The 70,840-nt window shown below is 39.6% G+C and overlaps 2 protein-coding genes across 3 annotated transcripts; one reads left to right on the top strand and one right to left on the bottom strand.

Moving 5' to 3' along the window:
* The first annotated feature begins 30,582 nt into the window (after nucleotides 1-30,582).
* On the top strand, nucleotides 30,583-36,530 carry LOC109209901 (peptidyl-prolyl cis-trans isomerase CYP63). 2 transcript variants are annotated; one of them, XM_019373260.1, is made up of 14 exons: nucleotides 30,583-30,754; nucleotides 31,843-31,935; nucleotides 32,067-32,121; nucleotides 32,793-32,881; nucleotides 33,544-33,568; nucleotides 33,680-33,718; nucleotides 33,801-33,918; nucleotides 34,066-34,229; nucleotides 34,355-34,688; nucleotides 34,792-34,883; nucleotides 34,968-35,148; nucleotides 35,265-35,624; nucleotides 35,707-35,787; nucleotides 35,989-36,530. In XM_019373260.1, exons 2-14 carry the CDS (start codon nucleotides 31,858-31,860, stop codon nucleotides 36,350-36,352), a joined length of 1,980 nt encoding a protein of 659 aa, XP_019228805.1. In that variant the 5' UTR covers nucleotides 30,583-30,754; nucleotides 31,843-31,857; the 3' UTR covers nucleotides 36,353-36,530. The 2 variants fall into 2 exon arrangements, with proteins under 2 accessions (XP_019228805.1, XP_019228804.1); XM_019373259.1 differs by having other exon boundaries at nucleotides 35,986-36,530.
* Nucleotides 36,531-37,934: 1,404 nt separating this feature from the next.
* Nucleotides 37,935-40,877, bottom strand: LOC109209900 (2-methyl-6-phytyl-1,4-hydroquinone methyltransferase, chloroplastic-like). The gene is made up of 3 exons (XM_019373258.1): nucleotides 40,105-40,877; nucleotides 38,937-39,243; nucleotides 37,935-38,316 (listed from the first exon to the last, which is right to left on the bottom strand). Exons 1-3 carry the CDS (start codon nucleotides 40,659-40,661, stop codon nucleotides 38,161-38,163), a joined length of 1,020 nt encoding a protein of 339 aa, XP_019228803.1. The 5' UTR covers nucleotides 40,662-40,877; the 3' UTR covers nucleotides 37,935-38,160.
* Between the last annotated feature and the right edge of the window lie 29,963 nt (nucleotides 40,878-70,840).

Raw genomic sequence — 70,840 nt, 5'->3', positions numbered from 1 at the left:
GGGGGGGGGGGGGGACTTCATGAATACACCATATGCCGAAGCGTGTGAAATACTTGATGAGATGGCGGATACTTCTTCGGCGTGGCAAAGTAGAGTTAATGTGCCACAAGGTGATACTAATGTTATTCACTTACACAAGGAGCTCCATGACCACAGCCAAGCTATAGGCGAGTTGACTACTACCATGAACCAATTGGCCAAAGCTCAATTGCAACAAGTTCAAGGGCCAAAATAATGAATTCCATGGAAGGGGTGAATATGATGGTCAACAAGAGAAGGCAACGAGGTCAACAAGTTCAAAGCATTCCGGATCAATTTGAGCAAAGTGGTAGTGGTTACAATCAAGATGATGTACATGATGATCAAAGTGAAGAGGTTCAATATGTGAACAATTACCAAGGTCAATGGGGAAATGCTCCGAATCGACCACAATGGAGATCACAAGAAAATTGGGGAAATCAAAGTCAACAAGGAAATTAAAATAGTGGCAACAACAACAACCAAAGCAATTGGGCGAACAACAACAATCAAAATTGGGTAACCAAGGAAACCAAGAAAATTGGGGTGGAAACAATAATAGTAATTGGGGAGGCAATAACAATCAAGGGGGTTGGAGCAACAATAATCAAGGGAATCAGGGGTCGGGCTTTCAAAGGCCCCCGATGTATCAACAACCAAACGACCCGCCTCCATTTTCGTCACAAGGTCCTAGCTCTTCCAACAATGAGATTGGACGGATTGAATCCATGTTTGAGCAAATGATGAAGAAAAATGCCAACTCCGATGCCCAATTGGCCTCCCACAATACTTCTATCCAAAACTTGGTAGCCCAACTTGGCCAAATTTCTCAAGCTTAGAATACTCTCCCTAAGGGGGCACTACCAAGTGACACGGTGGCGAACCCGCAGGGTGGGAACAATATGGGCCATGCTATGGCGGTGATTACAAGAAGTGGTAGAGGTGGAGTTGCTAGTACCTCAAATCCAAGAAAGGTTGTGTGTGATGATGTGTTGGTGCAAGATGATAATGAGCCAAGCAATGACGTGCAAGTGAGTGATGAGAATGTGAATGATGGAGTGAGGATAGACATTGATGAAAACATGGAGAAGACACAAAATGATGTGAACCCGTCTAGGGAACATGTGATAGACATACCGGAAACGGTAGTGCCCAAAGCCAAGGCCCCTTTGCAAGGCTCCTCCACCATATTCTCAAAGGCTTGCAAAACAAAACAATGAGAACCATTTCAAGAAATTCATTGATATGATGAAAAGTTTGTCCATAAATGTGCCTTTGGTTGAAGCTCTAGAACAAATGCCGGGATATGCCAAGCTCGGGAAGGACTTGTCGCGCCTCCTTTTTCCTCGCGGAGTCCGGGTTTCGACATTCTTTGGGACAACTCATTTCCTTTTGGGAATTAGGAATGGAATTTGAAGAGTCTCCACCTAACGGATTTAAGGTGCGTTAGGGCACCTATTTGCAGATAACTCATAAACCTGTTTACATTTCCAGAGATTGCGTAAAGGCTCGAAATAACCTTGAGGAAAACCCGGCCAAACTCAATTTATGTGAATTAGTCATGTAAGCAAACAAAGCAATTTAAACAAAATAGAGATTATTCAAACGAGAATAAAGGGGGTCCTAGGTTTATTAGCCTATAGGATCACTTCTGTGCAATACTTGGTAATCGTCCCCAAGTTGGGGTGCTACACATAGCATTAGCGCACAGGTCATCATATCCTTTACTACCCGATTACCCTCCCCTTAATTATTGTTACCTAGGCGTCCTAATAGTATCCAGTACGTTCCTTATGCGTGCACTACCTGTCCCTTGCCTGTGGTCCTGGAGGTGTTTAGGACCTCTATTTAAGGAAGTTCTACACTCACTTATGTTGTTTAAGAGGAGAAAACTAAGCGACAAACAAAAGTCAAATAGGACTATCACATAAAGATGCAACTAGGGGCTCATATTTACCTCCACAAATAGACAAACAATAGCACACCTCAAACAAACAGTTTTAAACGATTTAAAGTCCTATAGCAGGATATCTAGATGAGCACAAAATATGAAACAGTTTCATTAAGGCGGGGCAGTGAATACCTAATCAGTTTGCCTACTGATTTTATTACTTCCTGAATTTGAGCAAGTTTCAAACAAACCATCACAATTTTAGACCCAGAATTTGATCGACCTATAGGCTTGCGTAAGTGATGATCGGGCAGAACCCTATGGACATCTAAGCTGTAAACCAGATGCTACTCTTAACAGGCATATTTTATCTTTAACTCGTATATGCATGGTTTCTAAGATCTGAAACAGGTTGAAATCCTGTAGGCATGAGTTCTAAGTGCAGAAACTGATTTAAAAAAAAACCTTATAGGCATGGTATCTAAATGCATGATCTGATATAAAACTTTATAGGCATGGTATCTAAATGCAGGAACTGATTTTAAAACTTTATAGGCATGGTATCTAAATGCAGGAACTAATTTTAACACTTATTTGCATGAATTACTAAGTGTCAAGACTGATTTCTATATGTGTTTCCTATAGGCATGATTTCTAGGCGAGTAAAGCATCAATCAATTGCCAAGCGGACTCAACAAGGAAATTCCTAGAAACATGATTTCTAATGCACACACGAAGGTTTTGAAGACATGATTATCGATGAAAAATTGAGAAACGACTTAGAAGCAGGTTTTCTAATGATGCGAAGGATGAAAATTCAGGATCTAAACAATTAGATGAGTCCTATAGGCATGGTTTCTAATGCACATAAGTAAATAAACATCGCAGCAACCTACAAGCATGATTTCTACCCGTTCCCAACAAAGCCATATATAAGAATCCTTCCTAGTTTTACTAATAACCCCAATATCTGTTTTACAAGGAATTATTATTACAAACCAAATATAAATGAATTACAGAATGAAATTGCTATACTATAGGGAGCCTGGATAGGCCCAAAAGTAAACCAGGAAGCCAGGCCTTCAACCAAGTCTGAAACATGCCAATATTCTCATAGTACACCCAATGGTCTTCTGGTGAGTCAAAGTTCCCAAGGGCCTCAGGGACCCCGGGCAATGCTCACAACAGAAAACCTTTTAAAGAAACATTTTGTGAGCAAGTTTTGGAAAAGCCAGCCCCAGTGTGTCAGAGTTCAAAGGAGTCTCATGGACTCCTAGGTAGTGCTCACACTAGAGAGGTGATAAGTTGGTATTTACCAACTTATGTTGCCTTTAAACCTATACTTTTGTTATGTTTGAGTGATAAAATCATGTATTTAATGTCATTTACTTCTATTTTACAGGGTGATTGTGATTTAGANATGGCAGGTCAACTGAAAAGGTCAATCTTCGCAAATGCGAAGCTATCATCGCTAAGTACGAAGNNGCAGAGTTGGGAATTGCGAACTTTTGTTCGCAATTGCGAAGATCGAGCTTCAGGCCTGGGCAATTCTGGAACTTCACATTTTTAATCCCCAAACCATTTTTTATACACGACCAAGCAGATCTTTGGACATCTTTGGCTTATTTTCAGTTCTTAGGGCTAGAGAGAACAAGTTTTGGAAGCTAGGGCTTTGCACACACACTTTGGTCTTGAAGATTGAAGCTTTTGGTTGAGAATTTCTTACCCATTTATGTTTATTTATTCATTTCCTTGCTTTGTATTGAATATTTAAGTGTGTAGTATTTATTTCCAACACTTGAATCTTGTTTATGGAAATATTCATGTTTAAAGTGTGGATTAAATACCTTGTTGTGCTTATGTATTGAATGATTTTTATTTATTTATGAAGTGAGTTGTTGTTACTTTAATTATTCTTGTTCTTTAATGTTTCCAAAGGGATTAGCTAACTCTAAGACTCGCTCATTAACTCCGAATTAATTTTGGAAAAGATAATTTGGGGTTGGGAAAGATTAATTAACAAGAACTTGAGGCGTTAACCCTCATTTTATAAATTCTACCTAGGGATAGGATTGAACTACTTGTAGCCATATCCGGGAGTTCTTAATCTCTTAATTGTTTTAGGGATAATTCAATTAGGAAGTCTTTTTAGTCTTCAGAAGAAGCTAATTAAGAATTATTACCCGTGGCTAATTAACATAAACTCACTCATATTTGTAAAATCATGAAATACATTGGATCGTTACTTGAGTGTAATTCCCGATGCAACCATACTTGTAGCCATTGATCATTTTACTTGCTTTCTAGGTTAGTTTACATTTTCGCATTTAGATATAAAACATTTTCAAAACCAAGTTCTTATTGTTTGGTATTGCGCGATAAGCGATAATTTTCTTACATTCCTAATCACCTACACATTGTTCCCTGTGGGATTCGACCCCGACTCATAGTTGGATAAATTATATTGCATGCGACCGTGTCTATTACTTTTTAGTAGTGGATTTGGACGTCATCAAAATTGGCGCCGTTGCCGGGGAACAATTTAGCGTAATTTAGGTTGTTTGAGAAATAAGCGAAAGTGCTTTGGTCCAAACTTGTGAATATTTGTGTAATTAAATTTTCTTACCTTGGTCTATTTTTCTTGTTGTTTCTTGTTTATTTTCATTTTTTTGAAAAATGGCATCATATAATGAAAATTGGTCGGATGGTAGTTGTTCATACTTTGATGACCCTTGTCCTTATTATGGAGGACCACACTCGTGGCAAAATTGTTTAAATTCTCCCGGGGGTGGATTGTGCGCACAATCTCAACCCTATGAGTGGAGTATTTGTGATAAGTGTGGTTTTCAAAATGGTCATTGGGATGATTGTGCTTATTGGTCCTTCCCTTCCCCAAGCCCCCGCTATGATGATTCTACTTGTTTTGATGAAAATGATAGGGCTATGGAGATGGAAGAAGTTGAGCATGGCCGAAATGGAGAGTTCAAGCTTATGTTGGAGTGTTTACTTGAAGAAGGAAACAAGGAGCAAAATGCCTTGGAGGAACTTTTGGAGACTAGTCTTCAAAATGACTTGGCACTTGAAAGGTTGCACTCAAAAATGGATGAAATGATCGAAGCCTTAAGGGTTCAAAAAGCCTCGGAAGTGAATGAAAGCCAAGGACCTTCCTTGGAGATTGAAAGTGAAAATCCTTCCTTGGCACTATATCAAAACCAAGAAGAACTCTCAAATGCTCAAAATGAGAAAATAATGCTCATGTTGGAGACCATTCTTGAAAATGAGGAGAAGGACAACTTTGCACTCAAGGACTTGAAAAAAGGCTTGAATTACAATGATGAACACATCCGCACTTTGGAAGATCAAATGCAAATATTGGTTGAGGCTCACTATGCCCAACAACTTGAGTGTGCGAAAGAAAGCCAAGAAGAGTCCAATTCCGAGGAAGAAAGTGAGCTTTACCTCGAGGATTCAAGAATTGAGCATCCGCCAACCGACTCCATGAGTATTAATGATGCCGAGAAAAATATGGAATTAGAGTCAACCGATATAAATGCAAATGTGGTTGAGATTGACTCTAGTCCGGGAGAAAAAGAGGATGTCAAAATCCGAGAAAAATTGCAAAGTGAAGGCTTGAAGTCACATTCCAAGCATTTTTCAACATTGGAATTGTGTGGTGACATGGAAATTGAACTACACGAGTCAATGAGGGATTGCAAGGAGGAAAGACAACAACCATTCATTTTACAGTTTGAGGAAACAAGAAAACAAAATGACATTCCTCAATTGAGAGCCAAGAAGTGCAAAATGAAGAATTTAAGCATTGGCTTGATCATCAACTTACCACCTCCCGTCGCTCGTGGTCACAAGCTTGATTCCAAGCTAGGTGCTCAATTCATATCATCCAAGTGGCGAGAAAAGTAGTAATATTGTTTTGCGTTGTGCCACGACGTTAAATGCGGCGCTTGGTGGGAGGCAACCCATCGTTTTTCAAAAATTTTGGTCATTTTTGAAATTTTCTTTTTTAGAATGGCTTAGAATATTATTTGTAACTAATCTTCCAAGTTTGAGAATTTTTGGAGTTGATTTAAGCAGGTCGGGATGACCCGGAAAGCCAAAGCCAGTAGCTGTTGGAAAATGCAGGGGCAGTCATCGCAATTGCGAAAAATATTTCGCATTTGCGAACTTTTCCCATTGCAATTCCCAAGATATGTCCGCAATTGCGAACCAAGCAACAATTAATGGACTTCGCAATTGCGAAGATTCTGTCGCAATTGCGACTTCTGCGAGGTAAAACCAGGCTTTTGCTCATTTTGAACGAAAATTGAACACAAACGACTAAACTCTCAAACTCTTGGTTCCCTCCCTCCTCATCACTGTAAAATCCCTCAAATCTCACTCCTCATTGCAAGGAATCAGGTATGAAAGCTTAATCATTACTCCTCCTTCTTCTTCATCTTCACTTTCTCGTTCATTCTGCTTGGTATTCTGCAACCCTTGGGCTCAAATGGCAGTCACCCTTTCCCCAAAATTGTCAAAATTGTTTTTCAAAACACATGTTGATTTCTAGGTGAGGTTTGGTTGAGAGTGTGTGAATAGGTGGTTGCTAAGAAATTTGGGGAAGTCTGAGTACCCAACTACTTATCAAATAGAAGCAAAATTTTTGTGCTCTTTATGTGTTCGATGTAAGGCCCGAATGAAATTCTTGGCCAAACCATCGACATTTCTTGATTCATGGTTGTTTATGAAGTTTGATGCATGATTCATGCTTGATTAATGATTGGGTTCGTTAAAAATAGCTTGGATTGAAAAATTTTAGGCTTAATCACTGTTCTCTGAAGAAAATCTCAACTGGGGACGAAGGCTCGCAATTGCGATGTCCTCTTTGCATTTGCGACTTCGCATTTGCGAAGATTTCATCGCAATTGCGAGGAATAGCCATTTCTGAAACCTTCGCATTTCCCAGGATTTCTTCGCAATTCCCAAAGCTGGGATTTCTGAAATCTTCGCAAATGCGAAGGAATTCTTCGCAATTCACAGCCCTGTCATGTTCGCAATTGCGAAGAAATCATGGAAAATGCGACATCAGAGGGCTTACACTTCAAAATCTGAAAATCCTGAAATTTTTTCTAAGTCTGAGTTTCGACTGTCCGATCATTATTTTGGCATATTTGCTTCAGTTTGCACTATTCTTCATAGCCATACCATATTTTCACTCTTATCACTTGTTGACAGGTACTATAATTGGAAAATGGACGCGAACTCTGAAGGATCGTCAAGTCACAATTCCGGGGAAGCTGAACAAAACTTTGACCAACATTGTTTCTTGTCATTGGAGTGTCAAGAACGGTACTTTGAAAACCTGATCTCAAAGAAGGTGCTCCCGGAAAGCGGTATAGTGATGGATGATGTCCAGGAACGTCTCCCAGAGTTCTATCAAAGACTAATGGACATGGGATGGAACTGTTTTGCCCCTCAACCTTGCCGAGCAAATGAGCAATGGGTGACGGAATTTTATGCAAACCTCCCAGCAATCCGGCTAAAAAAGCCCCAGATGAGGATTTGGGGGAAAATGGTGCACTTTGGGGCTGAAACTGTGAATAACTTCTATCATTTGCCACACCACGACATGGCCCCATTCAAGGCAAAAGACTGTGCTTCAGGGGAGTGGTTGGTGTCAAAATTATGCCCAGGTGTAGAGGTTCCATGGGCAGCTGAGAAAAGGGGGATCACATCAAAAGAATTCACTGCTGAAGCGAAGATATGGCTCGCCATCATATGCAGCCGTATCTCCCCTGTTTCAAACATATGGAACGTCCCAATCACACGAGCTCAGATGATAGCCTGCATTCTTGACGGTATTCAGCTGAATGTTGGTGAGCTCTTCATCAATGAACTGAGGGAGTATCAAATGCAGAACAGTCCTTCATTGATTTTCCCATCGCTTATCACTGAGCTGTGTCAGCTTGCTGGGGTGGAAGAGGCTCCAGGGGACAACTGGATAGATCCGGGAAAGCCACTGCATCCGTTGAAGAAGAGAGGAGAGGGCGGCGCAGTGAAGAGCAAAAAGAGAAAGTTGGGTTCTTCTGCTCAGGTTGATCCGAGTAGTCAGCCGTCATCCTCTACAGCAGGACCATTTGCTGTGCTTGGCGAGGAGATGCGAGTGATTCGCGAGCTAGTGGCTGGTCTTCCCCAGGGACCTGGGGAGACATCTGAGGGACCTGCTTACATCTCAAAGAAAGAATTCCAGAAATACATTGAAGATCAAAGGAAGCAGGGGGATCACCTCAAAGCACTGGAGAAAGCATACACTGAGCTGGCCAAGAAGCATGGTGAATTGAGCACTTCACATGACAACCTGGAAAAGTCCCACACCCAGATGTAAAAAGGGAGAAGAAAAGAAGATAAATACTTACTCGCATGTGAAGGGTGTGAAGGGGCGTGTGGAAGGTCCGTAAAGACCTCAAGACCGGATACCAATCGACCCAGGGCTGTGGAGGATGATGAGGTTCCTATTGAGTGGGCCTCGAGGAGGAAGGAGAGGAGGATGATTCTGACTCAGATAGCGAGGAGAGCAGTTGATGCAGTATTCAGGGAGCACTTTCCTTCATTTTTACTCTATCATGTTTTGTTGCATTGGGGACAATGCAATATCTTTGGTTGGGGGTGGCTTCTTATATAACTGTTATTTTAGCATAATTGTGGATATTTGGCGGATTAGTACAGTGATTGTTTTTTATTTTGTTATTAGTATATTTCTATATCATGTGTTATATTAGTATGTTGATATTAGTATGTTTAGTTACTTGATATTTATTAGCTTCTTAATTTTTTTTTTATTTTTAGTATGCTTTGTGTTAGTGGCGATATCCTTGGTTTTCTTTATACCACGGTTCTTTTTCCAAGGATGCCAATTTTCTTCTTGAACCGGGTATTGTAAAAAAAAATTGTCGACTTTCCCGATGATGGATTAGATTGAAATTTCTTAAGGGAATTAGTCTTGTAGTTAGGATTAGCTTTTGTTAAATTAGGAAAATAAAGGGTTTGAGTTGGGATTTGTGCCCATTGACCATGTTGTGGCTTGCTTGGTACCAATATGATTTAAACCTTGGCATATGAATTTTTGATTGTTGAAAAAGAAAATGATTGAAGTAAAAAATGTCATGACCTTTTAGACTCAATTTTTGGCTCTTTAATTCACTAAATAGCTTTCTTTAGGCTATAGGTAACCTCTTTGCGTCATTTGTTCTAATTGGATTTTGGATTTGTATTCCACTTGAGTTTTCATGTGCCATGTGTGGTGAGGTTTATTTGTGAGTTCTTTTGTAGTACTTGTGGTCTAGAACTTGCCCGGAATGTGCTTTAAGGCGAAATTATAGACTAACTTGGTTTGAAAAATGATATTAGGCCTTCCTTGGACCGCTAGTATACCTTAAATTTCCTACCCTTAAATATTTTCCCTAGTCAACCCATTTTGAGCCTTTAACCTTATTCTTTGGCAACCATATTACAAGCTTAAATCCTTTGTTCTTAATTGATCTAGCTTTGACACCCTACCTCCCTAAGTACTTTGAAAGTGTAAATATAGGCTAAAAGCCTAAGTTTGGGGGTTGAAGGTTAGAAAAGTTGTGATATGGAAGTTGTTTGAAAAGGTGGAAGGTAGAGAAAAAAAAATATGAAATCTTCCTTGACTTTGAAAAAAAAATGTGTATAGAATGAAGTGATAAAAAGTCGCGAATAGAGGGAAGACTAGGTGTGGAATGAAAAGTGAGGAAAGGATGGAAAATGTTTTTGAAGGAAGGGGACTTTAATTGTAAATATTGTAGTGCTTTGGGAGGTTTTGAGTCACTTTAATCAAAATTTTGCCTTACCTTAACCAAAAGCCTAAACTACAACCCTTTAAGTCCTAATTGATTTTGAACCAAGTTGTTTACATTAGTGGAGGAATACATGAAGGGCAAGCCTATGGTACTACTTGTATGCATTTGAACATCTTTTTGAGAGAGAGTTAATTCTTTCCATTTGATATCCCATTTTTGTTTTGAAATTAAGATTTATGAGTGTGGGATCCTCTCTTAAATGTGAGGGCACATGAGAGTTGAGTTGTGAATTTAATTCCATTTTCAATTGGAAAGAATGACCAAAGAAAGTTGATTGTGATAGAGAGGCAAATTTTGAAGCTTTAGTGTCATGACTTGATTGCTACTTTGATTTGCATTAGTGTTTGAGCACCTGAAGTATAATGAAGTTTATGTGAAGTTTATGTGAAGTGCTTGATAATTCATATGCTTTGGAGTAATTGTTGGTACCAATCAAAGTCATGCATTTTTGCTTAAAGTAGACTTTCTTTTTGGCTTGGTGTGATAGGATATGAGGTTGATTTAGCCACTTGGGAAGAGATTTTGTCGTTTCCGTTGCTTGAGGACAAGCAATAGTTCAATTTTGGGGGTGTGATAAGTTAGTATTTTACCAACTTATCTTGCCTTTAAACCTATACTTTTGTTATGTTTGAGTAATAAAATCATGTATTCAATGTCATTTACTTCTATTTTACAGGGTGATTGTGATTTAGAAGTAACGGTGAAGAAACCAAGTGAAAACAAGTTAAAAGAAGCTAAAAAGAGAGAAAAATCTGGGCAGTGCCCTCAGGGGTCGCAAATGCGACCAGAGCTTGGGAAAAGCGAAGTCAACCATAAAGGTCAGTCTTCGCAAATGCGAAGAGGAGTTCGCAAATGCGAACTCAACAAGAATAGGCAGTGTTCGCAAATGCGAAGACCACTTCGCAAATGCGAAGTCAACCTGGATAGTCAACCTTCGCAAATGCGAAGGTCTCATCGCAAATGCGAACATGGGCAGTCTGGGCAAGTTTGGGAATTGCGAACTTTTGTTCGCAATTGCGAAGATCGTGCTTCAGGCATGGGCAATTTTGGAATTTCACACTTTTGATCCTCAAACCATTTAATACCCGATTAGGCTCATTTGTAAAAGATCTTTGGCATATCTTTGGCTTATTTTTCAGTTCTTAGGGCTAGAGAGAACAAGTTTTGGAAGCTAGGGCTTTGCACACACACTTTGGTCTTGAAGATTGAAGCTTTTGGTTGAGAATTTCTTACCCATTTATGTTGCTTTCTTCATTTCCTTGCTTTGTATTGTATATCTAAGTGTGTAGTATTTTATTTAACACTTAAATCTTGTTTATGGAAATATTCATGTTTAAAGTGTGGATTAAATACCTTGTTGTGCTTACGTATTGAATGATTTTTATTTATTTATGAAGTGAGTTATTGTTAGTTTAATTATTCTTGTTCTTTAATGTTTCCAAAGGGATTAGCTAACCCTAGGACTCTCCCATTAACTCCGAATTAATTTTGGAAAAGATAATTTGTGGTTGGGAAAGATTAATTAACAAGAGCTTGAGGCGTTAACCCTCATTTTATAGATTCTACCTAGGGATAGAATTGAACTACTTGTAGCCATTCCGGGTGTGCTTAATCTTCTAATTGTTTTAGGGATAATTCAATTAGGAAGTCTTGTTAGTCTTCGGAAGAAGCTAATTAAGAATTATTATCCGTGGCTAATTAACATAAACTTGTTCATATTTGTAAAATCATGAAATACATTGGATCGTTACTTGAGTGTAATTCCTGATGCAACCATACTTGTAGCCATTGATCATTTTACTTGCTTTCTAGGTTAGTTTACATTTCCGCATTTAGATATAAACATTTTCAAAACCAAATTCTTAGTGTTTGGCACTACGCGATAAGCGATAATTTTCTTACATTCCTAATCGCCTACACATTGTTCTCTGTGGGATTCGACCCCGACTCATAGTTGGGTAAATTATATTGCATGCGACCGTGTCAATTACTTTTTAGTAGTGGATTTGGACGTCATCAATCACTCGAACTACCGAGAGGTATAGAGTGAGTAGAATCGTGCAATGGTTATATCGTAATCCCCAAATATGACAACCTAGCCTTAGACACGAAAACCCGTTAATTACGCACCTAGATGAAAGTCACTCTCCTAGTGCCTTTTCACTAATTAGAACATCTTCAATAGACTTCTCTTAGCTTAACGTAGCTCAATTTAGCATATTGGTAGTATAAATTTAGAAGTTAAATCAAAAACCAAAAATGTGTAGAAGTGTAATTAGGAACAATTACCCAATTCTAACTTAGATAGAAACTCAATTCCAATTTCTAGATCCCTGTGGAAATCGATCCCGACCTTATCGGGTAAAAGCTGCTTCGACCTCTCTTGCTACTTTATAGTAGTACAGGGTTGGCTCTGATCAGCACCCCGCCTTGCACCGCGCTAGCCAAACGTGTAAGTCTGACAAAAATAAGCCTCTCTGAAAAATCCCATTACCGCGCCGCGTGGTCCGCCGCACCCCGCGACACGACAGTACATTTTGGGCCAATAATTTAAAAAAAAAAAGAAAGAAAAAAAGGCGCCTAATTTTTTTTGCTACCACCCAACCCTTCCCCTTTTTTCCTCATTGCCTTCTCTCATTCCTCTCTAATCCCTCTCTAACTCACCCCCAAAATCCTACTTCGCCCCTAAATTCTTCCACCTTCAAGTCTTCTCATCTTACTCCATAGCCAAGGTAAGTAATATTCTCCCATATTTTCTCTCTTTCTCTCTCTCTCTCTCTCTCTTAGTTTTTTCTTGTAGTTTTAGTTAATTTTCTCTAACCCTAGGTAGTTTTTTATTTTTTTAGTTATTCTTCACATTTTGGCCGAAATTGTGGTTGATTTTGTTGGGGTTTTCATTGTTCTTATAATTGTGGATGATTTTTGGTGTGTCTTGGTGGTGTTGGAGTTAGATTGTGATGAAGTTTGGTGGGGTTGTCTTTTTGGCCGAAAATTAGAGGCCTTGTGGGATATATTTTGTGCTTTTATGAAATTGTTGCGTTGTGGTGATGTTATAGTTGTGTTGGATGGTATGGTTGGTATACAATTGTGGGTGATGCATGCTCAATTTAAAGTTGAAGGAAGTAATGAATCTAGTACCTATTACGTGTTTGAAAAAATGCTCCAATGACACCAATGGTGAAGTATGAGCACGAAGTTGACTTTTTGACTTAGTAATGAACTTGTTGACGGATTATAAGTGTGTGGTGGGCGGTCATATTCTTCTTTTGTGAAATTGTGATGTGTTAGCCTTGAGTGCTAATCGATTGACCACCCCATGCTATTGTGTTACTAGTTGCTAATTGTGGTGTCTGGTTCATGCTAAGTACTTGTGTAGTTTTGTAGTGTAACTTCTTAATTTTGTTAATAGTAAATTAGTATAACTTCTTAGTTTTGTTTTCTTAGTTACTAATTTAGCTTCTTGGTTTTGTGCTTTACAATAGTAGGGTAACCGTTGGTTGTGTTGTTGTATCGTTATGTTGGTGGTCGAATGGGTTGTTGATGACTTGTGATGTGCTTATAATAGGGTAGTCAGTCCCCGGTATAGATTGTACTTGTGAACATGCCAATGGAATAGGTATTGTTACACCCCATGTTTTTGTACGTGGAAGTACGCCATAAGTAAATTGATATAAGCTCGGAAATGAGATGTTACATCCTGCATCTCCATACGTTAAAGTTTTATCGTAAGTTAATCGACGTAAGCTCGGGAATGAGATTATTTGAGATTACAAGTATTATTCTATTTCAAACAAGTGATAAGTAAATTTGTGAAGGTGAGAGGGTAAACGAATCGAAAAAAATGAGTTCCGCCGAAGTTTGAAAATTTGGGGATAAAATTCGGTCCAAGCTATAATACCCGGTATTTATGGACTAGTGCCATACGGGGTACCACATGACCATGATAGTAAGGTGTATAAGGTATGTTAAAAGTGAGTAGTATTTTAAGTAATTTGCAATAAATTTTAATTATGTAGATAATTGGGTAATTAATGATTTTTAGTGAGAGATTAACTAATTAATTCAATATTTGGATAAGGTGTAATGAACCTTAACGTGGCAGCAAGATTTGATCAAGTAACTGACTCTTAAATTCACATAAAAGGTGGCAAAATTTGGAAAGGTCATTGGACAACTAATCCACTAAGTGGGGGCCCACAAACATCAAAGATAAGGGATTGTGATACATCATGGAGTTCTCAAAGGAAATACATGGGATTATGATACATCATGAAATACATGGGCTGCTAGGAATGAATGGAATTCTCAAAGGAATTCTTAATAAAAGATAAGGGATTGTGATACATCATTTAAGAGGGAAATACATGGGTTGCTAGTAACGAATGGGATTCCCAAAGGAATTCTTAAGAATCCCTACAAGGTGCAACGTGAATTGCAAATTCTATGGAGCACAGTACAATCTTTCTCGAGAATATCATACGAATTTTTTCCTACTTCGATCCGCTATTATATGTTTTGTTGCGTTTGACGTGTGTTGGAAGAATTGTCAAGAGAATCGGCTCAGGTATGTTAAGGCTATCCCTTCTTTCCTTTTGGCATGATCCATACGATACAAACGAAACGAGCAAATGCACAACTTCCATAAATGACTCTATTCATAGAAATGTTATAGATGATTATGTTCTTGATTCAACATGTGTCCTATTATTCTATCATCTGTTCATGGGTCTCAGAAAATACGTAAGTTGATAATTTACCTCATGATATTAATCAAAGGCATAATGGTCTTATGACATTCCGAAAGATTTTATTGACGTACTTCTCATGCATTGCATTCATTTATACATGTACATTGACCCATGACCAGATGGCATTATATACGCGTATATATGTATATATATGTATGGGATATGGGGAAAATTTATGGCGTTATATACGCACCACCACCTGATCAGCTGGTTACGTTGATGATTTGCCCACAGTGGCCGAGATGATAAGATGTGATGCTCTCAGAGGCTTGATGATGTTATGTACACTTATACCTATGCATGGCATGACATTTATACGCATATGCATGACATTTTAAATATTAAATGATTCATAGAGCTATTCAGACTTACATGTCGAGTCTTTTACGCCATGTTTCTCTCATGTCTTTTATTTACTGATTTTTATTCCTTACATACTCGGTACATTATTTGTACAGACATCCCTTTTATCTGGGGATGATGCGTTTCATGCTCGCATGTCTCGATAGACCGGTTGAGAGTTCTCTAAGTAGGCTATCAGCTCAGCGGAAGCTATTGGTGCGCTCCATTTGCTCTGGATTTGCTTATTTGGTCAGTATCATTAGCACATATATTGATTGGTATGGCGGGGGCGCTGTCCCAACCTTTATGATATTATGTACTCTTAGAGGCTTGTAGATATATGTCATGTATACGAATACTTGTATGGCTTTGTCAGCCTATATTTTGAGTATATTGAGGATTATGCCAGCCTTACAGGTCCGCACGTCATATGTATAAGTCGGTATATCAAGTTGGTTCGATCCTATATTGAGTATTCCCTCATGTTTCATTCTAGTTATCTCACAGCGGCCCTTCTGTCTCATTTACCTATGATAGTATGATACGAAAGATATGTTATATTGGTACTCGGTTAAGTAAGGTAGCGGCTGCCCGTCGCGGCCCATCGGTTTGGGTCGTGACAGGTGTGGGGTGGTACCCCGTTTGGCTTGCTTGTTGTTCTATATGTTGTGGCTAATTGTGTTCATCTTGTGCAGGTACAATGTCTCGCCGTCCTAGTGAATGTGCTAATACTGGTTCTTCTAAGGTTGCCACTAGTAGTAGGAGAGGGGGTAGACGGGAACAACCTCTCCATCCCCGCCCCTCCCTAGTGGAGGAAAAGATGGAGCACATTGATTTGGATGATGACATGGTCTTGAGGTGTAAGTATGGCATTCGGGTTGTCCCAGCTCATGCTAGAAACTGGTACAGGACCTTTGTTCCTACGGTGAACCTTGTAACGACCCGACCGGTTGTTTTGAGCTCTGGCGCATCGTTTGACAGTTGTAGGCCTCAAGTAGCTTCACTTCATGCTTTATGACTTGTACGTGTGGTCGGAATTGAATTTTGGGAAGTTCGTAGTTGTTTCAGAAGGAAAATTCTCAATCCGAAAGCATTAAGTTGGGAGAATTGACCAAGGTTTGACTTTTGAGAAACCACTCGGAATGGAACTTGTATAATTTCAATAGCTTCGTATGGCAATTTCGGACTTAAGCCTATATCTGGATTTGGATTTGGAAGTCCGTAGGACAATTCGGCGCATTTTGGCAAAAAGTTGGAAAGTTGATGTTTTGAAATATTCATAAATTTGACCGAAAGTTAACTTGGTCAATATCGAGCTCAGATTTGGATTCCGAAAATTGGAAGAGGTCCATGTCGTCTATGACTTATGTGCAAAATTTGAAGTCATTTCGGATTGATTTGATACGCTTCGGCGCAAATTATAGAATTTAGAAATTTCATAACTTATAATTCAATTCGAGGCGCGATTCATAGCTCTGGCGTTGTTTTGTGATTTGAGGCCTCGAGTAAATTCGTATCATGTTTTGGGACTTATTGGTATGATTTGACGGGGTCCCGAGGGGCTAGGGTATATTTTGGATCATTGGTTGAGAGACAAGTAAAGTTAAGAAATTTGAAGTTTGACCATGGTCAATATCTGGTCAAGACGATCTCTTTTCAGTATTTTGAGTGTGTGAGCAGGTCCATAGCGTGTTTTATGATTGATATTCATATATGTTTTGTGTCTGGGAGGTTCTGGATGAGTTTCGGGGTGGTTTCGGATCATTTCGGAGAAGTTTGGTTTTGCTGGATTCTAGTGAGGCACTGTTCATTCGCAATTGCGAACACTGTTCATTCGCAATTGCAATGTTTTTGTCTGCAAATGCGAACCTGGGCAGAAGACTTAAGGATCAAAACTTGGTCATTTTTCCATTTTTGTTTTGGATTTTGGAGCTCGGTTTTTGGGCAATTTTGAGGAGTTCTTCATGACTTTGACTTGGGTAAGTGTTCTATATCCTGAGTGATTATATTTCATGATTCCATGATTATATTCATCAATTATTAGTGAATCAATTGGAAGAAAATTAGATTTTTGCAAAAGCTTTCAAAAACAAAAAATGAAAATTTGGAGGTCAATTTGTTATCGGAATTTGATAAAATTAGTATGGTTGAACTCGTATCGGTATGGGTATTCGGATTTCATAAATTTACATCGGGTTCCGAGATGCGAGCCTTGAGTTGACTTTTGGGTTGACTTTTAAAGTAAAATTCAAAGTCGACGTTTTATTATCCGAAATTATTTCTGATAAATTTTAATGATGTTATGTAATTGATTTGGCTAGATTTGAGCCGTCCAGAGGTCATTCACGCGAGAAGGCTAGTTTGGAAAATTGGCCTAACTTCGTTAAGGTAAGTCTCCTGTCTAATCCTGTGAGGGGAAACTACCACTAGGTGATGTATTTGATATGTGCTACTTGTTGCGGGGGCTACGCACGCACGAGGTGGCGTGAGTCCGTACATAGCTAAATTCATGTTATGTCCGGGTAGACTTAGGTTCACGCCATGCTATAATTATACTATTGGAGTTATCTTTGCTCGTTTAATACCTCTGTTTTGCGTTACGACTTGAGACTAGACTTGTGTAGAGTGATAGACTTGCTATTGTATAGATTTGACGAGCTTCATGATTAACTGCGGAATAATTGTGCTCCTTTTATGAATTTTTCCCGCGCTATGCATCTTCATAAAAAGGTTTTCATTAAAAATTCAAAACTTTCACGTTTATTCGTGAGCGGGGTCAAGGACCTGTTAAAGCTTATTAGTCTAATGGGTTCGGGCAATTTGCCTCGGCAGGATTATGTACCACTCTCTTCTGGGAGCGGTCCATTTTCCTAGGCAGTATAACAGATGCATCTATGGTATGTGTCGTTCGACCCTCACAATGCACACATTATGAGGGGATCGGACCGTTCGCTGCGGTATTTCTATAAAATACTCTTACGGGATCGGGCCATTTGCCTCGTCAGCATCATGCGTAATATTTGACAAGAAACCAGTATATCCATATGTTTTCCTGATTTGATTTGTGACGACCTATCTGGTGAGGTCCAGTTTTTATATATACTCTGGTTGAGGAGGTAACTGCTAATTGAGAGCTTGAGTTTACCAATCAGAGGAGGATTGTACCTCGTATTTATATTTTTTTATACTGTTTATTTACTCTGCCGTATATTTGTTTACTTCTTACTGCATATGATTTATTGGACCACTAGTAAGTGTCGATGTCGACCCCTCGTCACTACTTCTCCGGGGTTAGGATAGATACTTATTGGGTACGCGTTGATTTACGTACTCATGCTGCACTTCTGCACTAAATGTGCAGGATCTGACATGTTCATTTGGTGATCATCCTGGCGTGTAGGCGCAGCTGTTGAGAAGACTTTATGTGAGCTGCATTCCAGGCGACGCATCGCAGTCCACTGAGTCCCTATCATACTATTCACCTTGTCCTATCTTATTTACATTTCAGACAGATGTTTTATTATTATTGTACTCCTTAGTGAATGAGGATGTTAAGATGGGTGTGTGGTTGTACCAGGAGAGATAGGATTAAGAATGAAGCTATCCGGGACAGAGTGGGAGTAGCCTCCGTGGAGGACAAGCTGCAGGAGTCGCGGCTGAGATGGTTCGGACATGTTAGGAGAAGAAGCATTGATGCCCCTGTCAGGAGGTGTGACAGGTTGGCCATGGAGAGTTTGGGAAGGGGCCGAGGTAGGCCTAAGAAGTACTGGGGAGAAGTGATAAGGCAGGACAAGGCGTTGCTTCAGCTCACTGAGGACATGACCCTTGATAGGAGGGTGTGGATGTCGAGCATTAAGGTAGAAGGTTAGTAGGTAGTTTATAGTGTTTACCGATAGGCTTAGTAGCGCGCATGTCCCTTCATATTCTTAGATTTTTATTATGATATGTGATTTTGTTCGCCTCAGGTATTGTATTCCCTGTTGCTATTATTTGATACTACTTATCCATATCTCTCCCTTTTTCTCTTCCATCTTTCTTTCTTCCTTCCTTGCTTCCCTCTTCCTCTTCTTGCCCTTCCTGAGCCGAGAGTCTATTGGAAACAGCCTCTCTACCTGCATTAGGTCGGGGTAAGGTCTGCGTATAGACTACCCTCCCCAGACTCCACATGTTGGGATCAAACTGGGTTTGTTGTTGTTGTTGTTGTTGTTGTTGTTTACTCCTTAGTAAATGCTCATACACTTGTGACATCGGGTTTTGGGATATACTAGTTGATGCTTACGATTTTGTATATTATCATCGCCTTTCATTCTTTTATAAACTACTATTTTTGTTCGTTCCCGTGGAATTAACAGTGTACATTTCCTTCTTTATTAAAATTTATGATTTCAAAAGTGATAAAAGGAACAACTAATATGATAGTTCACTGTTGGCTTGCCTAACATCGACGTTGGGCGCCATCACAACCTATGACGGATTTTGGGTCGTGACAGCTTGGTATTAGAGCACTAGGTGCACATAGGTCTCACGAGTCATGAGCGAGTCTAGTAGAGTCTTGCGGATCGATATGGAAACATCTGTACTTATCTTCGAGAGGCTACAGGCTATTAAGAGCACTTCCCTTCTTGATTCCTCGTCATGCGATTTGATTCCATTGAAGCTTGTGCCTTCATTTCCTTCCTACTCAATCTTATGCAACGTTGAGAGCTCGCTATAAATTGGGCATTGAGGAGTTGCAATGATACTACAGATGTGGCGCAGGATGTTTCTCCCTGCATATTCGATTGGGGCTATTATCGTCGCCTCGTGGAGGGGTATTCTGTCATTTTTGCGCAATGTTACTGTTGCATATGGTTTCGCGACTATGCACAGTGTATTGCAAAGTTTATGAGTGGTTATCATGCAATGTTGGTGTAAATGGGAGGGTGCTTATTTATGTATCGTGGCAATGAACGACTAGAAGGGAGGATTACTAGGGTCATGGTGTAAAGGTTAGGCATTTATTCCGGTGTAGGAAGGGCAACTAGACTATGGGTGTTCAGACTTTGGTTGACAGAGTAGCGAGACTTGATATTTTCGAGTGTGGAGGATTTTCATTTGTGGTGTAGTGATGTCGTCCTTGTTGGAACGCATTAATGCCTATGGGTGTTAGGGTCTCTTTGATTCGCCTTCGGGGAAGGGTGTTGTAGAACGGTGCCTAAGCGGTGGTTATCGGATATGGCGGTGTATGTTGACTTCAGAGTCGAATCAGTGCCTCTAATGTTGATGGCTCGAGAGAGATGATCTTCGAGGAGGCTTAGAGTTGGTAACAAATTATTAGTTCGGGTGCTACAAATATGGATTTTTATTTAAGGTAGTAATTTGGCAGCAAAGGATAATGGAGGACATGGTGGTAGGTGTCCAGCGGTGGTTGAATTACTAGCAGGTCAAGTATGAAGAGCAGAGGTCGAGAAGTTGCTTAAAGGAGATGGTTTAACCGAAATGGGAGTGGCAGAGTAGAATATAGATTCTGTGGTAGGATAGCCACATATCTTGAGGATTTTTAGAGCGTTTGGGAATCATGGTAGAAAGTGACTAGATCTATGGATTTTATTTATGATGGAGGCTACTGTACGGAGGAAGCTTGATTATAGTGGATGGGAGTTTACTGGAAATAAAAAGGTGTGAAACATGACTTCGAGTTTGGAATGTATTATCGGACTTTCAGTTGATGTCTACAGGGAATGAACCGACTTTCACGGTTGGTGGACGAGTACGAGCTCTGGAGGGTTTACTGATTTCGTGGTAGTTATACCAAGTGCAGCGTCGTTGGAAGATGTCGGTATGGAAATTCCACTAGTGGGCTATCTCCTGTGAGCAGGTCAGCAGATGCGTGAGTTTGATTAAGTTTCGACGAAGAATTCTACTTGCTACCCGGTAAGAGGTCAAATATGTGACTGTGGCTGATAAATCAGAATGTTTTATGAAAATCTTAACAACACATTTCGAGAAATTTGGTGGGTTAAAGGTGAGAGATCATGGTAATTGAGAGGGAGGAATCTTTGTGGGTTCTAGATTTATGTGATTGTAGCTTAAAGCTTAGTGGGGGAGCCCACCATCTACGGTTGGATCGCGTGGTTAGGTGACTGTGCATTTTCTGGTTAACGATGCCTCAGTGGACTATTTGTGACTAAGGAAAAGAAAGCATCAAGGGTAACTTGAGCAAAGAACTTGATGAATGTGTGCTATAATTTTGCCTTATCGATTCATGTGCAAGTTTTTGGGAGGACTCAGAGTTTATGCTCATTGTGGATATGATGTACAAGGAAAAGAATGCATCCGGTTGCTTCTTTGGGAGTGTTTATGTGCTAACAGAGCATTGGAGTTTGATTATATTTGGGACCCAGTCAGAGTGGGTGAATCTCAACAATGGTTCTAGTGGGTTCAAGATTAAAGTGCAGTGCCTAAGGATTTCGGGTCCGTTGTGTGGTTAAGGATCGAGATTTTTGCGGTGGATTATGAAAGAGACTTGGGGAATTTTCTTTGTTATCATTAGGTCTGTGGGGCAGTATTAGAGAAATGGGAGAAACGGTTTTAGATTTACAGAAGGTCTTTCAGAATGGGTGTATCAGTTGGAGATGCTATTGTGCGCGTGAGGAGGGTATGAGGTGGTTCATGGGTATTGAGACGATGTGGTCTCGTGAATTGGGGCACTCGGGATGAGTGTTGTTGAGTTTAGTTATGTTTTTGAATGAGCTATTATTATTTCTAAGGCATGTTATTAGCTAATTGGAAGAAGTGGGTCGGTTAGTAATGGTTTAAATCAGCATGATTGTGGCAACGGTCAGTTCCTTCGACGAGTTAAGTTATACAGGTGGTTGTGGTTGTATGTGCGGCTTGACCGCCACCATAATTTGACTGATTTGGGTGGTTTGATTCTAATGGGCTTGTTGTGTGTAAATGGATCCCGGAAGAGTTATGGTGGTTTAGACCACGAGTTGAAATTTGTATTTTCTACGGTTATGGGAATTCAGTTGCATGTTGCAATGGTTCTTCTAAAATGAGTTAAGTGAAAGGTTTCTAGCCAATAAAGTTTTTGATTTACTAGTAGCTCAGGGGTTATGATGAAGCTTTGGGATTATCGTGTAGTAGCACGTTAGGTGAAGTGAGCGGCATGGAAATTGGAAGATGAGGATCAGGGTTGCGGTTTGGTGTTGATGAGAATGTCACGAGCTCGGAGGAGCCGGGGAGGATTTCAGATGTTTAGAGTAAGCTGGCACTATTTTCGGGCAGCCTGAGGATGTTGTCTTTTGTGGTAGCAGTGTTGGGTATTGAAATGCAGATGCTTGGGCGGTATTTTAGAAAAAGCATGGTCGATGGACATTAATGTTCATATTTTACTACCTGGTGCGGAAGGCTGTGGGATATATCCTATGGGAAGATCGTATAAGTGTGACGTGTTAGTCATTCGATTGTTAGAGATTAAAAACAAGTATTGAGATTTTGGTACTGTCCCAATGGGAGAGATTATGACTGAGAGGTGCTCTATTCCTCTAGTTATGGACTGTGGAGTTTGTTCCGGATTTGACGGATGTTCTTATGTGTCATGAATAGGGTCATTGTGGATCCTTGGAAGGTTAGTGGCCCAGTATGGGATGATTGGAATCGGCTTGAGGTCCGCTAGAAGACTTAATATAGATGTGTGCTCTACATCAGATCAGGTCAGATGTGTTCATTCCGCATATCATTGTTCATGGAAGAGTCTTCGGGTGTTGGGTGATATTCCTATCGTCAGCTATTCTCTGTAATACTCTATTATGCCATGTGGGTTGTGAGAAGGCCTGATTATTCGCATGTGTGTTGTGGTCCTATGTAGCTTATCGTTATTGCACCTTAGTCGAGCTCGAGTTTTGTAGCGCATGGCGTTATCCGTCTCCCCAAGGTTGTATTTTTACACTTGACGTGCTTGTGGTCGATATTCGGGTATTTTGTAGGTATAAGCATTATGGCTTGATGGTTATTTCCTTATTTATTATTATGTGTGGATCAGGTGGCACGCCACCACGGGTATGTTGCTTGGATTGGGTTGCACGCTTCAACAGTGTCATGTTTTGATCGGGTTGCACACCGCAACGGTATCATGTGTGGATCGGGTTGCACGTCGCAACAGTGAGATGTTGAGTACGGTTCCCTATACTTATTTTTGTGTATTTTGTTCCTCATTTTTTTAGGAGGGTTCGTAGCATCTGTTCGACCATTTTATTCGTTACGCGGGCCGAGTAGTTATTTTCCAGAGTTCGTTTTTCCTTAGGTATCACATTCGAGTTTGTAGCTTGTTGGCGCATTGATGGCATCATATGAGATTTTTGGCGGTGTTTGAGTTGGCTTATTGCCCGAGCAACTTGTACTGGGTGAGACGAGATTATTTTACCTGAAATCAGTGCAATCAGATTTATATAAGGTATGTTAGAGGGAAAATGTCATTATTCGGTTCAGAATAAGGCAAGAGTTCTTGTTGAGCGGAGGACTCCGTGAGTTATTGATCTGACGGGTGATTATGAGTTCCTACGTATCCCTTTCATCGTTGAAGTATTGTGAGGATTGAGGCCTCGAGTAGCTTCACTTCATGTTTTGTGACTTGTACATGTGGTCAGAATTGAATTTCGAGAAGTTCAGAATTGTTTCAGAAGGAAAATCTTAATTCGGAAGCTTTAAGTTGGGAGAGTTGACCAAGGTTTGACTTTTGCGCAAACGACTTCGAAATGGATTTTTTATGATTTCAATAGCTTCGTATGGCGATTTCGGACTTAGGCGTATGTCTGGATTTGGATTTCGAAGTCCGTTGAAAAGCTGAAGTTTTGAAATATTCATAAATTTGACTGGAAGTTGACTTGGTTGTTATCGAGTTCGGATTTCGATTCCGGAAATTGGAATAGGTCCATTATGTCTTCTATGACTTGTGTGCAAAATTTAAAGTTATTCTGGATTGATTTGATACGCTTCAGCGCAAATTATAGAATTTGGAAATTTCATAACTTATAATTCGATTCGAGGCGTGATTCGTGGTTTCGGCGTTGTTTGATGTGATTTGAGGTCTCGACTAAGTTCTTATCATGTTTGGGACTTGTTGGTATGATGTGACGGGGTCCCAAGGGGCTTTGGTGTATTTTGGATCATTGGTTGAGAGACTAGTAAAGTTAAGAAATTTGGAGTTTGACCATGGTCAATATCGGGTCAAGACGACCTCTTTTCCATGTTTTGAGTGCGCGAGCAGGTCCATAGCATGTTTTATGATTGGAATTCATATATGGTTTGTGTCGGGAGGTTTCAGATGAGTTTCGAGGTTGTTTCGGATCATTTTGGAGAAGTTTGGGTTTGCTGGTTTCTGGTGAGGCACTGTTCATTCATAATTGTGAACAATTATTTTTGGAGTTTACTATTCATTTGCAAATGCGATGTTTTTGTCCGCAAATGCGAACCTGGGCAGAAGACTTAAGGATCGAAACTTGGTCATTTTTCCATTTTTGTTTTGGATTTTGGAGCTCGATTTTTGGGCGATTTTGAGGAGTTCTTCACGACTTTGACTTGGGTAAGTGTTCTATATCCTAAAGTGATTAAATTTCATGATTCCGTGGTTATATTCATCAATTATTAGTGAATCAATTGGAAGAAATGATATTTTTGCAAAATCTTTCAAAAATGAAAAATGAAGATTTCGAGGTCGATTCATTATCGGAATTTGATAAAATTGTGTGGTTGAACTCATATCGGAATGAGTGTTCGGATTTCGTGAATTTTCATTGGGTTCCAAGATGCGGGCCCCGGGTTGACTTTTGAGTTGACTTTTTGAAGTAAAATTCAAAATCGACGTTTTATTATCCGGAATTGTTTCCGATAATTTTTAATGATGTTATGTAATTAATTTGGCTAGATTTGAGCTGTACGGAGGTCATTTCATGCGAGAAGGCTATTTTGGCTTATCGGCCTAACTTCCTTAAGGTAAGTCTCATGTCTAACCCTGTGAGGGGAAACTACCCCTAGGTGATGTATTTGATATGGCTACTTGTTGCGGGGACTATGCACGCACGAGGTAACGAGAGTCTGTATGTAACTAAATTCATGTTATGTCCGGGTAGACTTAGGTTCATGCCATGCTATAGTTGTACTATTGGAGTTATCTTTGCTCGTTTAATACCTTTATTTCGTGTTACGACTTGAGACTAGACTTGCATAGAGTGATAGACTTGCTATTATAAAGATTTGACGAGCTTCATAATTAGCTGCGGAATAATTGTGCTCCTCTTATGAATTTCTCCCGCGCTATGCGTCTTCATTAAAAGGTTTTCCTTAAAAATTCATAACTTACACGTTTACTCGTGAGTGGGGTCAAGGACCCGTTAAAGCTTCCTATTTTGATGGGATCGGGCGTTCGCCTCAGCAGGATTATGTACCACACTCTTATAGGAGTGGGTCGTTCACCTCGGCAGTATAATAGATGCATCCATGGTTCGTGTCGTTCGACCCTCGGCAGTGCACACTTTATGATGGGATCTGGCCGTTCACTGCGACATTTTTATAAAATACTCTTACGGGATTGGGCCGTTTGCCACGGCAACATCGTGCGTAATATTTGATAAGAATCCAGTGTATCCGTGTGTTCTCTTGATTTGAGTTGTGGCGATCTATCTGGTGAGGTCCATTTTTTTTATATATACGCCAGTTAAGGTGGTAACTGCTAATTGAGAGCTTGATTTTACCGGTTAGAGGAGGATTGTACCTCGTATTTATATTTGTTTATACCGTTTATTTACTCTGCCTCATATTTGTTTACGTCTTACTGCATATGATTTATTGGACCACTAGTAAGTGTCGATGTCGACCCCTCGTCACTACTTCTCTGGGGTTAGGCTAGATACTTACTGGGTACACGTTGATTTATGTACTCATGCTGCACTTCTGCACTAAATATGCAGAATCTGACAGGTTCATTTGGTGATCATCCTGGCGCGTAGGTGCTGTTGAGAAGACTTTATGTGAGCTGCATTCCAGGCGACGCATCGCAATCCACATAGTCCTTATCGTACTATTCACCTTGTCCTGTCTTATTTACATTTCAAACAGATGTTTTATTATTATTGAACTCCTTAGTAAATGTTGCACTTGTGACATCGGGTTTTGGGATATACTAGTCGATGTTTACGGTTCTGTATATAATCATCGCCTTTCATTTCTTTTATAAACTACTAATTTTGTAAGTTCCCGTGGATTTATCAGTGTAAATTTCCTTCCTTATTGAAATTTATGATTTCAAAAGTAATAAAATGAACAACTAATGTGATAATTCATTGTCGGCTTGCCTAACGGCGACGTTGGGTACCATCACGACCTATAGCGGATGTTGGATCTTGACAAACCCGGACCTTGAGGTTGGAATAGATGATGGGAAGCTAGCCCAAAAGTACTCTAAGATATATAACAACATCCGAGCCCTGGGTTTTGAAAATTTATTCCGTCCCGGTGATGCGGTGGACGTGTACTTGGTGAAGGAGTTTTATGCCAATTGGCAACCTAAGGCCAATTTGGATGTTGTGTACGAGGTGCAGTCTCAAGGAAAGGTGATTCCCTTTTCCTCTCAGGTGATCAATCAGATTATGGGATTGCCGGAGCACACTCATAAGCTATTTCTGAGGCTTCTTCGTCGACCGAACTATCCTGATATCCGGCGACAATTTGTGTGGAGCTGATTCTCTTGCTACTTGAACGCGGGATGCCAATGAGTACCACAAAGATATGAAGAAGAGCACTTTACAGCGTCCACTCAGAGTTCTTCTATGGCTGATCAATTGCAAGATTATGCCTACCAGATCAATATCGATGTCTCAAGGGCGAAGGTGTGTCTGATTTATGCCTTCTTGACCAGGATGAAGTTTGATCTTGGCAAGATCATGCTTGAGCGCATGGCTCGACCGCGACCATTTATGAGCATTGTGTGTTTGCTAAACAGACAAGGGAGAAATTCAGCAAGAAGCCAGAGCACAAGACTAGAGACAAGTTAGATTATATACATTTAGACTTGTGGGGTCCAAAAAAAGTATTCCTCCAAGAGTTGTGCTATGTAATTTTATGACTTTGATTTATGATTACTTAAGAATGGTGTGGGTGCATTTTTATAAAATAAAAGATGAGACATTTTTGACATTTGTTAAATGAAAGATGACGGTTGAGAAGCAGACAAAAAAAGTAAAGCGTCTTTGAAATGACAGTGGGTTGGAATTTTACAATTTTGAGTTTATGTTTTCTATAGTAGAGAGGGAATAGTGAGACAGATCGCTTGTGTCGGAACACCATAACAGAATGATATTGCAGAGCATATGAACAGAATATTTTGTGATAGGGGACGAAGCATATTTTCACGGTCATGTATTAGCAAGGATTTTTGGGCTGAAGCGATCAATACAACTTGTTATTTGGTCAACAGATCTCCATCCATATTTTTTTTAGGTGTGATCGGATTCGCATGATAATTATTTAACTTTTAGATAAGCAATTTAATTAGGGTCAAATGGTTTTATGGGTCTTTACAAATTTATTTTTAGTTTTATGATCCTATCTTGTTTTACGCATGAGAGATTTGCATTTACACATAAGATATCTAAAAAGGATATTTTCATAATCTCAAACATCAAATATAATGATATTTAGTTGTCCTGCTTATGCTCGTGTGAGGGATGAAAAACTTGAGCCGAGGGTAAAGAAGAGCATATTTCTAGGGTATGCAAGTGGAGTGAAAGGTTATAGGTTGTGGTGCATAGATCAGAAGAATTTAGGATAAATTATCAGTTGAGATGTGACATTCAATGAATCTGCCTCACTGGACAGATAGAGGTAGAAGGCAATAGCAAAAAGATCTTAGTGAAAATTGAATCTCCGCTAGCTTGGCCTAGTAGTTTAAAGTAGAGAAAGTGGATGAGGTGAAAAATATTGATCATGATGATAATTTTAATGCACCTGTGTAACAACAAGCATATAAAATTGCAATAGATAGAGAGAAGTGAGTGATCAATTTACCACAAAGGTTGCAAACATAGTTGATGGGAATCTTCTTGTATATACAAATCATGTGGGATAACTCCTTCATACATATTGTATTCTTTATAAATTTACTCATTTAATATAGTACAGATCTATTTCTTCTCCAACATCCACTAAATAACTTTTTATGGTACGTTATTATACAATTATTTTCCTTTAGGTCAATGAACAATACCATGTAGATAGATCTTTCTCTTCCTATAAATTAAATTTTCTTCATATATTAATTCAAACTAGTCTTCAATCACTCTTATATCGTTCATGTATCTATACTTTATCACTATTTTTAAAGTTTTATGGTCTCATATTCGATGCCATGATAGCTTGCACAAGTTTGAGTATCCATCTTATTCTTAAAATATATTGGAATCAATGTAGTTTTTTCCCACTCGTTCAGCATCCTTCCAAAGTTTAGTATAACATTAAACAGTTTGATAAGTCATGCTACTCCAACCGTTTCATAGCTTTTCCAACCCTCTATAAGGATTCTATTTTGATCACATAATTTTCTAATGCTTATATTTTTCATTACATCCTTCACTTCCGCAGGCATAATTTCACAAGTACAGCTAAAGTTTGATCTATTAATCAATATAGTATCTCTATCTTTCCTCGATCTGATTATTTCTATCAATATGTTTTGTGCGCCTTACATCCTTGCTACTCTTTTTTCTTTCAAATTTGCTAGTTTATTCATTTTTTTCTTGCCTATCCGTATCACTGACTTTTAATACAAGTCATTTAGGACTTCTCCATTACAGGAAAAAACAATGGCTAATAATGGCTTTTAAGTATGGGTGGGCATAAAATCCGAAAAATCGAATTCCGAACCAAACCGAATTAATTCGGTATTTCGGTATAATTCGTTATCAATTTTTCGGTTATTCCATATTTCGGTACGGTACTCGGTATTGAGGTTTTGATATTTCGGTATACCGAAATACCGAATTATTTAAGTCTAAGCCCACTTCTATTTTTATTATCCAACCCAATAAACCTAAGCCCAACATCCCAAGCCCCCTAATTTCCTTAGGCCTTATAGCCCGTTTGGCCAAGCTGCAAAAATCAGCTTATTTTGAGAAGTGCTTTGTTTCAAAAGTGCTTTTCTCAAAAGTACTTTTGGTGAGAAGCAGTTTGTGTCTAGCTAATTAGTTTGAAAAGCACTTCTGAGCAGCAATTAGTGTTTGCCAAGCTTTAAAAAACTGCTTCTAAGTGTATTTTTCTCAAAAGTGCTTCTCAAAAAAGTGCTTTTGGAGAGAAGCTACTTTTTTCTGCTTCTCCAAAACTGCTTCTGCTTCTCCTCAAAAGTACTTTTTTTCCTTCCAAAAGTTTGGCCAAACACCTCAATTTTTTGCCAAAAGTGCTTTGGGAAAAAAAAAATACTTTTGGCCAAAAAGAAGCTTGGCCAAACAGGCTATTAGTCCCTTAGGCTTACGAGTTACGCAGCAGACGCCACTACCCTTCACATCCCTCTATTTAAACAACACTAAGTACTTGGTGCTTATTTATGCACATCAAAACTTGTTATTTGTAATAGCCGTTCACCTGCAGAATAATTTTTTCCTTCTAATTAAGCTTAAATTTAGATCATATGGTGAGGACTTCATCTACTCCATAAAATGACTAAGAAGAACTCTTAGTAAACGCAAGTAAGACAACCGAAAGATGGCAGAAATTTGGAAACCATGTTGCCCTCAAGCCAGTGCGTACAGTTTGATACCGTAACTGTATCGAGCCGTATCGAACCAAATAAGAAAATACCGAATCGTAACGAACTACTTTGGTACGGTATTTGGTATGCTTAATTAATATTCCAAATACTAAAATACGAACCGTAATTCATAAACACCGTATTGAAGTATCGAATGTCCGACCCTACTATTAAGAGTCTAATTACTGATTTTCTAGTTAGTAAGGAGCCAACGATTGTAAGGAAGCAAAGCATAGAGCCCTTTAATAAGATATATGTCATTAAGTGCGACTATTTCTACTATACAAAATACCTTGAATATATTCTTCATTATTGAAAGAAAAGAAGGAAAGAATAATATTTTAGCACATTTATCTGAAAAAATCTTAATTATTATATTAGCATAAATAGTAAATATTTCAAGTAGAACTTTTCCTATACTATACATGCAAAGATAATGAATAAAACCAAACAACGTTAATTAGCATAAAAAGGAGTCTAGCTTCTCTTGTTTAAAAAATAAAAAAATAAAACCTTTTTACACTTTTCAAAGGCTTATTTGGTAACTTCCTAGTATATCATTATTTGTTTGTTATAGTATCTCTTTGTACCTTCTCATCTCACCATCATCTTGTGGTCGAGATCCTAGGTCTGTAGACATACAAGTACTTCACTTGTTGTTTTTTAAATTCAACCTGATATTTTCTTTGAATATTTTCGTCCAATGTAAATTTATGTTATTTTCAAATTACTAATTTCACTGCTAGCATAATCTAATCACTATGTTACAGCAGCTTATTTGTGTATTTTAAATTTTTTTCTTTCATTTATTATTGATATTTATTTGTATTTATATTTAAATTAACTAATAGTGTAATTTTTTTACCTCGTTCAGAAATTAACCATAGGAAAATCTAATTTTCCATTATTACCATTGGTACTAGCATAATTTCGTGTGTTTACAAAAGAGGGAACACAACACATTGTTCGCACACCCTCGCCTCTCATCACTTCCGTCGCGCCTCCGAGGAAACAAATGGACGCTTCTCTTTGTTAGCTTAATCCGCAGCTTTCGACGTCAACTTCACTTCACTGGGAGCACTCAGTTGCTGTTGTATAAGTAAATTACACTCTTTAAGTTCTTGATTTTTTTTTTCTGTTCTGTTTCTTGTTATTGTTGTTGTTTGTGCAATTTGTTACTCTTTGATGAAATCTTGCTTTAGTATTCACACCCATCTGCAAATTTTGCAGCTTTATACTGATAAAGAATCTGGAGCATATCGATTCGTGTTATAGTTTCTGCTTTATTAGGGTTTAAAAAAGAACTTTTTTTTAAAAAAACTTAATTTCTCTTCAGCATTCTCTGCAAATTTTGCGCTTTTATAATGTTAACCCGGTACTTCATCGATCTGTGTTGTAGCTGCTGATTATTGGGGCTTAAGAGTCTGCCCTTTTCCCCAAAAAGAAAAAAAGTTGATATTTCTTTCGTAATTGTTCCATACAAAGAAATAGGTAGGGTTTAAGGTCCCTCTGTTTCTCATTGTGTCTGTTTGCTGTAAAGCTTCAATCTTGGTAGTGGTATTCACTTGGATGAATAGGTGATATTGTACAGTTGAGGGTTTTGTGTTTTGTTCTACAGCCAAGAAATTGTTATCATAGGTTCTTGCCTAAACACAATTTCCATTGACGGGACAGAGAAGGCAAATTGACACAATATATTCAACAAGTAATAGAGGGGTGTCAAATGGGCAGGCTAGGTCAACATTAGGCAGATTAATTTGGACTAAATGGCTCATAACTCCGTAACTCAAACATTTTTTCATCTTTTTGTCTTTTATAATTTGTCTAGTTACCAAATCAAACTAAGAAAATTAACTTTTTATATTCTTTATAGAGAGGGAAAGTGGATGAAATTGTATAGAACCTCTTTTTTTGTTACATGACTAGATTTTTTATGGGTTAATTTGGGTTGTGCCTGAACTGACTCATAATTGAATTTATTCCCAATTCAACCTGCTAAAGTTTGGACGAGTTGGGCAGGATACACTTATATGGGTTAAATTTGACACCCCAGTAGTACCATGCTCCACTAGCACCCCACTCCCCCACCCACCCCCGAGTCTTACTTTGGTAGGTAGAGTCTCATTCGAAATTTAGTCTTTTGTTCAGAATATATTCTAACTTGAAATGATATTTCTACATCTTTAGGGCCTGAGATTCAGGATGAAAAAGAAGAAAAATCCTCTCGTATTCTTAGATGTATCTATTGATGGAAATCCTGCAGAAAGAATTGTTATTGAGGTAACATATATGAAGCTTGCCAAGCTTCATGGATTAGTTTTTCTTTTTCTTCCATATGAAACTATGTCTTGAAACTGTTTTGATATATCATGCATGCCAATTAGCCTTTATTTTTTGGGGGAAATGTGCAGCTCTTTGCAGATATTGTCCCGAGGACTGCAGAAAATTTCCGGTCACTCTGCACAGGTATATTGCTCGTAACATTATTTGCTTTGTGCTAGCGAAGTACTTTGCTTGAGGCCCCACTAGGTTCTAAATCTGTGTTAAATAGTGGGATAGAAGTTATGAGTTATTGTGAAGGGCCTTAAAGAAAATCATCTCTGTGTTGCCACAATGTAGGCCTGTGAACACCACTTATAATGCTGGTCCAAAAAATGAGAGACTATCCATTGTTTTATGAGATCCGGTGGCCTTAAGGAAAATCATCTCTGCCCTGCCACAATATAGGCCTATGAGCACCATTCGAAATGCTGGGCGTGCATTGGGCATTAGTTTCCAACATTGCTTAAGGGAATGAGCTGTTGTCTTCTTATGTGGTTTTGGATAGTCCTCACTTCACGAGTTAGCTTTGGGCTTGAGTTAGACCATGTCCATTTTCTTAACACTGCTAATTATTATATTTTTGGGATGAAGGCAAAGGTTGGTTTAAAAAACTTGAATAGATTCTTATTCATGTGGTGCATTGAGTCATTAATAAATCACATATTCTTGGATAACAATAAATCATTGTGAATGGGTCTTTTGATTAGTCTCATCATTTTCATTCTCTACATTAATAGTACTCTCCTTTTATTGACTTACAGTGCTTGCATGATTTGATGAGTGTTGTGGTTTTGATGGTATGTTATGTTTTGAAGGTGAGAAGGGAGTTGGAGTATCTACCGGGAAACCTCTGCACTACAAAGGATGCTTATTTCACCGTGTAATCAAAGGGTTTATGGCTCAAGTATGTCTCTCTCTCTCTCTGATACTTGTATTCTTTGTTATCTTTTGAGAATAAATAATGTAGGAATTGGTGTATTCCTTGCTATTTAGTCTCATAGGAAATGCAATTGTTTCCTCCAGCTTGATGTAAGATAATTCCGGAAATTGGGTTCGAAGTTCACAATGTTTTTTCTTTCTGCAATCCACAGAGAATTACATTTCTAATCATTCAGCCCCATCTTACTGGCCCTCCAACATCATGAATAAACTTTTTGTTATTTTCTCTTCTAACTTATGGGATTAAAAGGGGTAGCTGCTAATCATAATAAAGTCAGACTTCCCCCTTCCTAAAAGAAAGTCAAAACTTAAAAGTGAGAAACATTGTTCAGTTTTTAGTTTCATGTGCTTTACAGATTTTACGGATTTTTGATGAAGCAGTGCAGCTAAACTGTTGTGCTTGTCATTTATTTCAAATGAGAAATTAATTGTGTAGGGGTGAATATCAGCTGATCTGGTTCATGAACTTTTTGGGCTTGGTTTGATGACTTTAGTTGGCATAAAAAATACAGCTATTTTTGCCTTTATATTTCTTCTGTAATCTACATAGGGCTTCTAGATTTTTTTCCCGTAGTCAACATATTTGGGAATAATCATCATCCCTTGACTTCTTTCTGTTTTCTACAGGGTGGTGATTTCTCCAAAGGGAATGGTACGCTTTTTCCCCTTCTGGGCCCTGAACTTTCAATTGGTGCAGAGGACTCTTTAACTTCCAAACTCTAGCCCAGACAAGTAAGGCACACGAACTTTTAATGTTTTGCAGGCACTGGTGGAGAGAGTATATATGGAGGGAAATTTCCAGGTAGATTAGTAGTATATATGTTTGAGTGTTTGATAAATGGATATAATCGGTTAATGATGGTAATTTTTTTTTCTCCATGTAGACGAAAACTTTAAAGTTGTTCACACTGAGGCTGGTCTTCTCTCGATGGCGAATAGTGGTCCTAATACAAATGGATCCCAGTTCTTCATTACGTTTAAGAGAACTCCCCATCTTGACGGGTATTTATCTGATACACGAGTGCACCTTAATTTCACCATCTTTTATCTTTCTGTAGGCTTGTACTCCAAATCCTACTAGGAGAAGAAATAAATTTGGTTATAACTATACCTAGTTTCTATCATGAAACATCTATGTTGCCGTTGCAGGAAGCATGTTGTTTTTGGAAAAGTAGTGAAGGGAATGGATTTTGTGAAGAAAATTGAACAGGTAGGGACAGCTGACGGGAAGCCATCTGGGCTTGTGAAAATTGTAGATTGTGGCGAAATGTCTGATGAGAGGAAAGTTAATGATACAACCAAAGCAGAGAAAGGTGACTTTATCTCTCTAAGACTAAGATGTTCCTAATCTGCTGCAGTGTTTTTGCCTCATCTAAGAGATTTTGCTGTGTGGTCTCGTTTCTGTTGTTCATTCCTTTATTTTTTGCCTTGTCTCCAGGGAAAAATAAGAAGTCAGCAAGAGCTCTTTCCCCTGATGATGGTTCAGACAGTCAAGAAAAGGGGAAACACAAAGCATCCACCGACAGAAAGCAAAAGAAAAGGAGGAGATACTCTTCATCTGATTCTTACAGTTCTGAATCAGATACTGATTCCTCTTCAGGCTCTGACTCAGATTCTGAGCTGGACTCCTATTCTTCTAGTTCTTCAAGTGATGGAAGGCGTAAGAAGAGGAAGAGGTCGACTAAGAAAGAAAGGATTCGACGTGGGAAGAAAAAAGACGAAAAGAGGACGAGGAGAAGAGTTCATCGAAGTAAAAGATCGAAACGCAAGCGGTATTGTTTTCTGTTGGCCCCTGTAATCTGTGTTATTATGCTGTATTTTATCGCTGGCTCAGTCCACCAAAGTTTATATTTGTTTTAATCCCATTGCATTCAGGAGCTCTGATAGTTCTAGTGGCTCAGACAGCACCAGCAGCAGTGATAGCTCTGATGATGAAAATGACAGGCGCAGTAATGCTAAACAAAAAGGTAATTATTAATTTTATTCATGGAAGTGGAAAAACATGACTTGTAGAAAGATTTGTCAATTTATTCGTTCATCTTATGTTGCAGCTTTGGGGAAGAAATCATCAATCCCTCTCAAAGGACAAGCTGTTTTGAAACAGCAAAAGAATCTTGAAGAGGGTGAAGTATCTAAGAATGGTAAGCTTCCGAATAATGGTCATGGTGGGGATGTACCAACTGACAGGACTCTCGCCACCAATGATAAATCTGATCATTCCAGCAGATCCAGGTCCCTTCCTTTACTTTACTGAATGCATCATGATGTGGTGGTACTTGTGTATGTAGCTGTTCATATAAGTTACATATCTTCACAAAGTGAAGTCTTTCTCTTTGCATGATTAACAGAAGTGCAACACCAAGTCCCAGAGGGAAGCCAAGACCCAGCCGCCGGAGCAGTCGAAGTATGAGCCCAGCAAAAGTGCTTGATAGACTTGACCATAATGATGGAAGTCTTCAAATTGAATCAAAGGAGAGAAGTCTTCCAAAGAGTCCTTCACAAAAAGCTACTCAGCCGTCTCGCTCTAGTCCTGGCAGGGATTTATCCGGAAACCGTTCTCCTGATGGAACTTCAAAGCGAATCCGAAAAGGCCGTGGCTTCACTCAACAGTATTCATTTGCAAGACGCTATCGCACCCCATCTCCCGAGCGTTCACCTTACAGGCCTTATTACCAGGGTGGGAGAAATTTTCAGGGGAATCGTGATAGGTACATCGAGTTCATATGTAAAAATTGTCCGTGGAAGGGGCAAGTCTGTTATGCATGCTGAATACATTGTTATCTTTTTTAGGTACTCAAGCTATAGAAGCTATTCTGGGCGTTCTCCACCGGGACGATACAGGCGCTCACCAAGAGGCAGAAGTCCGCCCAGGTTTTCCTTCTGAGTTCCTTTCTATGGTCTTTTTATTGTGAATGTCTCTTCATACGTCCAAAATATTAGAGCGCTTCAATTTGTTTTCTGTCTATGATATCTCTGAGTTCGTGGTTTACTCTTTTGTTCCATTTAAGATTGTAACCATGGAAAAATGACTTCACATCCCTTAACCCCCTTTTCTTTTTCTTTGTTCAGTAGATACCGGCGAAGGAGTCGAAGTAGGAGTATTTCTCGCAGCCCTACTGCTCATCCTAGGCGTGAGAGGCGTCGAAGTAGGAGCCCTTCACGTAGTGCTTCCCCTACAGATAAGCGGCAGACAATAAGTGACAGATTGAAGTCTCGTCTTGGGCCTCGCGTGGATGATCAGAATTCTCCTACTAGAAGGTCAGCTTCAAGATCTAGAAGCCGTGACTCAACGACTCCTCGATCTCCTGATGCTGCTCCAAGGAAGCACAGTAGAAAAGTAGGATCTGAATCACCCAGTAGTTCGAGGTCAACCTCCCCAACTCGACAGCGGGGTCTAGTCTCATATGAGGATATCAGTCCCACCGGGACAAACTAATTTGTAGCCTTGAATTAAGCTTATATCTGAGTGACCAAATTTGCAAAAAGCTTATTATCTAGTTTTAAACTTTGTTCCATCAGATGTTGCTAGGCTGGGGTTGCCAACTCAGTTTTATCATTTTTTGTATTTTCAGTATACCGCCAGTTCGACATTGATTGTTTTACCATTTTCCGGAGTCGGGTCCAGATTTTGCATATAGATTTTCATAAATGTCATCACCAATCCGATCAAGACGAATGTTATCATAATTCGTGGTATCGTGGTAGTCGATGATGTTAAATGCTAAAGGGTCGATTGGTAGGGGAACAAGTTATTCGGGGATTATAATAATGAGATTATAATATGGGGATTAAATAATGACGGGATTATTTAGTAAATATATTTTTATTGGTAGATGTTTGGTTTATAGGACAAAAAGGGGATATATGGGGTATACTGTAAGTATACAAGATAAGCTTTTCAACTTTTTTTTGGATTGTTTAAAAGAATTTGGAGAAAGAGCCTTGTTGAAGGGCATCTTTGCCAATTTAGTGTTTATTAGGGGATTAATTAATCTCGAAATTGCTAATCCCGAATTTCAAAAATCTAACCAAACGCGGAATATAACTATTCCATTTGTAATTTTGGGATTATTATCCCTTATTCCACATGCTAAACGACCCCAAAGTAATTATCGGGTCGTTCGGTCTGTGGACAAAGATAATATATGCAGAGAATATAACGCAGGAAGTACAATACCAAGAGTAATAGTCTCTGCATTGTTTAGTGTTTTTTCCTCGGGTCTAGCTGGAAATGCATAGCAACGGGGTTGAGGCCCACCAATCTGACCTCCACCTCTCGGACGGTCTCTCACTGACTGGGCATGCGCCTCTAGCTGTCTGACCTCCATCTCTGGCTGCCTGATTGACCTTTCTTCCGGGATGTTATATCATTTAAAATGGGATATATGTACAATATAAAGGTTTACAATTTTGCTTTCTAAAATTAAATAAAAAAATTGAAGATAAAATCAAAGTTATTTGGTTTCTTAAGCATTTTAATTCCGTGAAATTAATCTCCCTATAAATTATCCAGTGTTAGATTTGGTATAGGATAATGTGGAATTGCATTACAAAATTATACTAATTATATTGTTTATACCGAAAATGAAGTGCCAATCAAGTGCAATATAAAATAAGTTTAACTTTTTTACCATCCCTGTATTCAAGTGATCCCTAAGATTTGTTAATTGCACTAGAGCTTGCAGTCTTCAGGACTAGTAGTCAAGCTGAAAACTTAAAATGTTGTGAAACTGAAAGATCTGCCTTTCTATGGCAGAAGTTTCTAAGAGGTGATCCTTGCAATCTAACTTAATGCTCGCAGAAGTCCAACACTGCTTCATTTTTCGTCGACACTGGTGTCACGATTGTTGTAAAAATGGTAAAAGAATTCACCTTCAAGTCTCAACTATTCGATTGACTCACTCTCTAAATCGATGAGCATAGTTTTTTAAACCTTCATCTTTCCTTCTCTTAATTGCTGGGAAGGATTTACTGCCGAACAAAATGGAGCAACATTCTCAATTTCTCACCCACAGTCAAACTTAGAAGTTGAAATTAACCATCTGGATATAAAAGGGAGTTCAGTCTACATCAGAAAACTATATCAACCAAGGTCGGTCGCCAAACTAAGATGTCAAACATAATTTGTCAAAAAGTACGCTTGGAAAATCCTAGGCATACAAAGGAAACACAGAACAGCGCTAACTAGAACCAGGTGCAGCAGGAGAAGCTGGTCAGCCAGTAATTAGTAAGTTGCTAGCTATCTCACAGAGGTTCGCCTTCAGGAACGACCTGGTCTTTAACCCACATGTAAATAGGAACCAACACATAGTATGTTGCTGCCATTGCCCCCAGAAGGAACCGCAGCATAAAGACAAATGGATTTACAGGTTTTGCCACATCCTCTGCCTTTGGGCCAAGCTGCAATTGTGACATACAACAAGGTAAATATAAGGAGGAGAAGGAACTTGTAACACTTTTTACCAACTGTATAAAGAAGAAAGAGGCGAAGAAGGATGCCCAGAATCCAGTGGGATAAGAGGAGATTCAGATTAAGCCTAACATCACAACATCCACTCATAATTCACTCCAATGCAACCAATTAGAACTTGTAACTGCAACAGTTGAACATATAGTTATGTATTCATCGAATAGTATCGTGATGTCATCCTCGCCCTAAACCCATATTCTATTTAAAGTCAAATCAAAATAATTTCTTCAGCAGACATCAGTTCATCACTAATAAGTTAAAGTTTGTCATCTAACATTTTAAGGCAATGCGATGTGTTTGGGCATATTTAGCACACTCATATATCATGGGAAAAGCAGTGATTATCTTTATCTAGATGTTACAAACTGCTCCACAAACAATTATGAATTACAACCCCCCGACACACACGCACACCAAAAAAAAAAGGAAATAAGAAAAGTAATACTCTATTATTTTAATGAAATTAATCAGGTCAGAAAAATAAAATGAATGTACTCCTAAAAAATGTAATTTCTTTTTAGGGCACTGGTGGAGGAACGTGAGAAATTACCTGCAGTGGTGAATCGCCAGGTGTAGACTTCACACCAGTCACAGAACATCCCATGATAAGCCCATGCCTGCGAACCCCACGATACCATTTTGGGCCAATCCTCTTAAGTTGGACATCCTCGAATCCTGCCTTCTCAAACCACTCCAAGTATTCTTCCTCCTTAGGAAAGAGCATCCACACATCAGCAAAGAAACGAGACAACCAAAATGTAGGGTGGACAGGACCGATTAGGCACGCCTTTCCTCCAGGTTTCAGAACCCTGTACGCCTCTCTGATGCCACGTTGTGGATCCGGCCAGTACTCAATACTGAGAGGAAAAAGGCGATCAATGAATTTCATTATGATGAATTCATGAAATCTTTACAACCTTTTCAATTGAAGAATGAAAATATCAACAATCTACTACCATAATTTGTCCTTACTAGTTCTAAGTCAAGAATCCAGACAAATTATAACTGACTCTGGCTGTGAATACCTCTAGATATTGTCAATAGATTTCTCTAACTTTTTCGCATGTTATTTTTAATGGAATTCTCTAATTCTTTCACATGTTATTTTCAATGAATTCCTCTCCCTTTTTTCAGGAGCGGAGCCACAATAGAAGTTACGGTTCAGCAGAACCCAGTAGCTTTGTCTAAACCTTGTATTTGTATAAAGAAATTTTCTTAATTATGTATAAATAATCTATCCTGAACCCCATAATCAAAAAGTGTTGTGGATTAGAACCCATAAACATAAAATCCTAGATCCACCACCTATGCTTTTTTCACATGCATATAGCTTTCCAACAATTTACATTACAGATATACAGGTTGGAGAAGGGGCATGACCGCACAAGCACAAAGGGCATGACAGCACAAGCACAACCCTAGCTTGAAAATGAACCTTAGTCCTCTAAATAGCATCTAAAAATCCTGTTCAAGCTTTGGGAAAATCAAAAATACAACTGTTTGATAAAGAGTCCAAATACATGGAGATCGAAACGACTGGTACTCACTAACACTAATGCTACAGCTAAGACCGTTCCAATTAATTCAGTTATAATATCCAAAACCCAAAAGGCAATCTACTATACTAAAGGAAACTCGACAACGCCCTTTATGTGAAAAACAATGATTGTAAGAACAAAAATTGAGCTGGAAAAGTTAAAAAGGGAGCAGACATAAACCTTCCAGCAGATACATATCGGTCAGCATAATCAGTTTGGAAGGGAAGATCCTCGGCATCACCCTCAATAATCTTGCATTCTTTCAAAGGCTCCTTTTGCTTAGCCTTAGCAAGCTGATGGGGAGATTGGTCAAGAATTGTAACATTCTTAGCATCCACATGCTTAACTATACCCAAAGTAGTAAAACCAGTGCCACCACCAACATCAACCACAGTCAAATTCCTGTCATTAAGGTGAGCTGGTTCAAGTGCATCTTCCCTCATATCCTCAGTCCAATGCCCAGGATTGATCACATGATCATACACAATGGATAAGAACCTATAGAACCAAAATGCCTCTTGCTTGTGTTGTATGAATCTTGGCTGTGAAGCTGGCCTAGATGTTGAAACACTGCACCTTAGACCTAGGGTTTTCATTTTATTACTGGTTATTGATAAACCCAACTTGGGGAAATGCTTGCCATTCAAATCTGAACCCGCAAAGCCTAACCCATTTGGGGAAATTCTCCTATAAAGACCTAAACTTTCAGTTCCAGTGATGAGCATTGAATTTGCCATACTCACAGAGGGGCAAATGCAAGAAATTAGACGTCTTCTAATCTTTTGAAGCAATGCCTATGTCGTCAAAATCGAAGCTTTGCTGAGATATAGAGTGAAGAAACCACTGAATTTGTCCTAGAAAAAGGGCAAAAAAATAGTAGTAAGAAATTTTACAAGAAATTTTGGTGGGTTTAGAGTGACAATGATACAGTCATTTGCCCCTTTGATAAATTAGTTTAATATAAAATGGGAATGGAAAACGACAATAGTATAGATTAGGGTGAGTAGGCGAGGGGGTGGGGGAGGCAAAAAGTTTTGTTTTTGTGTTTTTTTGGGGATAATAATCAGATGCTACTCCCAATTAAATTAGGTAAGAAAATGAAGTTGTTTGGTCTAAGACTCTCAAACACATTACGATTTCCGGAATTAATACTTATCAAAATACTTGTTGAACTAAATAATAAAAAATAATCCAAAAGTAAGTTATTACAAAAATCCACATCCAAACGCTCAATAAATAAATGTGACATTTTTATAGTCTATGGTAACATTAACAATTGGTGGAATTTTAATCTTCTCATATGATATGTTTGAGAATTGACATATAGTCCATTCGCCAAATTTTTAGGGTCATTTGGTTTGAATACAAATTATGCTGGATTAGTTATATTGGGATTAGTTATGCTTGAATTAGTTATCATTGTATTATATTTTATTGAATGTTTGATATATTATATTAGTCCTGCAATTTTCAACTTTACTACTTTATCTTGGGATTACTATTCTACCTTCTAGCAGATATAAGTTATCTCGATATTATTTTTAACCCGAGATAACATATCCAGGATTATTAATCAAATAAAAACTAAATTAAGGGTACTAAATTGTTATCTGACGATTACATTTGCTTATTTATCGTACCAAATGACCCCTTAGAGTTATATCCTCTAATTTGTCTTCTACTACTCAGTAAGGCTACTATCAAAATAAATGAACATTATAAAGAGTCATCACATCTAGTATGTATCGCCTGAATTGACCAATGAGGCAACATGGGGCATATGTGGAGTAGCCTTTGCCCTCAGTACTGGAATCCAATTTGTGTTAAGGTATCAAATACGGACACCAATGGCTAACGTAGTCGTGTTGAATCCTTCTCATTTTCTTCTTCGTAGTTTCTTTAATTTGACTTGTAGCAAACCTACTTCCCTTGCAAACAAATTCGATTCCGGTCTCTGTCATGAATTGCATTTTGGTAAGAGCTTAAGTTTTTTTAAGTTTACTTGTAAAATTTTCCTTTTCACTATTTAGTTGTCATTCTTGTTGATATTGATTTGTGCTGATTGTTTTCTGCCTTCGTTAGGAGGGACATCACAATCCCAAGAGTTTGAATGACCGTGACATCAACAAAACTTTTATAATAATACTATATAATAACTTCTCTTTTATTAACTTTTCTCTTTTTGGTTTGCCATGCGATACAGTATACGCACTGGGGTTCGATTAAATCTAGATTCATGCCGAATGTCCCACATGGATTTAAAGCCTTCCCTAATAAAAACGGCTCTATACTTATGGCTCAAACTCAAAATCTATGATTAAGGACGACGAAGTACTTATCACTCCACAACCTTTGTTAATCTTTTATTATGTATACGGTCGAAATCAGGTATGCCCGATTTCCCGGGCTCGAGGGGTCGCCACAAGCCTGAGTTCAGGCAAGGTCGAGTTCAAGCTCGATGGACCAGACTCGAGCTCGAAGACAGAGTGCAATGTCCGAGGATCGAAGTGCGATGAGTATCAAAGCCGAGTGTGCTCAACCCCGAGATAATGCCGTTACAGATTTGTAAGAGAATGAGCAAGATTCCTGTCACGTCCCCAAAATCATGGCGTAAATCCCAGAATAGATTTGTACGAATCCGTACTAGGCGGTTAGACAGCTGTCCTAATAAGATTCTTCATTATAAATAGAAATGTACCTTATTTAGGGTTCCCCTATTATATAAAGGGGACCCCAATCATTTGTAAGGATCATCTAATCATTGGCAAAGAATATACTCTCTTACTTTTCTCGCTCATTGTTCGTCAGAACTGTCCTTTAGCTTTATTATTCTTGCTTTACCATTCTTGATCCATCTCGAGGTCACTGGGCTCGAGGTCGATACTGCTTAGTAACACTGGTTTGATTCACTCATTTCTTTCATTTATACTTTATACTTCTTGATTATTAATTGGTATTGAACTAAATCACATATCTTTAACACCACAAATCAAATTTAATTATTTACTCGTATTTTTGAGGTAAATAGTTTGGCGCCCACCGTGGGGCTAAAGATAATATTTATTATTTCAGTACTGATTCTCATAACACACGTTATTTTTACACTTTTCTTGTCAAGAATTTTCGATTCTCAGGATTAAACATATCAAACTCGCAAAACGCACTTGTGCATGACAACGAAGGTCTTGGATTTCATGGGGGAAAACAACAATGTAGGGGTCAGTGTACCACTGATAAATCCTGGGGAAGTACCAAATGTGGAACCAGTTGATGTTAGTTCGCACATTGCTTTTAATGCTGATCTAGGCGCAGATCCCGGAGGAAGTGTACACAGGGAGGCCCGATCTGGGGTCCAAGGAACACAAGGTCTAGGAGATGGTGAGTTTAGCCTCATAGTTATATTCGAGATGCTGCAAGCTCAGCAGATTGCCATCGCTCAACTTCAGAGTCAGAATAAAACTGCGAGTATAGCCGAACTAGAAAACACTCGACATGATGAACCGACGCCAGAGAGGTCAAATGAAAATTGCTCGGGGACTGACCCTACCATTATGAGAATGCTCGAAGATCTCACCAAGAGGATCGAGTCCGGGGAAAAGACGATTGAAGACAATGACAAAAAGGTGGAAACTTATAACTCCCGTGTTGACCAAATACCAGGGGCACCTCCGGTCTTGAAAGGTTTAGATGCCAAAAAGCTCATACAAAAACCATTCCCTCAGAGCGCGGCTCCGATGCCCAATCCTAAAAAAGTTTTGCATGCCTGATATACCCAATATAACGGGACAACCGACCCTAATGAGCATATTACCTCATATACTTGCAGGATTAAAAGAAACGACCTGAATGAGATGAGATCGAGTCAGTCTTGCTGAAAAAATTTGGGGAAACTTTGTCGAAAGGAGCCATGATTTGGTATCACAACTTGCCTCCTAACTCTATTGATTCGTTTGCCATGTTAGCAGATGCCTTCGTGAAAGCACACGTCGGGGCCATAAAGGTGGCGACGAGGAAATCAGACATTTTCAAGATAAAATAGAGGAACAACGAGATGTTGAGGGAGTTCGTGTCCAGGTTTCAGATGGAGCGAATGGAATTACCACCGGTCTTGGATGACTGGGAAGTACACGCTTTTATGCAGGGTTTGAATGAAAGGAGTTCGATTGCGTCTCGATAACTAAAGCAGAATCTGATCGAGTATCCAGCTGTGACGTGGTCAGACGTGCATAATCGTTATCAATCAAATATCAGGGTCGAGGACGACCAGTTGGGAGCCCCCTCGGGTTTAGTTCATCCTAATAGAATGGAAGCCAAGCCCCCGAGGAATATAGACAGGGAATCGAGGTCAAACAAGGAACGGTATCAGCCGTATGTCGATCGGAGAAACAACGGCTCGAGTTGTAACGCTCCTCGGAGTGATCGGAGAAATGATCGAGGTCAAAGCTCTCGGGGACTCATGAGTAAGAATGGGTTCGATAAACATACCGACCCCGCGGAAGCACCTCGATTCTCGGAGTATAATTTCAGTGCAGACGCGTGGGGGATTGTGTCAGCTATTGGAAGAATCAAAGAAACCAGGTGGCCCAGGCCCATACAAACTGATCCCTCTCAAAGGAATCCAAACTTGATGTGTGAGTATCATGGCACACATGGCCACAGAACCAAAGACTGCAGGCAGCTAAGGGAGGAGGTAGCTCGGTTGTTCAACGAGGGTCACCTTCGAGAATTTCTCAGTGATCGAGCTAAGAATCACTTCAGGGAGAGGGATGCAAACAGAAAACACGAGCAGGAAGAACCACAACATGTAATCCACATGATCGTTGGTGGTGTCGATGTCCCACAAGGACTTGTGTTCAAATGTACCAAGGTCTCGATCACCAGAGAAAAACGGACTCGGAGCTATGTGCCCGAGGACGCCCTATCATTCTATGACGAGGAAGCAGAAGGCATATCTCAGCCGCACAATGATGCCCTCATAATCTCTATTCTTTTAAATAAAATTCAAGTTAAACGTGTTCTAGTAGATCCAGTAGCTCAACAAACATAATCAAATCGAGGGTCGTAGAACAGCTCGGCTTACACGATCAGATTGTACCTACATCCAGGGTCCTAAATGGATTCAACATGGCAAGCGAAACAACAAAGGGGGAGATAATCCTACCAGTAAATGTAGCCGGGACCATACAAGATACAAAATTCCATGTCATCGAAGGCGACATGAGGTATAATGCGCTCCTCGGGAGACCATGGATACACAACATGAGGGCGGTACCTTCAACTCTTCATCAGATGATGAAATTCCTAATGGAGGATGGTGTGAAAAAGGTCTACGGAGAGCAACACGTTGCAAAGGAAATGTTTGCAGTCGATGAAGTGATGCCGACACCAGAGCCTTCTACCTCAGAGAAGTCGAGCACCAAAGGTAAGCAGGCGGCTAAATAGCAATCACCGCCCCCAGCCTCGATGGAATCGGAGCAACAGATAATCGAAGACGAAGAAGAGGATTTCCTTAATCCTCAAACTTTCGTCATTCTCGAAGAGTCCGATGCAACCAAATCAATGGTCGAGGAACTGGAGCAGGTCATACTGATCGAATGCATGCTCGAGAGAAAGGTATACCTGGGAACGGGATTAACCCCCGAACTCAGGGAAAAACTCATTCAATTTCTTATTAATAATATGGATTGCTTTGCTTGGTCCCATTTAGATATGGCAGGGATTCCACCAGAAATAACAACACACCGGTTAAGCCTCGACCCCAGGTTCAAATCGGTAAAACAAAAAAGGAGGCCCCAGTCTGAGGTGAAACAAAAAAGACGAGGTAACCAAACTTCTTAAAATAGGGTCTATTCGGGAGGTAAAATACCCCGAATGGTTAGCCAACGTAGTTGTAGTTCCGAAAAAAGGAAACAAACTTAGAATGTGCGTAGACTACAAGGATTTAAACAAAGCATGCCCGAAAGACTCTTTCCCACTGCCCAACACCGATCGTATGATTGATGCCACGGCTGGCCATGAGATCCTAACTTTTCTCGATGCCTACTCCGGGTACAATCAAATTCAAATGAACCTGGAGGACCAGAAAAAGACCTCGTTTATCACTAAATTTGGAACTTATTGTTACAACGTAACCTTCGGGCTAAAAAATGCAGGAGCTACATACCAACGCCTAGTTAACAAAATGTTCGAAGAACGGATAGGTAAATCGATGGAAGTTTACATTGATGATATGTTGGTTAAGTCCCTGCGCACAGAGGACTATTTAACTCATTTGCAGGAAACATTCAAAATATTGAGGAAGTACAACATGAAGCTCAACCCAGAAAAATGTGCTTTCGGGGTCGGCTCGGGTAAGTTCCTCAGCTTCATAGTGTCGAATCGGGGTATTGAAATCAACCCTGACAAGATCAAGGCCATCGAGGATATCACGGTCATGGATAGTGTGAAGGTCGTGCAAAGGCTAACAGAACGAATAGCTGCCTTGGGTCGGTTCATTTCAAGGTCATCAGATTGAAGTCATAGGTTCTTTTCCTTGCTCAAAAAGAAAAAGGATTTCGCATGGACCCCGGAATGCCAGCAAGCCTTGGAAGAATTAAAGCGATACTTATCAAGTCCGCCTTTGCTTCACACCCCAAAGGTAGATGAAAAACTCTACTTATATTTGGCAGTATCCGAGATAGCGGTAAGTGGGGTACTAGTTCGAGAAGAGCAAGGTACGCAATTTCCTATTTATTATGTAAGCCAAACTCTAGGAGATGCTGAAACTAGATACCCTCACTTAGAAAAATTAGCACTTGCATTGATAAGCGCATCTAGAAAGATAAAGCCATATTTTCAGTGTCATCCCATATGTGTATTAACCACTTACCCCCTTCGAAATGTTTTGCATAAGCCCGAGCTATCGGGTCGGCTGGCCAAATGGGCCGTCGAACTTAGCGGGTACGATATCGAATATCAACCCCAAAAGACCATCAAGTCTCAAATCCTAGCTGACTTCGTGGCCGATTTTATGCTGACCCTCGTACCCGAAGTGGAAAAAGAACTCCTGCTAAGATTGGGCACATTATCGGGGGTATGGACCCTTTTCACAGACGGTGCCTCGAATGTGAAAGGGTCCGGGATTGGCATTGTCTTGAAGCCACCTACAGGTAGTACCATTAGACAATCTATCAAAACTTCTAGGTTGACTAATAATGAGGCCGGGTATGAGGCCATGATTGCAGGTCTCGAGCTAGCTAAGAGCTTGGGAGCAGAAGTCATTGAAGCAAAGTGTGATTCACTGCTGGTGGTAAACCAAGTGAACAAAAGTTTTGAAGTTCGAGAGGATAGGATGCAACGGTACTTGGATAAGCTGCAGGTAACTTTGCACCACTTCAAGGAATGGACTCTGGATCATGTGCCTCGAGAACAAAATAGTGAGGCCGATGCACTTGCTAACTTGGGTCCCTCGGTTGAAGAAGATGATATCATCCCAGGGACTGTCGTCCAATTATCGAGGTCTATGGTTGAAGAGGGTCATGTCGAGATAAATTCTACAAGTCTGACTTGGGATTGGAGGAACAAGTATATCGATTATTTGAAAAATGGAAAACTCCCATCGGACCATAAAGAATCGAGGGCCCTGCGAACCAAGGCTGCTAGGTTCGCGTTAGATGGAGATGGAACATTGTACAGGAGGATGTTCGATGGACCATTAGCGGTATGTTTAGGGTTGGGGGACACCGATTATGTTCTACGAGAAATCCATGAAGGTACTTGTGGGAATCACTCCGGCGCCTAGTCTTTGATTCGCAAAACTATTAGAGCAGGGTATTACTGGGACAACATGGAAAAAGATACTAAGGAGTTTGTCAAAAAATTATTAGATCAGGTATGCCCGATTTCCCGAGCTCGAGGGGTCACCACAAGCCCGAGTTCAGGCAAGGTCGAGTTCAAGCTCGATGGACCAGACTCGAGCTCGAAGACAGAGTGCAATGTCCGAGGATCTAAGTGCGATGAGTATCAAAGCCGAGTGTGCTCAACCCCGAGATAATGCCGTTAGAGATTTGTAACAGAATGGGCAAGATTCCTGCCACGTTCCTAAAATCACGGCGTAAATCTAGGAATAGATTTGTACGAATTCGTACTAGGCGGTTAGACAGTTGTCCCAATAAGATTCTTTACTGTAAATAGAAATGTACCTAATTTAGGCTTCCCCTATTATATAAAGGGGGCCCCAATCATTTGTAAGGATCATCTAATCATTGGCAAAGAATATACTCTCTTACTTTTCTCGCTCATTGTTCATCAGAACTGTCTTTTAGCTTTATTATTCTTGCTTTGCCATTCTTGATCCATCTCGAGGTCACTGGGCTCGAGGTCGATACTGCTTAGTAACACTGTTTTGATTCACTCATTTCTTTCATTTATACTTTATACTTCTTGATTATTAATTGGTATTGAACTAAATCACATATCTTTAAAATCACAAATTAAATTTAATTATCACTCGTATTTTCGAGGTAAATATATTAACAGTTCAGAAGCATCTAATATCTTATATGCAATAAAATATTATAGAGATTTTGTCACTTAATATATCTAAGATCAAAATACTTAGTAACCTTCTAGAAAACCTTTTTACTAGAGAGAAACTTTGATAATCACTGTCAGGGGAGGATGTAGGGCAACAAAAACATGTTCATCATAACTCAATAGATTTTGTCAGTTAATATATCTAAGATAGAAATACTTAGTAACCTTCTATAAAAACTTTTTACTGGAGAGAAACTTTGATAATCACTGTCAGGGGAAGGATGTAGGGCAACAAAAACATGTTCATCATAACTCAATAGCTTTAACTCAAATATTATGTATATGTTTATTACGCGATTGCAGGAACTCACAAAACTCGAGGATCACTGAGTTGTTCAGGAAGAAATTCGAGAAGTCAATTGTAAAGATAAGTGCATAGAAGAAGGAAGAAGAAAAGAGCAAGAAGAAGAGAGGGAGAGTAGAATAGAAACTGTATTATTATTCCTGATTGTAATTTGTGTGATACACTGTACAACAGCAATAACAACATACCCAGTATTATCTCACACTATGGGGTCCGAGGAGGGTAGTGTGTACGCAGACCTTACCCCTACCTTGTGAGGATAGAGAGGCTATTTCCAATAGACCCTCGGCTCAGGAAAGCATAAGCACCACATTAATGAAAATATAGACAAGAAAGGACAGTACCAAAAAGCCATATAAAAGCAGAATAAAAATAACAAGATAGTAAGGTGATCAACAATGAAAGAAAACAACGGTTAGTCATAAAATCTACTACCAACAGAAAGTGAAATTGTGTGCCAATACTACTGTTATGAACATTCTAGACTACCTACTCTACTACCATAATCCTTGACCTCCATACCTTCCTATCAAGGGTCATATCCTCGGTCAGCTGAAGCTGCGCCATGTCTTGCCTAATCACCTCTCCCCACCTCTTATTTTGCCTACCTCTACCTCTCCGTAGGCCCTCAATGTCAACCTCTCACACCTCCTCATCGGGGCGTCTATGCTCCTCCTCCTCACATGACCAAACCACCTAAGCTACGCTTTCCGCATCTTGTCCTCAATAGGGGCCACACCCACTTTGTCGCGAATAACCTCATTTCTGATCTTATCTAATCTGGCGTGCCCGCACATCCATCTCAACATCCTCATCTCTGCTACCTTCATCTTCTGGACATGAGCGATCTTGAGTGGCCAACACTCAGCCCCATACAACATCGTTGGTCTGACCACCACTCTGTAGAACTTACCCGTAAGTTTCGGTGGTACCTTCTTGTCACACAAAACATTGGAAGCGAGTCTCCATTTTATCCATCACGCCCCAATACGATGTGTGACATCTTTATCAATCTCCTCATCCCCTTGAATAATAGACCCAAGGTACTTAAAACTACCTCTCCTAGGGATGATCTGTGAGTCCAGCCTCACCTCCCCTTTCCCCTTCTCGAGTCTCGCCACTGAACTTACACTCCAAGTATTCTATCTTGGTCCTGCTCAACTTGAAACCTTTAGATTCCAGGGTCTGCCTCCATACGTCTGATTGCATGTTCACACTGTATCGCCTCTTGTCAATCAATACAATATCATCTGCAAATAACATGCACCATGGCACCTCCAGTTGGATGTGGTGCGTCAGTACGTCCATTGCCAGAGCAAACAAAAAAGGGCTGAGTGTCGACCTCTGATGCAACCCCATCATAACCGGAAAATGGTTTGATTCCCCACCTACCGTCCTCACTCGGGCCTTTACTCCATCATACATGTCCTTAATCAACATAATGTAGGCAACAGGTACATCTATAGCCTCCAAAATCTCCATAAAATCTCCCTCGGTACTTTATCTTACGCCTTTTCTAAGTCGATGAACACCATATGCAAGTCCTTCTTTCTCTCCCTATGCTGCTCCATCAATCTCCTAACAAGGTGTATGGCTCTGTTGTCGATTGCCCCGGCATAAACCCAAACTGGTTCTCTAAAATAGACACGCTCTTCCTCACTCTTAGCTCTACCACTCTCTCCAGACTTTCATAGTATAGCTAAGCAGCTTGATACCCTGATAGTTATTACTGTATTTATATCTATTACATTGAATGAAGAATCAAGAGCTTTCTTAATTGATTCCTTCAGTTAGTTATTATAACAAACTCCAACTAACTCTAACTACTTTTTAAATCCCTAACTAACTGTGACAACGGACTATTTGGCTCTTTTTCTGAACTCAATTCCCTTTCTCTACTAATCGTGTATCAATATTCCCCTCCAATAGAAGATCCTTATCCACAAGGATCAAATGAGGGAAACCTTGTATGCAATACCGTAACAAGCTCCCATGTAACTACATCAGCAGGCAGTCCATGTCATTCAATCAAAACTTATGACACAACCTTGTTGCCTCTTTTGATTATTCTTCTTTGTAAAACAAGCTCAGGGTCAGGGCAATAAGGACTTGCTAGGTCAATGACAGAAGGATAAGAATGTCGCGCCCCCTTTTTCTCGCAAAATCGGGTTTCAACATTTCTGGGACAACTCCTTTTGAGAAAGTAGGGAATTGGAATTGGAAGAGTCGCCACCTAACAAATTAAGGTGCATTAGGGAACCTAGAGCAGATAACTCATGTTACCAGTCTACATCACCAAAGATCGGGTAAGGGCTCAAAATTACCTCGAGGGGAAGGTGTTAGGCACCCCTCGAGATCCACAACAGAAGGTGCCGGCTGAAGTTAACTTATGAATTAGTCTAATAAAGAAGCGAGAGGATCATTTAATAGGGATGGGGGGTCCTAAATTTTTTAGCCTAAAGGATCACCCCGTGCAACATAAATAATACTTTGTAACTCCCTCGAGTCAGGGTGTTACTCATATTATTCAGCGGGCACAGACTATCATCTCCTGCGACCCGATTACTATCTTTAAGTTGTTACCTAAAGCGCTCTACTCAATTCTAACCCGTACCCTATGCGTGCACTACCCATTTCTTACCTATGGTCCTGGAGGCATTGGGGACCTCTATTTGAGATGGTTCTAGACTCAGCTTAGGTTGCTCAAAATTGGAAAACTAAGCGACATATAAAACACATTGAACTTTTCATGCAAGAGCAGATAAAGGCTCAACTTAGCCTCCGCACATAAGGCAGTGAATGCATGCAAAACACATTGGCATGTTGACAGTTTAATCAGTTAAGGTTATTAGATCCTATAGACATAATTTCTACGTGATTCTGGATTTTAAAACATGCTGACAGTAATTTCCGAGTGATCCTGTAATTGACTACTGATTTTAATTAGAGCACTTGAACCTACAGGCAAGTTATATAAGTGACAATTGATAACAGAAAAGCTCAGAATTATTACTTACTCCTATAGGCATGCTTTCTAGTGGTAGTTAGCAAAGCATTCATGCAGAATTCCCGTTTTAGCATTTGATAGAAATGGCTATTATCCCTATGAGAGTGAGTTCTTCCTTTGGTGATTTCCTGTTCATTGCCTCCTAAGGATATGCATATTAGCTAAGCGACCATAAAATTGATTAAGCCTATAGACATGATTTCCAAGAGAACGGGTCTGAATTTGATTATTGTATTTCCTACAGACATGGTATCTAGGTGCAGTGGTGTGAGACATGAAGAATGTTCAGAATTACTTGTTTTGATCCTATAGGCATGATATCTAATGAATCAGAACATGTTGAACGAATTAAATCCTATAGGCAGGTTATCTAACACACAATAGCAAAACGTATTGAATGACATAAACACCTATAGGCATGTTATCTACTGAACAAATATACCTATAGGCAGGATATCTAACATATAGTAGCAGAAAATATTTGAAAGGAACAGACACCTATAGGCAGGTTTTCTACCCATTCTCATTAAAACGAAGCCCAGTTTTCCAATTCACTATTGCCCCAATTGTTATTACAAATACTTATTACAGATTATAATCGAATGAATAAATTAGAAAGTATATAACTATAGGAAGCCTGCAGCAGGCCCATATGCACCTGGATAGCCCAGGCCTTCGACCCATAATAGCTCCAAGGCTCACTTTCATAGGTACACAATAATCAGTAGTGAATGATTCACCCATAGCACATAGAACCTAGATCTCTAGTGTGTCAAAGTTCCCAAGGGCTTCAAGAGCCCAGGGCAATGCTCACACTAAAGAACGAATACTCAGAAACAATTTAAAGGATATCGGAAACCAAACCCCAGTGTGTCAGAGTTCACAAAAGTCTCACATGGACCCCGAACAGCACTCACACTGAGGAGGTGAAGGGGAGAACCTAAAGGATCTAAGAATAGGAGTTCAAGGCAACAACATAAAAGGACGGATTTTAAAACAGGTTTGCTTTTAGGAAAAAAGCCATCATAACAGAGTTCTAAAACACAGAATACATATAGGCAGAATTGTATCAAGACAAATTGGCAAGATTTGAAAAGTTGTTTATGCATAGATGCATAGTACTTGATAAGTTAAAGCCTGAACGGCCTAATTAGGCCAAGTGTACATGCTAACATTTTTAGGACATGTTGTGTTTACTCACCATCAGCATTCAGACAAAGTATGAAAGCATGAGCTATTTACCCAAGAGTCACACAATCATATGGAATCAAATGAATTAAAGACATGCTAAAAGCCAGATTATCAGGATACATGAGTGATAGAACAAGGGTTTAACATTGATCGAACATATCAAGATAAACTCCATAAAAGGCTCAGAAATAGGTGAACTAACAAGTATTCTAGAGTTACCCTAAGAGGTTACTAGAAATTTAAGGCAAGTGCAAAACTAACGAAACTGCATAAAGGAAACAGATTAGAAGGTATTAAGATAAACACTTAAGAGGATTCATATTATTCAAAACAAGCAGTTTCAGAACTAACAGTGTTAATTAGAGAACTAAAAGGACACAATCAAACATGCAACTGACAGAATCATGCTCGATAAAATAAGCCTTAAACACAAAGAATCATGCTTGAGAAAAAGACACTTTAAACACACAGAATCATGGACACAAGTCACAGATGCATAAGAATAAAATGGTGAAGGTAAAGTAACTCACCAGTTAGGCGAGAAAAGCAAGAATAATAGACAATAGTCGAGAACCCAGAATATTTGGCCTTGGCTTTCAGCCGGCCAAAGCTAGAGATAGAACGAAACGACAAAGAAAACATAGAAATAGATCTTAAGTTTTTTAGTGAAATTATTGTGATTTTTGGTCTGTTCTAAAGGGGAAAGGGGAGGGGTTTATATAGTGATAAAACCAAATGCTCAAACAAGGAAAGTAATTGATTAATCACAGGTAAGGAAAGAAATCGAGTAAACACAGACGAAGAAAGGAGAAACTCGCATGCTAGTCAATAAAACAAACCGAAAAGGAAAAGTATCAAACTCCAAACCCTAGTTAGGGTTTTAAACTTGAAATCGGACAACTGGTATGAAGGATCCAGTTCATCTCAAACAAACAGAAAAGGACAACTTGCTTGTTCCTCCCAAATTTTCAGGTGTATAGATTCTTCCAGTTCTGGTCATCCCTTGTACAGCATCAGACTCTTTCATTTTTGTTTTTCCTTTTCTCCTAGCTTCGGCAACATAATCCCAAGGTATGACATTGGCATTGAAGGGTGGTGTGGATGCTACCGTCACAGTGAAGGGTGTGGCTACTTCAACTTCAAATGGAGTAGGTATAGTTGCTGTCACTTCAATTTCAAACGGAACTGATGTGGCCATTCCGACTTCGACCTGTGGTTGTATCTGTACCACAATAGGAGTGAGTGTGACTGCAGGCTTCTGAGGGTCGTCACCTACCCGAATAAGCCCGATTGATCCTTCAGGATCCCATTCTTCATCAGTTTCTATCACATTTACTCCTTCACCCCTATGATCTGGGAGTGGATTGTTGCGGACATTTGGTGCGGCTTTCTTTGCTTGTATGACTTTGGTATCTATCAGGTTTGAATCTTGTCTTTCAGAGTGCGGCATTCATCAATAGTATGCCCCTTCATGCTGGAATGGTACGCACATATTTTGTTTGGGTTGACCCATTGGGAGGAGTTTTCCATGGCGACAGCGAGAATAGGGGTGACATATCCGGCAGTCTTCAGTATTTTCATATAGCTGGTCGATGGGCTCAGCAATAGGGGTGTATTGTCTGGGCGGTCTGCAATCGAAATTGGGTCTAGGTTTTTGATAGTTTTGACGGGTCGGAGGTGAATGGTAATAGGCTGGTTGGGTGTTATAAGTGTGATAGGCGGTAGCGGGTTGAGAATATATGGGAGGTGAAGGTTGGTAGGTAGGTGGGGGTGTTTGGTATGTGAGTGGAAAATTTTGGGCCTTGGGCCACTATTACTGCCCCTACTTCTTTCTTCTTTGATATACCCCCTGACTGTAATGCCTTGCTCGTAGCCTGCAATGCCTCAAAATTAGTTACCATCCCGCTTTTGATCCCTTCTTCAATCCTTTCCCCGAGTTTGATGATGTCGGAGAATTTGTGATTTTCGATGACCATTAACCTTTCATAGTATTGTGGATCCTAGGCCCTGACAAAGAATTTGTTCATCTGCTCTTCCTCTAGTGTCAGCCTGACCTTTGTGGCTTCTGACCTCCACCAAGTAGCATACTCGCGGAAAGTTTCCGTTGGTTTCTTCTTGAGGTTATGTATGTAGAAGACATCCGGTGCATTCTCTGTATTAAACCTGAATCGATCCATGAAGTCTGATGCCATGCTTACCCAATTATCCCACTTCTTGGGATTCTGACTGATATACCAAGATAGGGCGTCTCCAGTGAGACTCCTCATGAATAGCTTCATGCGAATTCTTTCATCTTTCCCAACTCCCACAAGCTTGTCACAGTACGTCCTCAAATGTACCTTTGGGTCACCTGTTCCGTAGAACAACTCGAACTTGGGAGGTTTGTGACCCTCCGGCAGTTCTACGTCTGGCTGAATACATAGATCTTCATAATTCAAACCCTCAATTCCTTTGCCTTCTTCAACACCCTGGACTCGGCTTGTGAGCTTCTTGAGCTCCTCCGCCATGTTCTTAATGAGCAGGTCCTTCTCGGCGGATTCTGGTGTGTATGAGATTGGTTGAGCGGAGTAAGGTAAGGTTTCTACGTATATGGGATTGTTTTGGTGGGTGCCGGGGGTTTGAGTGTAGTGGTGATCATTAGTTGAATTTTGCGGATCAAGGATAGGTTGTGGGGTATTCTGAGGAGTATGGTAAGTGGTTTGTGGGTATTGAGTCGGGAGATGCTGGTGTTGAGGAGGTGTAGGTACGGGCGGAGGATTAGGATTTTGGGGAGGTGTTGCGTATTGATGGGGTACGGGAGGATTTTGCGGACGTTGGTTTGGTGCGTTTTGAGGAGGTGCTAGGTTTTGAGCATTTTGCTGGTTGATATCTGGGACGTTTAGGGTGAGGGAGAGGTTTGCCAAGTTGCGGACCTGCTCAAGTTCCCCTTGCAATTCTATTATCTTCTGTTCCAATCGCAGGACCAAATCATTCTGGGCCGGAGTACTCCAACCTTCTGAAGTTTCAATATTCTCAGCATGTGCAGCGTTGTCTTTTCGGATACTACTCATATCATCCATCTTAGCTTTTCCCTTGCCTTTTGGATTACTTGGAGGAGGAGGAGGTGGAGGGCCTCTAGATCTGGTGTGATATACCGACGATGCCAGTATGTGTAACCAACTTTAGGGGATGGGAATAATCAAAATAAAGAAAAAAAATGCAAACGGTAAACACGTCAGTAAGGATTCTAAAAAGTATTTGCAGTATTTAAACACGTATTGCAGGAATGTAAATTCGCATCCTAATTTGGGGAACCTCATTGTGCCCGATGTGAGCCTAGCGACAAGTTGATTTGGAGAGATTTAATGCCGATAAATGCCTCATTTCATTAATGTAATAAATAAGACAAACCTAAAAATGACAATAAATAGATGAGTTTCTAATGGCGTTTGCCTTATTACATTCGGAAACATTTTAGAAAAACAGCTAAATCTAATCTACTTGGTCCCGGAGGGACCTTCTCTATATTTGACCTTCTTGGCTCTATTAATCAGATTCCCCAGGTCGTGCATGTCCAACAGTAAGTACGCCCTTGCTAGGTGTCCTCCCTCGTTGCCTTCTGCATTCTGATAGTCTACGACCCTTTTCCTCATCTTTCCTTCCAGTTCCATTAGACCCTGCTCCAAATATTCCAGCCTTTCTGTCAATCTTGTAGCCATTTCTTTCCATTCATTAATTGATTCCATGTCGAACTTGTGTTGTTCCAAATGCCTGGCTTTGGATTCAAGGACTCTTTTGCGTAGCCTCTCATACTTCACTTGTGCTTCAGTAGCTTCATCTATGACCCTGTTTCCTTGACCAACCCCTGGCTCGACTATTCCTGCTATGTTTTTTTTTCTAACCATGATGGGTAAAAGTACACATGTCCTGCGTGATATCGATCTAGCTCGATAGTATCTTTTTCCATGATAATCTTCAAGTGCCATATGTGCTGGGCCTCATATTTGTATGGAATGGCATCACCCTGAAAATCGGCTCTGTAATGATTCATTTTGGAGACTCCTGGTATGACTTGTTTTCTACCAGCTTGTCTCATGACCCTGATAGGAACATAGGGATGTACTCCCCTTAAACCAATCAACACCAAATGTGGAACATCCCTGGATCTGATGATGAATTCATTAGTAGGGAACTACTTGAACATCCAGTGGACCTGGTCCTCGGTCAAATGACTGAAAAACTGTGCCCATCTGCTGCATTCTCTAGCTGTGCAAACCTATCTGGGATAAAGGTCATTCTTTTAGGATGGTGGAAAGCTATGTGATCATTCCATGGTCTCCGTGGAAACTCTTGGCGGTATTGGCCCCTCTGAAGAAGTTCTAACAACCAAATCTGCAGTAGCAAGTTGCAACCCTCAAAATGTTTGAACCCTTTCTTGCAACGATCTAGAGCCCAGTATATGTCTGCTGCAATCATCGGAACAATAATATAGGTTTGTCCCTCAATTCCCTCCATTAAAGCTTTGGTTACCATGGCCTGTGAATTCTGTCCCCTTGGCTTGGAAACACTATCATACCCAGAAAGCAGACGATGAATACAAAAATCCTACGATGAGTTCAACCTAGAGAGGTGATGGAAAATTAATCATGAAAGATACGGTAAGATTTGCTGTGTCCGTATCGTTCATAGAGGAAGTCGAAGGGTATGTAGGACTTCTTCAGGCACTCCAAGTCATAATTCTTTCTCAGGCCCATCATCTTTAGAAACCCCCTGGTCGTGCGGTTTTCAGGTACTAGTAAACCAGGACTATCCCATGGTAATCCAACGAATCCTCCTATTTCCTCCGAAAGAGGAGTCATTTCTATATTGCCAAAACGGAATACAGACCTTTCTCCGTCCTAAAACATAATAGCAGCCTCGATCAGCATGTTGTTTGGTTGGATATCCAATAAGGAGGGTAAGTTTCCAAGAACCCTTTTCACGTGGTTTTTGTCGCTTGGCGAAAGGTTTTCCCACCAATCCAACAATAGCGGTGGTATACTTCGGACCATGCCGAACCTGGGGACTTCGTGCCTTATTTTCTGCAAAATAAACAGAGTTAGACCCTTGCCCCCCACCCCCGGATTCAAATACTTACACATTAATGATTAGCATGTCGGCATTTATCTCTCCAAATAATGCACATATCGTGGTTGCACCCGTTGGGATTATGGAAATGCCGGTGGACTTTGGACAAGGTTTTTCTTAGAGGGTTATTATGCGGACAGCACATTAACCCAGGCTAGGTTTGATCATGATGCATGTACAATCATTATCAGAGTAAGGTTTCTATAGAAGTCTAGACTGGTACCCTCAAGTGGACAACTTGAGAGGGAAAGGCACAGAACCGTCGACTACACCGCTGATCGACTAGTTGTACCGCAAATAAGCCTTTCCAAATTTAAAGGGTGATTTTAGGAAGAGCGCGGACACTCATCAAGCGTCGCTATGGTATTAGTACGCACGAGTGGAATATGATATTAAGCATGCATTATGCAAGAAATAACACATTGTCAAGTATTTTCACATGTTTGAAAATAAATACAATATTGAGTAAAGACATAAGGGAAAGAGAAACAGGGAAAAAGTTAGTTCGTGAAATGAAGGAATTAATAAATCAAATAAAGGGGTAAGGGTTGGGGAGAGACATGATATAACAAAACTGGAAGTCGGGCACATGATTAGGAAATAAAGGGAAGCACACGAAGAATTGCATGTGAGTTCATATAAAGGGGAAATAGGGAAAAGGATGTGCAGGTGGCAAAAGTATGAAAGCATGAGCTATTTACCCAAGAGTCACATAATCATATGGAATCAAATGAATTAAAGACATGCTGAAAGCCAGGTTATCAGGATACATGAGTGACAGAACAAGGGTTCAACATTGATCGAACATATCAAGATAAACTCCAGAAAAGGCTTAGAAATAGGTGAACTAACAAGTATTCTAGTGTGACCCTAAGAGGTTACTAGAAATTTAAGGCAAGTGCAGAACTAACGAAACTGCATACAGGAAACAAATTAGAAGGTATTAAGATAAACACTTAAGATGATTCATATTATTCAAAACAAGCAGTTTCAGAACTAACAGTGTTAATTAGAGAACTAAAAGAACTCAATCAAACAGCAACTGACAGAATCATGCTCGAGAAAATAAGCCTTAAACACACAGAATCATGCTTGAGAAAAAGACACTTTAAACACACAGAATCATGGACACAAGTCACATATGCATAAGAATAAAATGGTGAAGGTACAGTAACTCACCAGTTAGGAGAGAAAAGCAAGAATAATACCACAATAGTCGAGAACCCAGAATATTTGGCCTTGGCTTTCAGCCGGCCAAAACTAGAGATAGAATGAAACGGCAAAGAAAACACAGAAATAGATCTGAAGTTTTTTAGTGAAATTATTGTGATTTTTGGTCTTTTCTAAAGGGGAAATGGGAGAGGTTTATATAGTGATAAAACCGGATTCTCAAACAAGGAAAGTAATTGATTAAACACAGGTAAGGAAAGAAATCGGGTCAATTCAGACGAAGAAAGGGGAATATCTCGCATGCCAGTCAGTAAAACAAATAGAAAAGGAAAAGTATCAAACTCCAAATCCCAGTTAGGGTTTTAAACTTGAAATCGGACAACTGGTATGAAGGATCCAGTTCATCTCACGTATATGGACGGAATATCACACAAATCTTCGAGATTGAGTTGATTCTCGTCCGATATAGAAGTGGTATTTGCCAAAATTAGGCAAATACCTAAGTAATACCAAAAATCGAATAACCAGTACCAAGGAAACCAAATATGGTAAGCGAATAATAGTGAAATCCCATTATCTATGGGATTTGAAGAGGGGATTTGGGGTGTGATGGCTAGGGTTTGACAAAGGCGAAGAGAGCCTTGAGAGAGTTTGAGGGCGATGGTCTTTGAGAAGTGAGGATTAGGGTAGAGAGGAGGGACATAAGGGAAATGGGGCATTAGCTATGGGTCGTTGATCATTTTTTATCAACGGCCAGGATTTAGGCGGATTGAGGTTGGGTTTAATGAATGGGTATGGGTAATTAGGTTAAGGGTACTGGGTTATTTGATTTGGGCTGGCGGACTGGGCTAGGATTTAAGTAGGTGGGCTGGTTTGGGTAGCCTAGGTCCGAAAATAGGAGGAATTTGGGGCTATTAATTAAATACCCATTTTTAATTAATAAATAATTTGTCAAAATGATAAACAAAATAGCAAAAATATCATTTTCCCATAAAAATGATTAATGACAATAATTTAACCTTATAAAAATATAAAAACTATTTTTGCAAAAACAAAGTAATTATAAGCATATACGGGCTATTATTGCAAAATGTGCAATTTTAATAGCAATCCGTTATGTGGGCTCCAACTCCAAGTTCCCTCTCTTCTTTCTTTTTTCGAAAAAATGCGAATGTAATTATAAAAATGCAATAAAAATATTTGAACACTATATGGGCATAAATGATGAATTTAGATGATTAAATCATCATAAAAATAATATGAAGGATAATTATTGGATATTTGTACAATAAAAAATATAGAAATAAATTGATTTAAAGCCTTTAAAATTATAGAAAAATTTTAAAAAATACTTGTGCACGTTTGTAAATCCAATGATAATGCATGTGCACTTTTTTGAAGGTATATATGCATATTTGGAATATATGAGGGAAAAATTGGGTATCAACAAAGAATTTGGGAGGGAACTTCATAACACTTTTTTTAACAAGGACACATGAATTGTAGGGTGAATCCTTACACCGGTAGGCAACAAAAGAGTATAGACAACTGGACTAATCCTTTTGATAATTTGAAAGGGTCCATAATACTTGGCAGCCAGTTTGTGAGATGGATGTTTCGAAATTGTTACTTGTTTGTAAGGCTGAACCTTCAAATAAACCCAATCTCCCACTGCAAATTATCTGTCACTTCTATGAGAGTCTGCCTGTTGTTTCATTCTGAGTTGTGCCCTTCTCAAATGATGCTTGAGTGGCTAGATTTTTAGTTCCCTATTGATTAATGTGTTTTCAACTTCAGTAGAAGTTGATTCCCCTGGAAGATAGGGCAAATGTAATGGTGGAGGTCTACCATACAATGCCTCATAGAGAGTAGTTTGTATAGCTGAGTGGAAAGAAGTGTTGTACTAGTACTCAGCCATAGGCAAGCATGGATACCAATAAGTAACATCCTCATTGCAATAACACCTTAAGTATGTTTCAAGGCTTTTGTTCAGCACCTCAGTTTGGACATCAGACTGAGGGTGATATGCTGAAGAAGTATGCACTTGTACCCCCTGTAGAGTAAAGAGTTCTTGCTAGAAAGAACTCAAGAAAACAACATCTCTGTCACTAGTGATGGCATTAGGCATCCCATGTAGTTCTACCACTATGTCTAGGAAAACCTTGGCAACAAATTGGGCGGTGTAGGGATGTTTCAGTGGAATAAAATGGCCATACTTGCTCAACCTATCAACTACCACCAAAATTACTTCACACCCTTTTGACTTAGGTAATCCATCAATAAAGTCCAATGCTAATCTGTGACCACACCACATGTGGGATAGGCAATGGCTGTAATTGACCTGGGCATACAGCTAGATCTGATTTATTCCGTTGGCAAATATCACACTTCTGGACAAACTCCTTCACCTCTGTCCTCATATTCTTCCAATAGAACAGTGTCACCAGCCTTTTCAATGTAGCTTCTACTCCTGAATGACCCCCTTGAGGACCAGCATGCCATGTTGTTATGATTGCCTTCCTTAATTCTGGTACCTTGCCAACCACCAATTTCCCTTTCCTCCTTAGCTAACCATGCATCCAAGAAAATTGTTTGTGCTTAGTAGGATCAACTTGAAGTTCCTCAATAAGCTGTTGAAGCTCTTGGTCTGAGTTCCTACTATCAGCAATGGATTGAAGTAGATCATTGTTGTGAGTGCTAACAATTCTGCTCCAGTGACCCTTGAAAGTGCATCAGCCACTTTGTTTCTACTCCCTTTTTGTACTCTATAGTGTAGTCGAAAGGTATCAGCTTAGTTAACAACATCAGCTGAGAATTGGTGTGTAGTTTCTTCTCCATAAGAAACTTTAGGGCCCTTTGATCAATTTTTATGACAAACCTTTGTCCCAACAAATACTGTGACCATTTAGAGATAGCATGCACAATAGCCAATAATTCCCTATCATAGACAGATAATGCAGCATGTCTAAGTGATAGAGCCTTACTGATAAAGGCTATTGGATGCCCTTCTTGCATAAGCACTGCTCCTATTCCATAACCACTTGCATCAGTCTCGACAGTGAATGTTTTCTTAGCATCAGGTAAAGCTAGAACAAGTGCATTAGTGAGAGCTTTCTTCAGTTCTGCAAAAGCTACATCAGCTGTAGGTGACCACTTAAAGTTATTCTTCTTAGTTAGTTCAGTTAAAGGCTTACATATGACCCCAAAGCCTTTAATAAATCTCTTGTAATCCTCTTAGCTATTTGAGTGTAGTTGGGGTAGACCAGTTCTGCACAACTTCTATCTTGTGAGGGTCAGTAGACACACCCTTTGCTGTAGTAAAGTGTCCTAGGTATTCAATCCTATGGATTCCAAAGAAGCACTTGCTCTTTTCGGAAAAAAGCTGGTGTTTGTTCATCTCCACAAGTATAGCTCTTAAGTGACCCAAATGATCCTCCATGTTGCTGTTGTAGATAAGTATATCATCGAAGAAAACCAACACCTGCTTTCTAAGGATTTTTTGAAAGATGGAATTTATCAGTCCTCAAAAGGTAGCAGAAGCATTTGAAAGGCCAAATGGCATCACTAAATACTCAAAATGTCCAGAGTGAGTCCTAAATGCAATTTTAGGTACATCCTCTTTTGCCATCCTAAGTTGGTGATAGCCAAATCTCATGTCTATCTTAGAAAAGACTTTTGATCCTCCTAATTCATAAACCGGGTATTCCGCAATAGGGATTGGAAACTTGTTCTTGAATGTGTGTTTATTTAGGTCCGTATAATCCACACAAAGCCTATGTTCCATCTTTTTTCCCTACTAAAACCACTGGAGATGCAAAAGGACTATAGCTGGGTTGAATGATCCCTTGATTTAGCATATGTCGTACCTGTAGGCAATTAAAATTATATTCACAAGAAATTTGGATTTAATCTCAAATTAAATATATATGGGCCCAGATAAATATTATGGGCTAATACATATTAACTTATTTATTTAAATCTAATTAAAAGGTCCAATATTATTGGGCTATCCCATTTAATTGGGCTACGAATGATGAGCCCACTTCATTAGGCCCAATATGTCATCTTCCTAGAGGCCCAGTGCCACGTGTCAAATGACGCGGCATTCCAAGTCAAACGGAAGAGCCAATGGTATCATGCCATGTGTCAAAATGACAAGGCATGCCAAGTCACATTAAAAGTCCAATGAAATCGTGCCACGTGTGCAAGTGACATATTCTGGCCAATCAAATGCGATCTTGTCACACTTCAATTTGATTGGTCGGAAAGAGTTTATTCTTATCACAACTCTTCCTTCCCACAACTATAAGTAGGGGTTGTTCTTAACCTAGAAAAGACACCAGAAGTTATAACAAGAAGACACAAGGGAGCTCGTGGATCAAAGGCCACAATTCTCTGCAAACTGCAAGTGTTCAAGCATCCAACCACTTCAACACAAATTTCAAGTATTCAAGATCGAGAACGAAGTCAAATTAAATACAAGGCGTTCAAGATCAAGGCTACTTGTTCGTGATACAATTCATGGCAACAATCAAAGTGTTCGCGACGGATAAATCAAATTCAAATTCAAGATCAAGCTCAAAGGCCCTTGAATTTATATTGTAAAAGTAGAATCAGAGGAATCATAGATATTGTAACACTCAAATACTATGATTGTTACAATATTTTCGGTCTTGATTTTATTTTTCTTAACAATTTATTGTCTACAAATTCTGGCACGCCCAGTGGGACAATCTCTACCTCTCATCTCAACTTTTCAATCACCAAAGTTCAAGAACATTGAAATGGCTTCAAAGAAAATAAACTCCAGTTCAACTTCCACCAAGGCTGCTAATTCCAGGTTCTATGCTAATGTGGAAAGCATCCCCGATGTTACCTTTGGAAGCTTTGGACCAGTTACGAGGATTAAAGCAAGCTCTTTAGGACAACAAGCACCGCAAGTGTTGTCCGCATCAACCCCTATTTTAGGATCTTCATCCTCAAAAGGAGCAAGATCTTCCATAAATGCACCCGAAAGAGGAAGCAATGTTGCTGAAAAGATCAAGAAAACTCTTGCTCTGCTTGACCTCTTCGGATCCAAGTACTCTGCTGTGAAGGAAGATGATGATGCTTCAAGTGATGAATCCTCCCCACTTACACCACAATGCGTGAGCCAATCGAGGATCAATCTGTGTGACAATCCATGCTACTCTCCATCGTCCACTACAATCACGCAAGCCATGGTGACAAATATTTATTTAAGGAGGAGCAGTTGGCAAACTTGATGGAAGCAATCGCTGGCTTGACCAAGTGCATGCAAAAATCAAGATGCTAGAATCGACAAGCTAACAGATAGGGTGGGAGTCTTGATGGAAGAAAAATCCATCCACGTACCTGGCAAGTTCCCAGAAGTTCCATAGAGTGATTCTCCCCCAAGACAAGTAGCATCCGCTAAGGCTATCCGTGTCTCATATGAAGGGATGATTCCTGTCACACCTCCTTTTTTCTTACTACACCCCGGGAAGGGATATAATAAAGGGAGTTTTTTCAATTAAAGGACAATCGAAACAGGATTCATTTTGTTAAAAATCAGAGTCACCACTTGGGAGATTTATGGTGTCCCAAGTCACCGGTTTGAATCCCGAATCGAGGAAAAGGTTTGACTCTGTTTAACAGTCGCGAACCAGAAATTCGAGTAAGGAATTCTGTTAACCCGGGAGAAGGTCTTAGGCACTCCCGAGTTCCGTGGTTCTAGCACGGTCGCTCAACTGTTATATTCGATTTATTTATCTGATTTTACCTATGTGCAAATTTTAGCTTTTAACTGCTTTTATTCAATTTTTAAAGAATGTTGAATGTCGTTTAAAACATGTCTTTGGATCGCGTCACATGAAATGCACCCGCAATCCTAAACATATTTTATTCAACGTTTTGGGATTTGGATTTGGGTCGCATGAAATGCGCACCCGAGTTTAGGAAGGTAAAATTATTAAAGAACGTGCCTAAAAGCGACTAACGCGTTATTAACTTTGCGAGGGCCATAGAAATTCGCTAAATGGCACACCTCAAGTTCTGAGTATTTTTAAAGACATAATTAAAGAGGGCCACGCAATTTATCATTTTATTTGGCGCGGCGCACCTCAATTTATTTTAAAAGGGCGTCCTAAAGATGAGCTACAATTAGCTATTAGGATACGTCTCTACTCCTAAAACCTAATTGGTTGACATTATGAATTAACTAACATCAAGGTATTCAAGAAAAATTGGGCCCCAAGATCAAGTCCAAACTCGAACAAGGACGCTCCCCATTACTAAAGAGACCCTTAGCTCGAGTATGCCACTTAACTTGAAAGGCCCAAAGTCCACCATTTAATTTTAATGCCATTAAATCCAAAAGTTACTCTGGACTGCCACTACTTTGGGCCCGAAACCAACCTAGCCAAAAATGAGGCCCAATAGCCCCAATAACACCACAGGAGCGCAGGAATTAGATCTTATGGTTGGCCCTTTTTGGGCCTGAACGGAGGCCCCAAATCTCCACGAGGTACCACTCGAAATGGGCCTCAGAGGTCATGCCTTCGATCCCAATCAACAACAGAAGGCAACTCGAATTTTAAGAACACAATAACAAACAAATAAACATCACACAACCTGAAAATGATATCAACCGTTACATTGATGGTCAAGAGCATTGGTGGCTTGATTGAAACAATTAACCATATGATCACAGTTCAGTCAAATTCATACATGAGCCCATGACTAATTTACTTGATTATCAAATTATTGAATTAAAGGAGTCCCTCAACCACCTAATACCCACAGTTCTTATAATCACCCTAAATCATATTGCACTTCTAAATCTTACACAGATGAAATCTCATGCTATAACGGGTAACACTTCTCTTTACTCCAACTATTCAGAGCTAAACCCCCATGAAAAATATCAATTAACATACAGCTAAATACAAGGAAGTTTCAGGATACGTTATATAAGAGTATTGATTATGAATTTTCAGGCTAAGTTCAAGTGACCTTCAGATTTAAACTCAAATAATAAAAATCTAAATTTAGCATTATATCTGACTGTCCAACAGTCCATATTAAGGTTACATCATAATAACATAATCAGACTATCTTATCACATTCTTTGAATCAAATGTCTAGCATATAAACATACAAAACAGAATCAATGCTAAAATAATAGTAATTGTTGACAGAAATTAAACAAGTGCTTTTCATTCCATCTTCAAGTCAAATTTACATCCTGAAAATTAGAGTTTGTACCTGGAACAGCAATTAGAAACCAAAAGTGAGAAAAGGGGTCCAAAGAGAAGTAGCAACAGTAGAATTAGCCCAGAAAAATGCTTGAGAATATCACTTGAAACCAATTTTTGAACTCAAATGACTCCACACAAGATTCAGACTTAAATTCCAACCAAAAATGGACCCAAACTTGAATACCACACTCACTTCAGCTCATTTCCTTATTAATTATTCAGAAATTTGTCATAGAGGGAATACTACATGAAGATTCAAAGATTTTTTCAATGTAACAGTAGTATTTTCGTGCTTTTGTGCTCAAATTTGGGTGGAACCAGTATTATTTTGCAGACTCTCACTTCTGTATTTTTTTCCAGCTCTCAAAACCTTTCTAAAATAGTAAACTTATGCAGCTTTATTTCTGGATTTTTTCAGCTCCTAAAACCTTGCCCTCTAAGGCAAGAAATGGTGCCTTTATAGGCAAACAACTAGGGCAGCCCTGCAGGTTTTGTTTTGCATTTTAGTCCCTTTTTAATTCTTGTTTTTTAGCTTAGAAACCCCCTTACTTACTGACTTGCTACCCAAGTCACACTACTATAATTCTGAAATTACAATAGAACCCTTTCTAGGTGCTTCTAGTGGCTTCTAATTTCAGTTATTAAAGATTCACTGACCCTAAATACCTAGACTACCCTTTATTTGGATTCTAAATTACTACCCTAGTCAAAACCTAGTCCCAGTCCTTTTACCTTGGTCCACTAACCATGGTTAACTATCTAGGGGCTGGAATCAAATAGCTAATACCAAACAAATCCTAAGAATTGAACTAACATGGAAATTAATTTTAACAAGCAAACAAAATTGAAACTAAAGTCAAATTAACAGCACCATTATGGATTATTCAATCGATACCAAATACAAAATCCAACCAACAAAAAACCAAAACAGAAAAATCAAGCCAAAACTAAAACAGGACAGAATCAACAAAATCAATCAAAACCCTAAGAATTCTAAATCAATTAACATGAAGACAATTAATCAAGCCTAAACAAAACCCTGAATTAGTCCAAAGCTAATTGACTCCTTGAATGAACACAAACGGATCAAACAATCAATAGAATAAAAGAAGAGATGGAGGAATAGACGAAATTACACCAAAGAAAACGAGATAGAGGAAATACCTAACGAAATATCCGGACAGAAATCTGCGAGGATCTTCAACATGTCATGTCCTGATTCAATCTGAGGCTATTCATGTTCTTTTAACCAAAAACACATAGATAACCTCAGAACGAAACCAAAACCTTGACGAACACTTCAACTGGAAGTTTTTGGATTTTTAGGGTTAAACTAAATTCGAGATTCGAGAGGTTTCAGGGATGTTTGAGGGGAACTAGTGTAAGATTTATCATGAGGGAGGCAAAATGGATCTCAAGGTATTGATTTGGGGTGGTTTGGAGGCGGCGCCGCCGTGTGCGGCGGAGGCGGCGCCTAGGGTTTGGATTATTCGACGACTTTGATGAGGATTTGTAGAAAATGAAGGTCAGATTCGTGATGAGGATGACGAGGAGGTGTTATGGTATAATTTTGGAGTCGTTTGGTGACCGGCCGCAGCCGTGAGGCGATTTCCGGCGGCGGTCTAGGGCGGTAGACGGCGGGGACTGTCTCTGATGAGAGTGAAGTGAGGGAGACGGGCGTTGGGGGGGGGGGGGGTAGGGCGGTTCGCACACTTATATATTAAGTGTACCCGACTTCCCAGCCGTTAGATCGAGTTACCTCGACGGCTGGGATCTTCCCTTGGTTAAACGGAGTCGTTTTGAAGGGGGTGGGAAATGGACCGGACTGGGGCGTTTGGGCTTTGGACCAGGGCGGTTTGGGGGGGAACTTATTTGGGCCTTGAGGAAATTTGGACTGATCAGCCCAAAAACAGGGCTCCCTCTTTTGTTTTTCCTTTTTTTTCTTTTTTTTCTTTATTCTAATTTCTTTTAAATTAAAAATAAAACCCCAATTAATTCGTAATCAAATTATCCTACTGCATTAAATTAATTAACTCTAACTAACAATTACCGCAAATAATTATAAAAGAAAAACTACTAAGATTCCAAAATTTAAGATTAAAAACAAAAGTAAACTATTTTTTGTGATTTTTTTATATTTTTGTAACCTTCTAATTACTAATTAATTCCAAAAATATGCAAAATTAAACCCTAAATGCAATGCATATATTTTGTATTTTTATATGAATTGAAAATGCACAAACAAATACAAGCAATTAACAGAACATGGCACAAAAATTAACAGAATTAAAAATAATAAAAAGAAATTATTTTGTTTGAAATTATGGGAGTAATTCATATAGGGCAAAAATCACGTTCTCACAGCTGCCCCTCTTTGCTCGAAAATACGAAGAGTTTTCGTGCAAAGATAAGTGAGCAAATATGAGCGATTTTTGCCCGTTTGAATACTCCGTGTGAAGCATTTTTGAAAGATTTGACCGCACCCTGCTTCTGAGGTTGCCTACATATCCTTGGCTAAAAAGGAATCAGGTCAGTGTAGTTCGGGAATGTCTGGTAGCTGGGACTACCATAAAGCTGTGATTTCACTGTTGCTGCTGCTGCTGCTGCTACTGCTTACTGAACCCCCTTATTACACCGTGTCAAAAATAAAAAGAAACTAGACTAAGCTATGATCTATGAATTACAAAAGTCCTATCTATGTCTTCAAACTTGATCTTGTGGTTCTTGTTGCCTTGTTAATTTGTATTCTCGCCGGTGGAAATTCTTTTGTTGTTTGCTTGGGACTTGTGATCTGGGAATGCTTCGCCATTTTCTCCGAGTGATGTTTGACTGCTAAGTACTTGAAGCATATGCCTCTGTTCTCCAGGCGAGCTCCTGATTGCTAAAACTTGAAATATATGCCTATGTTCTCCAGGCGGGCCTCCTGATTGCTAAAAACTTGAAATATATGCCTTGTTCTCCATGCGGGCTCCTGATTGCTAAACTTGAAATATATGCCTCCTGTTCTCAAGTGGGCTCCTGATTGCAAAACGTGAAATAAATGCCTCTGTTTTCCAGGCGGGCTCCTGATTGCTAAAACTTGAAATAAATGCTCTGTTCTCCAGGCGGGGCTCCTGACTGCTAAAACTTGAAATAAATGCCTCTGTTCTCCAGGCGAGCTCCTGATTGCTAAAACTTGAAACAAATGCTTCTGTTCTCCAGGCGGGCTCCTGACTGCTAAAACTTGAAATAAATGCCTTTGTTCTCCAGGCGGGCTCCTAACTGCTAAAACTTGAAATAAATGCCTATGTTCTCCAGGCGGGCTCCTGACTGTTAAGACTTGAAATATATGCCTTTGTTCTCCAGGCGGGCTCCTGACTGCTAAACCTTGAAATAAATGCCTCTATTCTCCAGGCGGGCTCCTGACTGTTAAGACTTGAAATATATGCCTCTGTTTTCCAGGCGGGCTCCTGATTGCTAAAACTTGAAATAAATGCCTCTGTTCTCCAGGCGGGCTCCTGATTTCAACAAAAATAGACAAACAAAGAAGAATTTTCTGTCCCAGTTTTGGTGGACTGGGCGATCGTGTTACCGAATATTACTAGAAATTGAAAGCTAAAATCCTGAATTGTACTTCCCTTGTTCTCCAGGGGAGCGCCTGGCTGCTGAACTTAAAATGTATTCCCTTGTTACGGTGGGCGCCTGATTGCTGAAATTTGAAATGTATTCCCTTGTTCTCCAGGTGGGCGCCTGATTGCTGAACTTTGAAATGTATTCCCTTGTTCTCTTCAGGTGGGCTCCTAGATCGCTGGAATTGATGTATTCCGCTGTTCTCCAGGTGGGCGCCTGACTTCAACAAAACAAAGAAAATTTTTCTGCCGCCAGTTTGGTGCGTTGGGCGCATCATGTTACCAAATATACTAAAAATTTGAAAGCTAAAATTTGAATTGTACTTCCCTTGTGTCTCCGAAGGGGGGCGCCTGACTGCTGAACTTAAAATGTATTCCTTTTCTTTTTTCCAGGTGGGTCGCCTGATTGCTTGAATCTTGAAATGTATTGTTCTTTGGTCGTGTCCTGAGGGATGTGGTGTCTCTGATTGCTGAAATTTGGAAATGTATTTCCCTTGTTCTCCAGTGTAGGCGTTCTATTGGCTGATATTTTGAGAATTGTTTTCCCTTATTTCCTCAGTGTGTTGGGCGCCTGATTGCTGAATCTGAAATGATTCCCCTTGTTCTCGTTGTTTTTGGTGTTTGTTGCTAGGTGTTCTGCCTGATTGTGTACTTGAAGTATTGTTATTCCCTTTGTTCTCCAGTGTGGGCGCCTTGACTT

The sequence above is a fragment of the Nicotiana attenuata genome, unplaced genomic scaffold (genome assembly GCF_001879085.1).
Source record: "Nicotiana attenuata strain UT unplaced genomic scaffold, NIATTr2, whole genome shotgun sequence".
Classification (NCBI taxonomy): Eukaryota; Viridiplantae; Streptophyta; class Magnoliopsida; order Solanales; family Solanaceae; genus Nicotiana; species Nicotiana attenuata.
Note: the sequence above shows the minus strand (reverse complement) of the source record. Positions and strands in the feature narration are given on the sequence as shown.

Bases quoted from the DNA above. Each gene is read 5' to 3' on its own strand.
- LOC109209901 (XM_019373259.1), top strand. From the start codon at position 31,858: ATGAAAAAGAAGAAAAATCCTCTCGTATTCTTAGATGTATCTATTGAT. The intron at 33,719-33,800 runs GTAGATTAGTAG...TTCTCCATGTAG, and splicing joins ATATGGAGGGAAATTTCCAG to ACGAAAACTTTAAAGTTGTT. The intron at 35,625-35,706 runs GTACATCGAGTT...TATCTTTTTTAG, and splicing joins TTTCAGGGGAATCGTGATAG to GTACTCAAGCTATAGAAGCT.
- LOC109209900 (XM_019373258.1), bottom strand. From the start codon at position 40,661: ATGGCAAATTCAATGCTCATCACTGGAACTGAAAGTTTAGGTCTTTAT. The intron at 39,244-40,104 runs GTTTATGTCTGC...TTTTCCTCTCAG, and splicing joins CGATATGTATCTGCTGGAAG to TATTGAGTACTGGCCGGATC. The intron at 38,317-38,936 runs GTAATTTCTCAC...TCACAATTGCAG, and splicing joins CTGGCGATTCACCACTGCAG to CTTGGCCCAAAGGCAGAGGA.